Source organism: Magnolia sinica, chromosome 9 (genome assembly GCF_029962835.1).
Source record: "Magnolia sinica isolate HGM2019 chromosome 9, MsV1, whole genome shotgun sequence".
NCBI lineage: Eukaryota > Viridiplantae > Streptophyta > Magnoliopsida > Magnoliales > Magnoliaceae > Magnolia > Magnolia sinica.
The window spans coordinates 31,341,145-31,413,233 of record NC_080581.1 but is presented as its reverse complement, the minus strand read 5'-3'; the positions used below and the strand labels follow the sequence as shown (position 1 = coordinate 31,413,233).

At 39.0% G+C, this 72,089-nt stretch overlaps 1 protein-coding gene, 2 long non-coding RNA genes, 1 other non-coding gene and 1 pseudogene across 4 annotated transcripts; 3 read left to right on the top strand and 2 right to left on the bottom strand.

Annotated features, from left to right (window-relative positions):
- Positions 1-24,011: 24,011 nt before the first annotated feature.
- Positions 24,012-24,118, bottom strand: LOC131257139 (small nucleolar RNA R71). Its single transcript, XR_009177155.1, has one exon. It is a non-coding gene; the product is annotated as a small nucleolar RNA R71 (small nucleolar RNA).
- A 16,676-nt stretch (positions 24,119-40,794) lies between these two features.
- Positions 40,795-41,696, top strand: LOC131254935 (uncharacterized). Its single transcript, XM_058255635.1, has 5 exons — positions 40,795-40,868; positions 40,983-41,045; positions 41,153-41,208; positions 41,296-41,369; positions 41,523-41,696. Exons 1-5 carry the CDS (start codon positions 40,795-40,797, stop codon positions 41,655-41,657), a joined length of 402 nt encoding a protein of 133 aa, XP_058111618.1. The 3' UTR covers positions 41,658-41,696.
- A 204-nt stretch (positions 41,697-41,900) lies between these two features.
- LOC131254814 (uncharacterized) lies at positions 41,901-43,294 on the top strand. Its single transcript, XR_009175896.1, has 3 exons — positions 41,901-42,416; positions 42,658-42,707; positions 42,863-43,294. It is a non-coding gene; the product is annotated as an uncharacterized LOC131254814 (long non-coding RNA).
- Positions 43,295-46,223: 2,929 nt separating this feature from the next.
- Positions 46,224-56,170, bottom strand: LOC131254813 (uncharacterized). Its single transcript, XR_009175895.1, has 4 exons — positions 56,036-56,170; positions 55,762-55,896; positions 47,298-47,422; positions 46,224-46,467 (listed from the first exon to the last, which is right to left on the bottom strand). It is a non-coding gene; the product is annotated as an uncharacterized LOC131254813 (long non-coding RNA).
- Positions 56,171-65,703: 9,533 nt separating this feature from the next.
- Positions 65,704-72,089, top strand: part of LOC131254812 (cytokinin riboside 5'-monophosphate phosphoribohydrolase LOG7-like) — a 6,586-nt pseudogene continuing 200 nt past the window's right edge.

The window sequence follows — 72,089 nt, the reverse complement described above, 5'->3', positions numbered from 1 at the left end:
ATGCTGGAACGTGGGTCGAAACCAGCCCACGTTCTAGACTGAAAATAGTCTAGAAGGGTGGGCTGAAAACATCCCTCAGCCGAGCCGAAAATGGCTTCCACACAAGCCTTGTAACTGGGCTGAAGAAAGCCTCAATTAGGCCATGGATCTAGATTAAAACGGTCCTTTAAATGGGCCATGAATCTAAGCTAAAATCGGGCTTCAGCTGGGCAACAATCGGAGCTGAAACACCTCTCAGATGGGTCGTGAGAATGATGGAGATAAAAGGCCTCTCAGATGGGCCATGAGAAAAATAGGCCTCTCTGATGGGCCGTGAGATGATGAAAATGGGCCTTCAGTTGGGCCGCACCCTGCACAATGCAGGTGGGCCGCACCCTACATGGTGTAGGTGGGCCACACTCAAACATGATGCAGACCCATGGGTTTAGATTGGCCGACCATTGTTGGGCCTAGGGTGGCTAGCCCAACCCAATTTTGGGTTCGTTTGGAACCTAATAGACTGGGCCCAGTTAGGCCCAGTTCAGGCCTCAATTTTAGGTGGATTCTACGCCCAATTTGGGCCACTTGTTGGACCAAAATCTGGTGGGCCTGGATACTCTAATGCAGGCCCAAATAGTCTTATTCATGGGACCTTTCAAACCCACATAACTTCAACGTATTGACCTTGGAAATATTTGACTAATACAGACTATAACCTTAGGAGGTTACTTGCGTAATTTAGGTCACAAGGTATACACGGAAACGTAGATTAAAGATGGTAATACAACCCTACAAGGTGATGATTTCTTCCCCTTGAGCTTTCCATTTTCTCATTAGCTTAAGTGATAGTTTTTATTTTAATTTCGGTTGATAATTGATATCTTTATCTTATAATTACATGTGCTAGTTATTGGAATTGAATACTAGATTACATGCTCAATATTTATCCTGCATATTTTCTCATGCTTATGAATTACTTATGGATTACTTATGGAACTTAAATTGGTACATCAATTAGCGGGGAACCCCACTTATTAATGTACACCCATACTTGGGATGTAACTTGATTGAATGTGTTTATAATGGGTCATCGATCTAGTGGTTACCTTGAATGATGTGAATATTGAAGTGGGCCTACCATTCATGGGTTATTGTGTCTGCGTGACTTTTGAGGATGGTCTGTTATCGCATCGATTTGATATTTGCCTCATCTGGTTTCGATTTGATATTTTTCATATATGATTTCGATTTGTTATTCGCCCTATGTGACTTCGATGATTTATTTCTATATAACCATGCGATGGTAAGTCCCATATATTGAATTTGATTGACCACTAGTCGATGGGCTCCCATTAAACATCTTAAGGTGGTAGCATCATGAGCCAGGAATGGTGGTCATGGGATACTATGTCTGAGCTGTCGGCCTATGCTGGGTGATGAACCCCCCGTAATGACCTTTGAGCTTTTTTAAATTGGCTGGTTGTAATGGAATAATAATGGTTGAGCTAATCATGCATTTATACCATATGAGCGATGACAGGTGGCTAATTTTGGATATTGTAGTACATGCCTAATAGGATTTAGTTGGGGTATCATTTCGCTAGCTCCCAGACCATCGATTATTGGCCCACTTTTGGTGAATTTGGCACTATACATTACTATATACTTTCGCTGGTGACAGGCCACATGCATGGGTTTTACCCAAAAGCCAACTAGATAAGCATCCCCAGTTGATGTGCACTCATACATCCATGCATATAATAAGATTGCATCTTATCATGTTTTGCATATCTTGTTGTTTTATGCTATACTTGTCTAAGGCGGCGGTGTGTGATCTTAAGGAGAAATCACACTGAGCTGGCCACTCATTCATTAATGTTCAACCGTACAGAGGACACAGGTGCAGGTATGGACGGATACGCAGCGGATCTGGGGACTGTTGCAGCCGCAGGGGAGGAAGAGTTGTACGAGGAGTCGCATCAGGAAGGAGCTAAATACTTTGGGTTGAACCAGTAGATTTCGTTGTTGTTGTTTATTTAGTACACTTAAAACTTAAGGTTTTGTATTTGAGTCCCCTGTTGAGTGGACCAGGATATTGTTCTTATTTTGGTTACGGCTTATACTATATTTAATTTCCGCTATTTGCACTTTGATTTTATATTTATTGTCACTTGATGATCTATTAACCCCCAGACTTTCAAGAAACGAGTTGTATACTCCGGTTCTGAAAATCGGGGCGTTACATCTAATACCATGTTCATTGAGCATACAATTTTGTAATTATGTCTCTCTAGAAACTTGGTTCTTTATGGAAATTGATTGTTGAAATAATGTGGTTGTTTATGAAAAATATTCTATTAATTGTGTTTATGAGCTTTCTAGCTAAGTTGATCAAGTCCTAAGCAATCATCCTTTTGGAATTATGCCGAGTCAAGTTGGCACAATATCAACCTGAGACAAATTGGCTGAGTTTCAAGTCAAGCCACCTGATTGTTGGAATTATGCATGGATAAAGCGTTTTCCCTTTTATCTGAAGAAAGAATTGCTAAAGGCATCCAAAGAATAACAAATGTTACAACCGAATGCGCTTTCAAGGTGTTGAAAACAGTCTGGTCTCTTAAGTGGGAAATAAATTATGCGTATAATGCAGAAGGAAGATTGTTGGCCTAAGTGTGAAGCCTGTATCATAGTCTGTATCGTTTCGTAGGCTCCCACAGTCATTCCGGTCGAATTTCGGCAATCCTCGACTTGTATCCGACGTTTGTGCGCGATCCTAAGCCGAGTCCTGCATATCGGAGTCGACTCGACTCAAAACTTGTACTCTAGTGACCGCGTCATCACCGCAGTTCCAACACCGCGACTCGCGCACCTATCCGATACCTATACCAGGAGATGTGGGCCCGCATTCAGTTTGAGAAAAATGCCGTGCGTTGTGAATTTTGAGAGAATCTCTACGACCCGTCACATCAATCAATCAATGTACAAGTCAAGTACATATCCCATCACACCCATCCCTCTCTCACCCTCAAGTCAATAACACCCATACCTATCCCATCCCATTCTTACCAAAAAGTCAAGGCAACCCATACATTCCCATGCCATATCCCTTACACCACTCATCTCTCTCTCATTTCTCATTTTCATTCCAAGCAAATCCCATGAGTCCAACGTCCAAGCTCTCCATGAGAAGACTTAGTGGGCCCACCTTCCTACCTCCTATCTCCACCCTCCAAAATCAATTTTAATCATTGAATATTGATTCCTTAAAGCTTTAGAACCCGTTAGTGGAACAAGGAAGAAAAGATCTTGAGGTGGGTGATCTTTATTTTATTTTTTGTGATTTAAGGGCCCACATTTGGTAGGACCCATCTTGATGTATTGTAACGTCCCAGATTTTTAACAACTTAGAGTTAGATGTCCTTGGACAATGGGTCGATCATAACCCCTCATTGACTTCTCAGAATTCAATCCTAAAATTTCAAATCCCCTTTTTAACTCATTTCTTTCAAAATCTCACCTTTCACCACCTTATTCTTTAAATTTTTCTAAGTACTTTTATATTAGACACTAAATCTAAAGTTTAAATGATGAAGAACAATACATAAACTAAAATTTTCTATAAATAATAAATAAATAAATAAAATGAGTTTTTGACCATTAATCTTAAAGAATCTAACAAAATAAATAGGTTATTTGGATAGAGCAGCTTCTCCTACCCCAAAATCATATATTGCACGTCAAATAACTCATCCCAGTTTGTAAAATACACCCATTTCAAAAATTCCGTGGCAAAACACCACCAGACACCACAACGGGTGGGCGGTGCCACTGTCAGGTTGGCGGCGCGCCGCCGGAGCACCAAGTTATGGTGGACCCTCGCTACAGATTTTTTACACTTTTTGATCGACTTCAAAAAGTCATATCTCCCTTTTTATTACTCCGATTTAGGTGATTAAAAAGCCAGATTGAAGCTTGGTAAGTCTAGTTTCATATAAAAATTAGAGAAAAATATAATAAAAATTTTAATATAGTTGAATCTAGATAATGTGACAATTGTCTAAAAATTATTGGTTTGGATAGCTGCTACTTCTAAAAAAATTTTAAAAAATTTTACAATATGAAATCTCATGAAACTTAGTAAAGACGAAATAGACTTGATGATGAACTACTAGAAAAATAATTTAAATAATATACTAACTAAAAGTGCCAGAAAGGGGCGCAGAACCGCCTTAGGACAATATTCTGTCGTAATTAGGGCATAATTTAGTTAAGTACTAAACTGAATAATCAGTAGAATTAGCTTGAACCACTTTCTATATAAACTATAAGACTCAAAATGAGTAGAACCACTTACGCTACATTACCTAAAAACTTAGGATCCACCTAAAAGCCCAGTTGCTCTCGAGAGCATCATGAAACTCCGTGTCGGACCTGAACCATACGTCGAAAGTTTGATTGCCCCAAAACTATACGGTTATGACCGTAGTACTGGACTTGACAATCACCTCAGAAATCAAGTCCTAATAGTACCTAAAAAAACACAACTTGAGCCCGGAGCGAAGTGTGTGAGAAATGCGAATATCTTTAGGAAATGAACTGAAACTTAAGTGAATTGAGATGTTCGCTTGCAGGCCGAATCTAAGGATTCAGATCATCAGAATCTGACCCAATTTCACCCTCGGATCAGGAAAAATTTCCAACACAGGTCAGTGTACTTGTAACCCTGATCGAGTACCGGTGACCGTTGAACTGAAACTAGTCCCCCACGGTCGATCCACTAATCTGATCGGGCCGAGATCTTAACTTAACCTAAATCCAACGTTAGGAAGCTTCAATCCAAACACATGTGGAAAAGGGGCCTCCATATGTGCTCTGTTGGACCGAAACGGCCAGTCTTTACCTATAACCTAAGTATACCATAGCCCAGGGGCCATTCCCATTAGTTCTGGGCCTATATAAGGGCCTTAAACCCTCTCTCTCCCTTCACTTACAAATTTGAAACCCTAGGTGAGAGAAGAGAAAAAGAAAGAGAAGGAAAGGGAGAGAAAGTGTGAGGCAAAGCTAGGGTTTGCTGCAAAGATTCTTCCCTGCTGCTCTACGTATCGTATCACCACTACTGTATCGCTATACCAACAATTCTTGTTCCATTTTTGCATAAGAAATCCTAACCCTAACCTATTTTAGGGTTTCTAATAGAGTAAAGGACAAAATAGCTAATCTATTTCATACTGTAGGTTGCAGTTATGCCGTAGACGACGAGTTAGAGAACGAACTGAGTTCGTTACGTGTCTACTGGTGTAAGGTGCGGACTATAAACATTTAGGTTATGATTTTCAAGGCTTTCAGTGTCAGCAATGACTTATGTCTGACTTGATTGTTATCACATATGCTTAGATACGACGTTTTCCATATATTTCACATAAATGTAAACTATGTTGGTTTTAAATGCATTCTGTGTTTGTTGAAATGTCTAAATGAATATGGAATTATGATTTGTGCTTGTTATGATGGATGCTTGAGACTACATGATGGGTGTATGTGTGGCAACACCTATGTGGAAAGGATTTTCTATAATATGCATTTAAACTAATTTGTTACATGTATGTAATATGTGTAGTCTAAGTGTTTGATAAAATGCCTGAATGAGAAAATGTTTGATGTAATATACTTAATGAGAGTATTGAGATAGGATTCTCAATTCCCTTATAGATAGTTACAATTTCCTTCGTGTAACCTATCTTACTACTACGTGGTTTATTGATGAAATGCCTATGTACGGTAACATGTGCAGTATGTGTTTGTTGAAATGTTTGAATGCGATTTATATTTAGATTTGTTTGTCACATGCTGTCTTAGATTATCACATGTGAATGTTATTGCTTGGAGTGTGTTTGGGGCTACAATGTAGTCCAGGCAATCGGCAATGGTTTGTGATTGGTGGCTGAACTGTTTGGCCACGTTAGATACGTTCAAAGAATCCAAGTCATACGTTGACTGTCGACAGTGGTTAGGCCACGCGGAGTGCTTACGTGCTCCACATCGATCAGCTCGATGTACTCTCGTACCAGTCAAGCTTGTCAAGCAACCCGATTGGCATAATCTATGTTCACCATGTATGGACGCTACTGTTTAAATCTAAGGTACCAACTTACCAATGTAAAGCCCGTTTAACCTTGGTACCTCAATTTGCTAAGACTTATAAGTCGGGCATGGTGGTATGGGACACCGTAGTCGAGTTGTCGTCCTACGTTGGGGTGATGAGCCTCCCCGTAGTGACCAGTGAGCAACCCAAACTCGTGAGCCGAATACGGTGGTATGGGACATTGTATTCAAACTGTCGGCCTACACTGGCACAGCCTAGCTGTGGTCCCCAGTCGGGTTGGTGATGAGCCTTCGAAAATAGACTGCCAGTTGGTAGGGCGTTGGTGGAGTGAACTCAAGTATACACTAGGACTACGCTAAGGTGACTAACCTTTCCGTATAAACCTCGAGTATAAACTAGGCCTGCACTAATGGTGACGAGCCTCTTCGTAGCGACCTAGAACTGCCTATCGTATGAGACTAAATAGGATTGACGACCTTAGATGGATCAATGTTTGGGTATATGATATAAAAGAAGGTGCCTTAGCTTCCCAATCCTGCTATATGAATATGTAAGTGATATAGTCTCATGCTCCTTTGGTTGTCAAATTTTGTTGTGTCAAAACTCTATCTGTGTCTTGTGTTTGTATGATGATATACATATGTTCAAGACATTGTTCAAGACATCGCATTGATTCTATAAAGATATTGCTTCTGTCAAGAATGACGAACTACTTCAAGCCAAGTTAAGCCATGTACATTGTCAACTTCTATAAACATCAATGTTCAGAGCTACATCGATAAACACTTTAAGACTCAAGTGCAACTCAAGATGAAGTTTAATTTCAAGCTTTAGAAGATCTCAAGATCAAGCTACATCAAGTAGAGATCTCAAGCTTCATAAGGTTCAAAGGTCAACCATTATCTGAAAAGAATTAAGTTCAATGTTCATTCTTAATGATCCAGGTATGATAGACTTTAAATTGACCTTAGGGTAGGTCATTTTGGTTATATAATTCAAGATGAATCTTTATAGATGATTTTGGTCTGTTCTAAGACTAGACCTAGACTTTGTTCGACTAGTCCTAGCACTGGTTCGTCTAATTCAAGAAATTCCTCGTCCAGTCCTAAGTTGTTAAAGATTTTCAGAATTTTTTGGTTGAGCTTCGACCAGTCCTAAGAACTGGTCGACCGGTCGTAGGAGGGTCACGACTCGACCTTCGACCGATCATGTATCTACGACTCGAACTACAGCGTGCAAATCATGTTTCCTACGAACAATCTTGGGTCAGCCACGACCGATCGTATGTGGTCCACGACCAGTCGTAGAATCCCTACGACTACTCATAGAACGGTTTTTTAAAGATCGCGCTTAAAATTTCAAAATGCCATTGTTGCTACGACTAGTTGAAGCTTTCTCAAGACTAGTCGTAGACGTAATTTCTACAACTATAAATTGAATCTGAATCTCAGAGTTTTATAACTCACTTCAAGAAAATCAAAGCTCCATTTTGAGATAAGTTAGTGTCCATTTTAAGCTACGTTGTGCATAATTAATATTCTCTTTTTATTAGCTTGTTTATTTGATTTTATTCCTATATTCCAATCTTATTTGAAAAGAGGAATTGTTGTATTCTTTCTTCTTGGAATCAAAATCAAATATAGCTACGCCAATTTGATTTAATTTAAAATCAATTAGAACTTAGAACCATTTTAAGTGAGTATTGGACAATGAATGTTGATTTGAACTTCTACTCCGATTGGTTCTTTCGAGTTGCTACGAAAGGAGAAATCTAGGTATTTTACGTTTATGTAAAATTTCTATTCTTTTAGTTTTTGTTTGGGATTCGCCAGAAAAATATCATTGTGTGGTTATCTGAGGAGAGCTAGAAAACTCAAATAGTGTAGGTTTTTGGATTGTGTGAACCCAAGTTAAAAAGACACAATTGTGAAGGTTTTAAGTGAACCTGTGAAACCTATTTTAGTAGTGAACTCTAATATCCCCTGTGTGAGGATATTAGGAGTGGAGTAGCATTCTGTATGACTGTTGTTGAATAGTTGATGTACACACAGGCGAACCACTATAATTCTTTGTCTTATGGTTTGAATGCTTGCTTAAGTTTTATATCTTTTATCATTCAGATTTGTGGAATGTATGTGTGGATGTGAATGTTGTAAAATTTATATTTCAAAGCACAGTGGGAATGTTGTAATAATTTAGATTTAAATTCCTGCAATTTATTTCAATTCCTTGTTATTTATTTATTCCTCTTCGGTTTGAGTTTTTGATATAAAGGATGTTCTAGAAATAAGGCTGTCCTGCCATAAACCATTGGTTTTTATGGTGTAAGGTTGTCCTTACAACTGAATTCGTATCAACCTCTCAATTATTATTTATTGAGGTTGCTTTTATTTCAGCATTATGAATTGATTTATTTTATTTGGCTATCATATTCTTTTATTCTGCTGTTAAAGTTTTATTTTGGCATCGTCCTATTCACGCCCCCTCTAAAACGTATAACTAGGCCATTTCAAGGGGTATCAGAGCCTAATAGCTCGCTCTTCTTGCTTTTTATTTGGATTTATTTCCTTAGCTAACGATCTAAGCTATTTAAAAGATGTCAAATTTTAATAACCTATCAGTCACTAGGCCTCTACCCTTTGATGGCTCCAATTATGCCTATTGGAAAGCCAGGATGAGGATCTTCCTCAAATCAATGGATGAGAGTGTGTGGCAAGCCACAATGACTGAATGGAACCCACCTACCATTGAAGTGACTAGTATCGATGGTTCAAAACCAATGAGAGTAACACCGTATTTCTCATGGACCACTCTTCAGAAAAATGAGAGCAGTGCCAATGCAAAAGCACTAAATGCAATCACTTGCGCATTATCACCGAATGAGTTCAAAAGAATTATATCCTGTGATACTGCAAAGCAAGCTTGGCATATTTTAGAAATGACACACGAGGGTACATCAATTGTCAAGAAATCTAGGGTCCAACTCCTTACAACCAAATTTAAGGAAATTCATATGGAGGAAAATGAAATGTTTATGGACTTTTACACAAGATTAAATGACATTATACACTCAATGTGGGGTCTTGGCAATAAAATCCCAGAAAGTAAAGTGTGTGCAAAGATACTACACTCACTTCCTGAACGGTTCAACTCTAAGGTAACCGCGATCCAGGAACTTCGTGATACGGACAATATGAGGGTAGAAGAACTAGTTGGTTCTTTACGAACCTATGATTTGCTCACCACTCAAATTGAAGGCATCAATTATGATGAAACCTTTGCCCCAGTTGCTCACCTTGAATTAATTAGACTTTTTATATCCATTGCATGCTATAGAAAATTTAAGATTTATCAAATGGATGTAAAGAGTGCTTTTTTGAATGGCGATTTTTATGAATATATGTTGAAGAACCTACAGGGTTTGAAGACCCTAAGTTTACTGATCATGTATACCGTCTTAAAAAGGCTCTCTATGGTCTAAAACAAGCTCCCAGAGCATGGTATGAAAAATTGACTAAGTTTTTACTCAGTCATAATTTTCAAATGGGCAGTGTCAATAAGACGCTTTTTGTTAAGAAACACAATAATGATATTTTAATGCTTCAGATCTTTATTGATGATATTATTTATGGATCAACTTGTACTAACATGACTATAGATTTGCAGATTTAATGAAATCTAAGTTCGAGATGAGCATGGTTGGAGAATTATATTATTTCCTAGGGTTGCAAGTAAAACAACAACCTAATGAAATTTTTATTTCTCAAACCAAGTATGCTTTGAACTTGATTAAAAGGTTCGGATTTGAGAATGGTAAGAATTTTGATACTCTTATGAGTACATCTTTAAGACTCTCAAAAGACTCTATAGGTAAAGATGTAGATCCTAAATTGTATTGTAGCATGATTGACAGTTTGCTTTATTTAACTGCTAGTAGACCTGATATAGCTTTCAGTGTTAGTATTTGTGCTAGATATCAGTCTAATCCTAAAGAATCTCATTTAACTATTGTTAAGAGGATTATTAGATATGTTGCAAGTTCTGTGCATTTGGATCTTTGGTATCCATATGATACTAGTGTCCAGTTGGCTGGGTACTCAGATGCTGATTAGGCTGGTAATATTGATGATAAAAAATCAACCAGTGGTGGTTGTTTTTATATTGAAAATTACTTGGTTTCTTGGTTTAGCAAGAAACAAAGTTCTATATCGCTCTCAACTACTGAGACTGAATACATTGCAGCTGGAAATGCATGTACTCAGCTTGTTTGGATGAAACGTATGTTAAGCGATTATGGAATTACACAGGACTCAATGGTTTTATATTGCGATAATTCCAATGCAATAAATATTTCTAAAAACTCAATCCAGCATTCACGTACCAAGCAATTGACATTAGGTATCATTACATTCGTGAATTAGTGGAAGAAAAAATAATATCTTTGGAATATATTCCAACCGAGACTCAACTTGTGGATATTTTCATTAAACTGCTTGACAAAAGTAGGTTTAATAAATTAAAGTTTGATCTTGGTATGTGTAATTTAAATTGAATATTCTTGCATTATTGTATCATATTATATATATGTTTATTTATCTTTTTGGATGAATTTTAAAATTAGTTGTAAAATACAATTTTTGGCCGGTACTCGACCAGTCGTGAGTATGCATGACTAGTCTTGGTACGACCGGTTGTGTATATCCACGACCAGTCGTGGAACTCGTGAAATCACTATAAATTGGGGAAAAGCTTCTTCTTCTTCATTTCCATTTCACTGTCCAATGAGCCTAAGCCCGACCGGTCGAACCCACCATCATTTTCCTTCAAGGTTAGTGGTTCTTTTGCATTTTTCTTGTAGAATCTTGTTTATTGTATCTCATTTTTCACTCTTGTGCACTTTATTTGGTCTTTCAATGCAAGATTGAGATTTTTCTTTTCAAAAATTTGATCTATCAAAACCCATTCCATATTTTTTGAATCTAGTTGTTTTCTTGTATCTGGTGTTGCAAATGGATCCTAAAGGAAAAAAGAAATCTTCCCGTGGTCCATCTTCTTCTAGATCAACTCCTATCACAAAACGCCATCTTCGGTCTCCCGAAAATGATCCATCCAATGTATGGGATTTGTGTATGCATAATGTCATCGCTAAACGTCCAGTTGATCTTAACCACATTGCTCAATTTAGTATCCTACCTCTACTCCAATCTGTAGGTTAGGATAACACTTACATTGGGGTGGGCCTGCATACCAGTCTATTGCTTAATCCATGTTAGCATGCATCTCTAATCTTTCATATGAGAATTTAATGTTTAAAATTGATACTAGAGAAGGTTTATTTGAAGTAGATCGGCATTTAGTAGTTGCTCTCATGGAAATCCCAGTTAATGATGAGGGTATTCTCATTCATACATTATCTGAAAAACCCTCTGAATCAGAAAAATAGATGCTCACTAGAAATTTATGCAATATGGAAGTGTAATGGACCCATAAAGGAAATGTGCTCCCCTTAAGGTATTTGTTACCTAGATACAGGGTTCTTCATAGAATCTTTATCTCAAATCTGTATCCGCGGTCTGGCAACAAAACAGAACTAACTGCCTTTATGGTTCGTGTTTTGCATTGTGTCATTATTGGTGTAAAGATCTGTCTACCTTCTTTAATTTGGCATTCCATCATTCAGTTTCGAATCCATCCTGGTCATAGTGATCTTCCATTTGCCTATCTTATGACTGTTTTAGCTACTCACATGCTTGTGGCTATGCCTGTTGAAGAGGCCCCTATTCATCATCTTATTTTTAACAATACAAATATTAATAAGATGAAATTGGGATTAGCTCCTGGCTAAGTGGATGTTGGTGGTAGTGGTACTGAAGCTGGGAATGAAGCGGAAGATGCTGGCAATCTTCGTGATGATGTTGATATGAATGATATTTTTGATGAACTAGAATCTGACTCTGGTAATGATCTAAATTATCAGCCTTCTGGTTTTAATGAGAGGTTGCATTCTCTACAGGAAGAGGTGGCTCAAATTCATGTAACCCAAGAAACTCAATTTACTTATATGTGCAAGTATATGCGGCGCCTTGCTAAGGGTTTACACAAAATAGATCCACCTAATCCTGCTCCATCTTCTGGATCTGATAAAAAGTTTCTATCTGCTGGTCTATAATAACTTTAATACTATTCTGCACTTGCTAAGTTTGTAAGACTATTTTATTTGTCTTTGGACTTGACTAGCTCATGATTTATGGATTTATGCACCTTATTTCATATCTTGGATACTTTACTCTCCTGTTTATTATTCTTATTCATTTGTTCTTCCTTTGTAATTTTGTGGTAAAAGGGGGGAGAAGGCTTGTGCTATTGCTTATGGATTGCTAATGGATTACTATTGCTATGAGTAGCCTTTTGAGTAACATTTTCTTTGTGATATCTGTGAGTGCTGCTACTTAGGGGGAGTAAGTATAGATGTATGTGTGTGCTAGTTTGTCCACTAAAACTAGTGCATGATTCTTTATTGAAAACTGGTGCATGATTCTTTGTTGAACATGTTGTACTTAACTTTTTTTTTTGGAGTGTGTTTTGTCACAAATTTGACAAAGGGGGAGATTGTAAGTGCTATGGTCTCATGCTCCTTTGGTTGTCAAATTTTGTTGTGCCAAAACTCTATCTGTGTCTTGTGTTTATATGATGATATACATATGTTCAAGACATTGTTCAAGACATCGCATTGACTCTATAAAGACATTGCTTCTTTCAAGAACGACGAACTACTTCAAGCCAAGTCAAGCCATGTACTCTGTCAACTTTTGTAAACATCAATGTTCAGAGCTACATCGATAAACACTTCAAAACTCAAGTACATTTCAAGACTCAAGTGCAACTCAAGATGAAGTTTAATTTCAAGCTTTAGAAGATCTCAAGATCAAGCTACATCAAGTAGAGATCTCAAGCTTCATAAGGTTCAAAGGTTAACCATTATCTGAAAAGAATGAAGTTCAATATTCATACTTAATGATCCAGGTATGATAGACCTTAGATTGACCTTAGGGTAGGTCATTTTGGTTATATAATTCAAGATGAATCTTTATAGATGATTTTGGTCTGTTCTAAGACTAGTCCTAGACCTTGTTCGAATAGTCCTAACACTAATTTGTCCAGTCCAAGAAATTCCTCGTCCAGTCCTAAGTTGTTGAAGATTTTTGAAATTTTTTAGTTAAGCTTCGACCAGTCCTGAGAACTGGTCGACCAGTCGTAAGAGGGTCACGACTCGACCTTCGACCGGTTATGTATCTACGACTCGAACTACAGCGTGCAAATCATGTTTCCTACGACCAGTCTTGGGTCAGCTACGACCGGTCGTAAGTGGTCCACGACCAGTTGTAGAATCCCTACGACTAGTCGTAGAACGGTTTTTTAAAGATCGCGCTTAAAATTTCAAAATGCCGTTGTTGCTACGACCAGTTGACGCTTTCTCAAGACTAGTCGTAGACATGATTTCTGCAACTATAAATTGAACACGAATCTTAGAGTTTTATAACTCACTTCAAGAAAATCAAAGCTCCATTTTGAGATAAGTTAATGTTCATTTTAAGCTATGTTGTGCATAATTAATATTCTTTTTTTGTTAGCTTGTTTATTTGATTTTATTCTTATATTCCAATCTTATTTGAAAAGAGGAATTGATATATTCCTTCTTCTTGGAATCAAAATCAAATATAGCTATGCCCATTTGATTTAATTTAAAATCAATTAGAACTTAGAACCATTTTAAGTAAGTATTGGACATTGAACGTTGATTCGAACTTCTACTCCAATTGGTTCTTTCAGGTTGCTATGAAAGGAGAAATCCAGGTATTTTACGTTTATGTAAAATTTCTATTCTTTTGATTTTTGTTTGAGATTTGCCAGAAAAATCTCATTGTGTGGTTATCTGAGGAGAGCCAGAAAACTCAGATAGTGTGGGTTTTTGGATTGTGTAAGCCCAAATTAAAAAGACACAATTGTGAAGGTTTTAGGTGAACCTGTGAAACCTATTTTGGTAGTGAACTCTAATATCCCCTGTGTGAGGATATTAGGAGTGGAGTAGCATTCTGTGTGGCTGTTATTGAATAGTTGGTGTACATACAGGCGAACCACTATAATTCTTTGCCTTGTGGTTTGAATGCTTGCTTAAGTTTTATATCTTTTATCATTCAGATTTGTGGAATGTATGTGTGATGTGAATGTTGTAAAATTTACATTTCAAAGCACAGTGGGAATGTTGTAATAATTTAGATTTAAATTCCTGCAATTTATTTCAATTCCTTGATATTTATTTATTCCTCTCTGCTTTGAGCTTTTGATACAAAGGATGTTCTAGAAATAAGGTTGTCCTGCCATAAACCCTTGGTTTTTATGGTGTAAGGTTATCCTTAGAAGTGAATTCGTATCAACCTCTCAATTCTTATTTATTAAGGTTGCTTTTATTTTAGCTTTGTGAATTGATTGATTTTATTTGGCTATCATATTCTTTTATTCCGCTGTTAAAGTTTTATTTTGGCATCATCCTATTCACCCCCCCCCCCCCTCTAGGACGTATATAGGACATTTTAGAATATGTCTAATTAAGAACTTAGCTAACACGACCATGCATCGCATTGCACGGTGCTTTGGTGAGGAAGTGCACAAAGGAAGGGGTGCATGCCGCGATCATAAGATGTTGTCGCAAGAGGGAGTGTAGGCGAGGGCATGCATCATTAATACATATCATGTTTGCATTAACCAGAGTACTTAGGAATACTTGATTGTATTACTTTATCATTACTGCTTGATTGAATTGATAACATGTTAACCTTTGCTTCATAGTTCCACTGAGTTGATCACTCACTCCCACGTTCTGGGATGGTATTTTAAATACCAACCAGACTCTGTCGTAGCTGCAGGTGATGGCAAGGCTTATGAGGTAGAGCCGGACTATTACGACGAGGAGGAGGAGTTCTCTTATATGCAACTCTCTGGCGAGTCTATGTAGACTTGGAGTTACGCTGACGGGGCTACAGGGTTTTGGATAGAGAACATTACACTTTCTGATTTTGTACAATTTTGAATTAAACTTGTAATTATTTAACCTAGTGACATTCATACTCTGAGGGCTTGCTATTACTTTTCTACAGTTTATATACATATCACAGTCTTCCGCTAGCGTACTTTAATTGCCTCTGGAGTATGATATGTTGTTTTGGTATAATCACACTCATGTTTAATGCACTAATACGAACAACATTTAATCATCATTATCTATGTTATATAAGTGATGCATTGGAACTCAGGTGTTGAGCTCGTGCTCGACCCCTGATTTTTAGGGCATTACAAGATGGTATCAGAGTATAATTTGATTAAATTGGACCTGGGTTATGGTCACACAACATCCACTGACGTACTTTAACTTAGGGGGGGTGTAATAAAATGTAAAAACGGTTATTAGATTTTCAGTTTCGTCGGTCGTTGGATTCGACCGAAACTGGCCATCGTAGTTCACCCCGTAGGCACTTTTGATAGTGTAAAATGATCTTAATCTCCCTCTAGTCCATCAATTGACGAGTATAGACGTCAATTCAGTCAATCCCATGAGTAAAACATGCCAAAAGCGTGAATACTCACAAGTTGGGGTGCGAATGTGCACCGGCGAATGCGGGGGGGGGGGGGGCATACCGAAACTTATGATGGGATCCGAGGTGGGTTCCACCCATTTTCGGCATCCCAGGGGGGTGGACACTGCCCCCATGTAGAGCCACTGCCGAGCAGATAGACCCCGGGCGGAGCCTCAGCTAGATCGACGAGGCCCCGCCCGGACACACAGCGCTCGAGCGGAGCCTCCGCCCACCCGGCGGGGCCTCGCCAACCGACTAACTGTGGGGCCCTCCACACACGTGTGGGACCCCTCTCCCCTCTCTAAAAACCCATTTTAGGGTGTTTTTGCAAAATCTCAACCCCCTTTTACTCCATATTCTCCCCCAAACCCCCCAAATCTTTCTTCCTCTCTAACTCATTACACTAAACCCATCTTCAATCTTCAAATCTTCTTCTTTCATCATCACTACCTCCTTATTTCTCTTTCTAAGTGATTCAAACCCCACTAACTTTTTCAATCCCTCTCAAATTTTCTTCCATATCTTCCAAACACCACCTTTTCCTTCATTTTTCACGCCATCTCCCTCTTTTCTTCCCATTTGAGTACACAAACCCACTTGTGTATCTCAAAACTCCAAGTCTCACCAACCCATCCTATTCTCAATGGATTTCTTTGGGCTAGTCGCCGCCATCTTCTCGATCTCGACACTCCTTTCCCTTATGAGAAAGAAGAGAGCGGCCCCGGATGAGATTGGGCTTAGCCGCCCAACCCGTTCAAAGAAGAAGACGAGTACAGAGACTAGTGCAAGCATTAAACGAAGTTTGAAACAAGATCTCAACCCTCGAATCTCGACAGAAAGGTCTCTATCAACGGGCGAGACCAAACACTGTAGTTTAGTCCATAAACAATGACTATTAAATGTTGGGACATTTTGAGTTTTGGACCTAGAATTGGTACTCCTAGATTTCAAAAAATCTGATAGTATAAGAGATCCAATAAATTAATAATGTGAACCCTAGGACCTCCTTAGCTGGTATGCGCATATGTGAAGTGCTCGAGCGCAGTTAAATTCAAGTTCGGGCAACCTAATTCTAATCAGACAACTTTTAACCCTAAGCAATAAAATAATTTCTTGTATTAGAAATGATATGAAATCATCTAGCGTATGAGCATAGACTTTGGATTACCGCTACTCCTAAATTAAGACTAGGCTACTGGTTATACTAAGGAATGTAAAAGACTGATTATGCTAAGATAATTTGAAGATAGACTTAGTTAGTTGGCTTGACTAGGTTGGAGTGAGACCTCACTCCTTCGTTAGATCCCCTTGATGCTTATGAGTTTCTCTAATAACTCTTAGGAAGCTTGTTTGATTAGAGACTACTCACGCTTAGAGAAAACTTATATATCCCTCGGATTGAACGTTAGATCAAAACAACACACCTCTTAGAATTGCCTTCCCAAAGACTTATTACAATTAGGAACACGGAGTAGAGAAACTATATATAAGCGAAGTATTCGCGGTTTGAATCGAATTCTCAATCCTGGTAGTTACCTATGAACTCTATGCTCTGATTAAGCAAAGGATCGGGATCAACTAGGATTAAGAACTGATATGACAAATTTTCTGTCCTAGCTAGGCAGAAGGTCTGTATCCGACTCAGACCCACTTCACAACTTTCCTTCCATGTTGGCCCAACCACTTACAACCAACAGTTTATTACTTTGCCTTTGAAAAGTGTTAAGATTATATAGCCACTAGGGATATATTTTTTCTTTCTGTAGGCCCAAAAAATTTCTCAAATGGGCAACAGACAGTTAGGAATTAGGTCTTGAATCACAGATCACTGTGGCAGACATATTGTGCATATGAACTTAGAAAGATAGCCTGCCCGTTAACCTATTTTGTCTAAATTCCTTATGTACTAATAATCTATAGGTTATCTTACAGTATTAAATCAGACCTAATTAGAAAGGGTAAGTCGGGACGTTAGTAAAAGTCCTTCTTTGGTAGAATTAGATATCTTGCCACAAACTCACACCCGTCCCTGAAATCAACCACAACACGCATCTTTTTTAACTCATTTCTATAACCATAGATACTAATGCCATAGTACACATCATCGATGAAAGGAAGACCAATGTATTGAGAGATCGTTTCCCATTTCATGTCAAGGATAGATACTAAAATTACACCTTGTTCCAACATACGGATCAGGACGCAGATTTTTGAGCCTTGAGAGTAGAAATAATTTTTTAAGGGGAGTAGAACATTATGAGCCCAATCTAATTAGGTCGGCTAATACATCTATTTGATAAAAGTGGCATAGCGGAAGCGTGGTGGACCCCTGCCCCACTGGCCCAGGATCGAAGGAAATTGATCCAGGCTATACATAGGGATAGGTCACTAAATAGGATCTGAACCTTCCGTAAAATGTCAATAATGAAGTCATTGAAAGAAAGCAATTAAGGTTCAAGTATTAAACCAATTGATATTAAAGAATACGCATAATGATAGGTACAAGCTGAATTACAATAGTTGAGGTCAGTGTATCTACAAATGTGCTTGTTGAATACGAACCCAAAAGAAGCCTTAGCCAATTTCAGGGCGAAACAGTTTTAAGGGAGGTAGACTAACATGAGCCAGATTAGCATAGATGGTATATACCCTACCATGCATATAAACTTAAAATCAATAAAACGTAGGCAAATGAAATAATAAAATCTTTACTTATTACCCTTAGCCAATTTCGGAGATGAAATTATTTTTTAAGGGGGATAGATTGTAACGTCTCGGATTTTTGTCAACTTGGAGTTAGACATCCTTGGGCAATGGGTCAATCATAACCCCTCATTGACTTCTCAGAATTCAATCCTAAATCTCAAATCCCCCTTTTAACCCATTTCCTTCAAAATCTCACACTTCACCACCTTATTCTTTAAAATTTTCTAAGTACTTTCATATTAGACACTAAACCTATAGTTTAAATGATGAAGAACAATATTTAAAGTAAAAGTTTTTATAAATAGTAAATAAATAAATAAAATGGGTTTTTGACCATTAACCTTAAGGAATATGACAAAATAAATAGGTTATTTGGATAGATCAGCTTCTCCTACCCCAAAATCATATATTGCACATCAAATAACTCATCACGGTTTGTAAAATACACACATTGCAAAATTTTCATAGCAAAACACCACCAAACACCACAGCGGGTGGGCGGTGCCACTGCTGGAGCACCAAGTTATGGTGGACCCTCACTACAGATTTTCTGCACTTTTCGATCGAATTCAAAAAGTCATATCTCCCTCGTTATAACTCCGATTTAGGTGATTCAAAAGCCAGATAGAAGCTTGATAAGTCTAGTTTCATATAAAAATAAGAGAAAAATATAATAGTTTTTTAATATAGTTAAATTTAGGTTGATGTGACAATTATCTAAAAATTATTGGTTTGGACAGCTGCTGTTTCTAGAATTTTTAAAAATTTTTCTACTGCACAAAATCTAATGAAACTTAGTAGAGATGAAATAGACTTGATGAAAAACTACTAAAAAAATAATTAAAATAATATACTAACTGAAAGTACCAGAAAGAGGCATAAAACTGCCCTGGGACCATATTTTGTCGTAATTAGGGCATAATTTAATTAAGTATTAAACTGAATAATCAGTAGAATTAGCTTGAACCAATTTTTATACAAAATACAAGACCCAAAATGAGTAGAAATGCTAATGGTACATTGCCTACAAAATTAGGATCCATCTCAAAACACAGTTGCTCTCGGGAGCATCATGAAACTCCGTATCGGACCTGGACCGCGCGTCGAAAGTCCGATTGCCCCAAAACTATACAGTTATGACTGCAGTACTAGACTTGACAACCACCTCAGAAATCAAGTAATAATAATACCCAAAAATGCACAACTTGAGCCCGGAGTGAAGTGTGTGAGAAATGCGAATATCTTTAGGAAATGAACTGAAACTTAAAATAATTGAGACTTTCGCTTGCAGGCCGAATCTAAGGATGACCCAATTTCACCCTCGGATCAGGAAAATTTTCCAACACAGGTCAGTGTACTTGTAACCCTGATTGAGTACCGGTGACCGTTGAATTGAAACTGGTCCCCCGCGGTCGATCCACTAATCCGATCAGGCCGAGATCTTAGCTTAACCTAAATCCAATGTCAGGAAGCTTAAGTCTAACCGCATGCGGAAAAGGGGCCTCCATATGTGCTCCATTGGATTGAAACGACCAGTCTTTGGCTATAACCTAAGTATACCATGGCCCTGGGGCCGTTCCCATCAGTTATAGGCCTATATAAAGGCCTGAAACCCTCTCTCTCCCTTCACTTACGAATTTGAAACCCTAGGTGAGAGAAGAGAGAAAGAAAGAGGAGGAAAGAAAGAGAAAGTGTGAAGGAAAGCTAGGGTTTGCGGCAGAGATTCTTCTCTGCTGCTCTACGTATCGTATCACTGCTACTTGTTGAGGGTCAAATATTACATATTAGACCCAGTTGTTGTCTGAATTTACGAAAAAGGTACTGTTTAACGGTCCAATTTAATCGTGTTTGTGCTGCAAGGTGTAATTACGAGCTTGGACTGAAACAGGGTGTTAAAAGCGTGGTTTTAACGCTCTGAAGTCACCAAGGCAAGGAACAGATCCCAGGAGAGTATGATCGACGGATTTACACGCCAGAGATTCGAGAAAATCGAGAAACTAAAGCTTAAATGGCTTGAATGACGTCCAGAATGCAAGATCACAGGGTTTCCACCATCCGTTCAGCTCAAAACTTCATACATAGCTTGAAGACCATAAATGAACTGTACACGTAAAATTTCAGCTCTCGGATCCCTCTGGAAGTGGCTAAACTGACAGATCAGCCCATAAAATTTTGATTTGGGGCCCACCTGATATGGGGATATGCTTTGATTTTGGTCTCAACCCTTTAAATTAAATAAGGGAAGGAATGGACGGAGCGGATTCTATAATATGCATCACAATGGACCCTACTTGAGAGCGTGAGTGTGCACCATGTGCACACTCCCGCCGCGCACCATACCATCTAAATCGGTTAGCTCAATGCTGACCGATACAAATTCAAACAAAGAAATTCAAGAATGGCCAACGTTCTTACAACCGACCGACGGTTTTAGTAGTGGGGCCCACTCATCATTCAAATGGATGATCCAGACCGTCCATTCACTCAGGGGGTGGTCAAAACCCTTGCCAAGCTTTCTTTTTGACACCATGCAAGATATCGCACGTTCCTAGCCGTTAAACACAAAATGGACGGTGAAGTAGATAGACTTGTGGGCCACACTGAAATCATCTCGGTCTTGGCCTGTCTGGAGATATTTTTATCATAAATATAATGGACAGAATGGAATTTCCATGAAACGTCGTCCTGAGGCCTACCGATCATCAAAGCAGCGGTCCGTAAGCTCTGTTTCACAACAAAGATTGCGAAGGAATGTTGTGGGCCACCCTCTGACTTGATCAGTCCGATCCGGACCGTCCAGTATAAGACCAAGGACCCTCTCACCTCAGCATAGGTGGATAATTTCAAGAAACCAAGGAGATAAAATTTCGATCGTCCAAATGAAAGAAGGCCGGTGGCTTTACAAGTTCCGTGGGCCGCAGCATAGAACGTCCAGGAGTACCATATTCCATCCAGTTTTTCGAGGAGGACGCCATGGACAGAGTGGATTTCTCCGATGACATCAATAATGGGTCCCACCAAACACCAGCGTAAGTCCAGTTACGCATGCACGAACATTGCATCTATTCGGTGACCATGGAAGATGATCAGTCCTTTTATCTGGACAATCTAAAATCCTCCCAAGGTACAACTGACCAACTCCGAGTTGATTGAATGGATTAGATCTCACGGAAGCGTTGCTAATCGAGAGATTTTCGCGGCCGAATTCTCACATAAAGAAGGAGACATTCTTACGCTATGCGTAAAAGCTACACACGGACTTCTCCACCAACTTTGCTTCTTATAGAGAGAGAGAGAGAGAGAGAGAGAGAGAGAGAGAGAGAACGTGGGACGATCGAATCTTTTAAAGGTGTGCAGCTGTGGAGCACAGAAGAGAGAGAGAGAGAGAGAGAGAGAGAGAGAGAGTAATATTTATTTTTATTGTTTCTTTTTATATTGAGCCTAATCATGTCGGGCTAAACCTCTTAGCTAGGGCTAAGAGGTGAAGCTTGTAGCATGATGGGAGAATTTATGCATGTGCCTTTTGTTTAGATTGAAGGGATTTTGATTTAATTTTATTATGAGAATATTTTTAGTTTTTAATGGTTTGTTGTGACTGAAATTACAATGGGTTTACGATGGCTTTGAGTATTTCTTTTTCCTTATTTTGATTATGACGTCAGGAAGCCCTGTTGTTCGCCATTATCTCCTGGGCATGGTTGGATGTCGGTACCCTTCCTAACCTTCATAATCATCTGATTGGTTGTTAATTAGTTTAATTCTGTTATTTACTTTGTCTCCTGGGCATGGTTTGGTGATGGAATCTATTCTAATTCATATACCTTCAATCTCTTAAAAACTATATCAAAGGAAGTTCAGTCTTGATTTTCATGAAGATGGGACTCTAAGTCCAGTTGAGTTCTTGAAACAGGCATAAGATTTCCCTGATCTCTACAAGTGGATCCTCTGAATCCCTAGTTTCCTTTCCTTGAATTCTTTAAGTTTTAGATTAGTATTTCACCATTATTCCTCAAATTCAATCGATTTAGATTTTATCTTGGTCTAGTTCTATTTCTACTTAGTTTCAAATTACGTACAAGTTTCAGTCCCTTGGGATTCGACCTCGGTCTCACCGAGTTTATTACTACATCACAACCCTATACTTGGAGAGTGAACAAGTTTTTGGCGCCGTTGCCGGGGATTGACGATTCGTTTTCTAAAATCAACTAGTTTTAGGATTATTTTAAGATTAGAATTTTTCAAACTTTAGGTTTAGGTTTTCTGATTTCTAGAAACTAACCTGTTTTCCTATTTTGTAGGATCCTGACATAAACTTCTAAATTGGTATTCCCTTTCTAATTCCTCTACTTTTTCTATTTTTAGAATTAGGGTTTGAGTTTTAGAAATTTTTTATTCTAGTATTTTTCTATTTTTAGGAAATAGTTTATTTTTAGAAACTTTCTAATTTTAGGTTTGGATTTTCTATTTTAGAAACTTTCTAATTCTGGATCTTCTTTTTAGAAACTAACTTAGCTTCTAGGTTTAGGGAACTTTCCTTTTTAGAAACTAACTTTTTATTTTTATTTTTAGTAATTTTCTAATTCTAACTCTTTTAGAATCTAACTTTGTTTCCTAATTTATTTTTAGAAATTTTCTACTTGTAGACTTTTTGTTTAGAAACTAACTTTCCTATTTTGTAGGCTTTTAAGATAGAAATTTCTAATTCGGTAAGCTCTTTCGCTACTTTCTATTTTTCAGATCTCTTTTAGTAACTTACTTTCTAGTTTAGGACTTTCCTAATTTATTTTAGAAATTTCCACTTTCTTTTAGGAATTTCTTCTTTTAGAAACTAGTTTACTTTTATCTTTGTTTTTAAGGATTTTCTAATTTTAGACCTGCTCTTTAGAAACTGACTTGGTTTATTTTCTTTTGCAGGTTTTTAACTTAGGGACTCCAAATTGGTAACTTCTTTCCAACCTTCTCTTTCTTTCTAGATTTTCTTTTCCTTTCTTAGGATTAGGTTTCGAATTTGATTGAGGGCTGCGAGTGTTTCATGCCCAAGTGGGCTCGTGACAACAATCGACGTCTCTTAACTAAAGGAGGATTGGTTGAGGGGTTAACTATCCATCGGAGGACTAAACACCACTCGAGATCCTCTGAGTTAATTGAAGTGATGGCTGAAAACCAACATCTTCTACCCCAACCTAGGGTGGAGGACATTCAGGATGAGAATGAGGTGCATCAAGCACCCCCGCCTCGTACTTTACGAGATTATTTACAACCAGTGGGGGTGATTACACCCTCATGCATGATTTTTTCTAAAAATACAGGACATATGGACATCAAGCCAGGGGTTATCCAACTCCTTCCTAAGTTCCATGGGCTTGAATCTGAAGAACCATATCTCAATTTGAAAGAGTTTGATGAGATCATAGCCACTTTATATTTTCAAAATGTGTCTGAGGACACAGTTAGGCTAAAACTCTTTCCTTTTTTCCATGAAGGAGAAGGCTAAGACATGATTACATTCACTGCGTCCTAGATCCATTGGCACATGGAATGATATGCAGAGGGAATTTATAAAGAAATTTTTTTCACATCATAAAATGATTACCCTTAGAAAAGCAATCATGAACTTCACCCAAAAGGAGGATGAAACATTTTACCAATGTTGGGAAAGGTTCAAGGAATTGGTCAGTTCATGCCCACAACACGGCTTTGAAACGTGGCGCATTACAAATTTTTTCTACGATGGACTGACATCTTCCATGCGCTAAATGGTCGAGACAATGTGTAATGGAGAATTCATTAATAAAAATGTCGACGAGGTATGGGATTACCTCGATAGTCTTGCTGAAAAAATACAATCATGGGATTATTACCCAAAATCGAACACCACGTCTAGGCCGACTCAATCTAAGCAGAAAGGTGGATTGTATCTCTTGAAAGAAGAGGATGATCTCAAGTATAAAGTGACTACGCTCATAAGAAAATTTGAGGCCATGGAAGGAAAGAATGATAAGGTTAATGAAAGTGTTTGCGGCATCTGTGATTGCAACATTTACACAACTAAAAATTGTCCTACAATACCTGCCTTTCGAGAAGTGTTGAATGAACAATCCAATGCCGTAAATACTTATCAAATACCTTTCAATAGACCGACCTCTAATACGTACAATCCTGGTTGGAAAAATCATCCAAACTTTAGTTGGAGAAAAGGACAAACTGCTACCCCTCAAGGTTTCTTCAATCAAATTCCAAATCAAGGGAAACCTTAAGAGGATCTAATGCAAAAACATATTCGAGAACAAGAGCTACTTAATCAAAATTCGGCACAAGCATTTCATGAAGTTCACACAGCATTAGGAACGCTTGCGTCATCTATTCAAAGGATAAAGTCACAATTAACAAGTGGAGGGAAGGGGATGCTTCCTGCTCAACCTCTCCTCAATCCCAAACCGCAATATGAAATAAGTGACCCTAGCTCTTTAAATCAAATGGAGCACACTAAATCCATCACCACTCTTAGGAGTGGGAAGATCATTGATAAAACCCTTCCGGTTAGGCCCGAAAAGCCTCAAGAACTAGAAGAGGACAACAATGATGGATCTAGTGAGGCCCCATAAAAATTAGAACCGGAACTTCTAGAAAAGCCAGTTGCTCCATTTCCCTAACGGTTGGTTGCACCAAAACCTCTTTCTAACTCTCAGGATATCCTAGAGGTGTTGAAACAAGTGAAAGTCAACATTCCTCTACCTGATGTCGTAAAACAGATACATTCATATGCCAAATTCCTGAAAGACTTATGCACGACCAAATGACGCAAAGTATTCAAAAGAAGATCTTCTTGACCGAGAAAGTGAGTGTCATCCTAAAGCAAGATGTGCCACAGAAATTCAAAGATCCCGGTAGCCCAACCATATCATTTGTAATCGGGGACCATTGAATTGATCACGCACTTCCTGACTTAGGAGCAAGCATCAATCTGATTCCCTACTTGGTATACAAACAGTTAGGTTTGGGTGAATTAAAACCCACCCTAACTATACTACAACTTGTTGATCGCTCTGTTCGTGTACCAAGAGGGATAATTGAGGATGTGTTGGTCCAAGTTGATAGATTTTACTACCCTGTAGATTTTATCATCTTGGATACCGAATCTACCAATAACATGAGCACTCAGATTCCCGTCATTCTTAGTCGCCCATTCCTTGCCACTTTAAATGCAATCATCAATTGCAAGAATGGTGTCATGACTATGTCTTTTGAGAATATGACATTGGAGTCAAACATCTTTTTCAGTAACGGTAAAAACTTAGAGGATGATGACGATTTCCACGACATTAACATGATTGACTCTTTAGTGGAAGATACGATACCTCTGACCTTATCCTCTGACCCTCTAGAGATGTGTTTGGCCCACTCCCATGATTTTGATGATGACATGATTAGGGAGACACATGTCTTGCTTGATACTGCACCAGTACTTGAAGTTAACCAGTGGAGGCCATAATTTGAAGAATTGTCATAAACCAATGTAATGCCTCTACCGTCTAACCTCAAGCCACCGAAGCTTGACCTAAAACCTTTGCCCTCTGATTTGAAATACACATATTTAGGTCAAGATGAGACATACCCGGTGGTGATCTCTGCCCATCTGGAAAAAGAACAGGAGAGTATGCTCATATCTACTCTCATTGAGCATAAGGGAGCCCTTGGATGGACGATAGCAGACCTCAAAGGAATCAACCCCTCGATTTGTACTCACCGCATATATCTTGAGGATAATGTGAAGACTACTCAACAATCACAACGTAGACTAAATCCAAACATGAGGGAAGTGGTTAAGGTCGAGGTTCTTAAACTATTGGATGTGGGTATCATATACCCCATATCCGATAGTCAATGGGTGAGTCCAACTCAGGTGATTCCTAAGAAGTCCGGGATCACTATCGTAGCCAATGCCAATAATGAACTCGTGCCAACTAGAGTTACTACTGGTTGGAGAATGTGCATTGACTACAGGAAGCTGAATACTGTCACGAGGAAGGACCACTTTTCTTTCCCTTCATTAATCAAATTTTGGAAAGGCTAGCTGGTCATTCCTATTACTTTTTCCTTGACGGGTATTCGGGTTACAATCAGATTGAAATCACCCCTGAGGATAAGGAAAAGACCACATTTACATGTCCCTACGGCACCTTTACCTACAGAAGGATGCCATTCGGATTATGTAATGCCCCTGCCACCTTTCAGTGATGTATGATGAGTATCTTTTCTGACATGGTGGGGAAATATCTAGAGGTCTTCATGGATGATTTTTCTGTTTTCGGTTCATCTTTCAGCGAGTGCTTAGAGAGTCTTAAATGTGTGCTGAAAAGATGTGAAGAAAAGAACTTGGTACTTAATTGGGAGAAGAGCCATTTCATGGTTCATAAGGGAATTGTTCTTGGACATATTATCTCATCCAAAGGAATCGAGGTGGATAAGGCAAAAATTGATCTTATCTCTAACCTACCTCCACCCAAGAACATACGGGACATGCGATCCTTCTTAGGACACGCTGGATTTTACAGAAGATTCATGACTTTAGTCTCATCTCTCACCCTTTATGTAATCTACTTCAAAAGGATGCACCATACGAGTGGACTGAGCCATGTCAAGAAGCTTTTACTAAGCTTAAGGGCATGTTAACTAGTGCACCCATCATACAACCACCCAACTGGGGCATTCCTTTTGAACTTATGTGTAACGCGTCTGATTATGCTCTTGGGGCGGTTCTAGGCCAGAGAAAAGATAAGAAACCCTACGTTATTCATTATGCGAGTAAGACTCTAAATCCTGCCCAAGTGAACTACTCGACTACGAAAAAGAAACTCTTAGCCGTAGTGTTCGCTTTGAAAAAATTCTGGTCCTACTTGATCGGATCCAAGATCGTTATTTACACTGATCACGCGGCGCTCAAGTATCTTCTGTCTAAGAATGATGCTAAGCCCCGCTTGATATGATGAATCCTCCTACTCTAGGAATTTGACCTAGAAATAAAAGATAAAAAGAGAGTAGAGAACGTAGTTGCTGACCATCTTTCTCGCCTTAATCACTCTGATTCCCTTGAAACGACACATATCAATGACATGTTCCCTGATGAACAATTGTTCAGAGTCTCCCATTCACCTTGGTTCGCTGATATTGCTAATTATCTTGCCACAGGTTCCATACCGACACATTGGACTATGCAAGATAAGAAGAAAATTTTCACCGAGGTACGCAACTTTTTCTGGGATGATCTATATTTATTTAAATATTGCCCAGACCAAATCTTAAGGAGATATGTGCCAGACGTTGAGCATCAGAGTGTCATCTCTTTCTGTCATTCACAGGCCTGTGGTGGTCACTTTTCTGCCAAAAAGACCACAGCGAAGATTTTACAGTGTGGCTTTTACTGGCCCACTATGTTTAGGGACACTCATGAGTTTTACAAAGCTTGTGAGCGTTGTCAGAAATTGGGAGCATTGTCCCATCAAAATATGATGCCCTTGAATCCCATTCTTATCATCGAGGCATTTGATTGCTGGGGCATTGATTTCGTGGGACCATTCCCCCAATCTTTTGAAAATATATATATTTTGCTCGCTGTAGACTATGTCACTAAATGGGTTGAAGTGATTCCGTGTCGGAATAATGACCATCGCACGGTCATTAAATTCCTAAAAGAGAACATCCTTTCCCGATTCGGAATGCCTCGAGCTATCATTAGTGTGGGGGCTCTTACTTTTGTAATAGGTCATTCGAGAGTTTAATGAAGAAATACGAAATCTCTCATAAGATGAGCACCCCATATCACCCACAGACAAGTGAGCAAGTTGAGATTTCCAATAGAGAGATCAAACATATTTTGGAGAAAACGGTTAATCCTGACCGTAACGATTGGTCGATCCGATTGACTGATGCCTTATGCGCTTACCGTACTATGTTTAAAACCCCTATTGGAATGTCTCCCTTTAGACTTGTCTATGGGAAGGCTTGCCACTTGCCTATGGAGTTAGAACATAGAGCCTACTTGGCAATCAAAAAATTGAATTCCAATCTGGACAACGCCGGCTCGCTACGCAAACTTCAGTTGAATGAACTCGAAGAAATTCGGAACGATGCATACAAGAACTCGAGAATTTACAAGGAAAGAATGAAGGCGTTTCATGACCAACGTCTTCTACGGAAATCATTCACACCTGGTCAGAAAGTCCTTTTGTATAATTCTCGATTACATCTCTTTCCAGGTAAGCTTCGATCTCGTTGGACTGGCCCTTACATTGTGGCCACTGCGTATCCTCATGGGGCCGTTAAGATAAGAGATCCTGACAATGGCAAGGAGTTTAAAGTAAATGGACATCGCTTAAAGCCATTTGTCGAGAAATTTGATTCAGAGGACATGTCCATACCTCTGACTGATCCTGTTTACCAGGATAGATCTCCTAGTCTGATGGAGGTATAGTTAAGTTTCCTATTTTCATAAGACTAGGGTAGTTTGCTTTATGCTGTTCTAGGTTAATTTGCTTTCTACATTATTTTAATATAGTTTTCTTTTGTTAGTTTCTTTCTTGTGCTGACTTGCTTTCATGCTGAGATCTTTGTGTAAAAGCTTCTTGAATCCCTCGTCCAGGTACAATCTTCCCATCACTTCTCATTTATTTTCATTATCTCATGTACATTGCGAGCATATCTTTTACATTGAGGACAATGTAGATTTTTAGTTGGGGGTGGGAGATTAGGTCCCCTAATCAGTATTTTATCGGTCTTGAGCAAAAATTGTGAAAATTTTAAAATTTTTCTGGAACTCCTTGTGAATGCGAAGTGATTTTGATGGCCGTCTTGAATTTAGACTTACAAGATACATGATGTTGGTGATTTATGTCTCTTGGACTTAATTGTCTAATAAATTTCACAGTTGAGAGTGACTTATCAATCCTGATTAGAAGTTTTAAACATTGATTGAATCATAATTTTACATGTTACATCTCGCTTACACATTGATGTTTCAGTTCAATATTGAAGGACTAACTTGGGAATCACTAAGCATGAAAGGAACCAGCCTGGACAATTTGTCCGTCACGATCAATTGAAGAAAAAGAAAATACCTAGCTAAAAAAAAAAAAAAAAACAGATACCTTTGAAAAGGGTTGGGCGAATAATCTTTACAATAAATTTGCTCCCTATAGGTGTAGATTTAATTCCCCATGGATGATATGTGAAAAGGGTTGGGTGTACAGTCTTCACCATAGGTTTACTCCCTATAGGTGAGGATTTGATTCCCCTTCTTGGAGTTACTTTTAATGGAAAAATCAAAAGCTAGAAGAATGAAAAGATGATCTGTGAGGCAAGTTTTGGTTATCTTGAATTCTCTTGTTAGTTACCAATGATATCGTAAAATAGAGAAGTGAACCTTAATGATAAGCCGAGATTACACTATACACTCATGGATCTTAATATTTAAAATTTTTGCTAATTGATGGATTAATACTTTGATTCTAATTATGAAGTTTACCGTGTGCTTGAGTCTAAGAGAGAGTAATGCCTAACATTCAGGAATTTTAAAATTCTAGTATCTGGTTTGTTTTGCAAAATTCACTCTAGTACATAGAAATTATCATGTAGTTCTCAACTTATTTTTCGCATACTTTGCTCGGGACTAGCAAGATGCGGGTTGGGGGTTGTGTTGAGAGTCAAATATTACATATTAGACCCCAGTTATTGTTTGAATTTACAAACATGGTACTATTTAACGGTCCAATTTAATCGTGTTTGTGCTGCAAGGTGTAATTACGAGCTTGGACTGAAACAGGGTGTTAAAAGCATGGTTTTAACACTCTGAAGTCACCAATGCAAGCGACGGATCCCAGGAGACTATGATCGACGGATTTACACACCAGAGATTTGAGAAAATCGAGAAACTGAAGCTTAAATGGCTTAAATGACGTCCAGAATGCAAGATCACAGGGTTTCCACCATCCGTTCAGCTTAAAACTTCATACATAGCTTGAGGACTATAAATGAACCGTACACGTAAAATTTCAGCTCTCGGATCCCTCTGGAAGTGGCTAAAATGACAGATCAGCCCACAAAATCTTGATTTGGGGCCCACCTAATATGGGGATATGCTTTGATTTTGGTCTCAACCCTTTAAATTAAATAAGGGAAGGAATGGACGGAGCGGATTCTATAATATACATCACGATGGACCCTACTTGAGAGCATGAGTGTGCACCACGTGCACACTCCCGCCGCGCACCATACCATCAAAATCAGTCAGCTCAATGCTGACCAATACAAATTCAAAAAAAGAAATTCAAGAACAGCCAGCGTTCTTGCGACCGACCGACGCTTTTAGTAGTGGGGCCCACTCATCATACAAATGGATGATCCAGACCGTCCATTCACTCAAGGGGGTGGTCAACACCCTCGCCAAGCTTTCTTTTTGACACCATGCAAGATATCGCACATTCCTAGCCGTTAAACGCAAAATGGACGGTGAAGTAGATAGACTTGTGGGCCACACCGAAATCATCTTGGTCTTGGCCTGTCTGGAGGTATTTTTGTCATAAATACAATGGACGGAATGAAATTTCCATGAAACATCGTCCTGGGGCCCACCGATCATCAAAGCAGCGGTCCGAAAGCTCTATTTTGCAACAGAGCTTGCGGAGGAATGTTGTGGGCCACCCTCTGAATTGATCAGTCCGATCTGGACCGTCCAATATAAGACCAAGGACCCTCTCACCTCAGCCTAGGTGGATAATTTCAAGAAACCAAGGAGATAAAATTTCGATCGTCCAAATGGAAGAAGGACGGTGGCTTTACAAGTTCCGTGGGCCGCAGCATAGAACGTCCACGAGTACCATATTCCATCCGGTTTTTCGAGGAGGACGCCATGGATGGAGTGGATTTCTCTGATGACATCAATAATGGGTCCCACCAAACACCAGCGTAAGTCCAGTTATGCATGCACGAACATTGCATCTGTTCGGTGACCATGGAAGATGATCGGTCCTTTTATCTGGACAATCTAAAATCCTCCCAAGGTACAACTGACCAACTCCGAGTTGATTGAACGGATCAGAACTCACAGAAGGGTTGTTAATCGAGAGATTTTCATAGCCGAATTCTCACATAAACAAGGAGACATTCTTATGCCATGCGTAAAGCTACGCACAGACTTCTCCACCGACTTTGCTTCTTATAAAAAGAGAGAGAGAGAACGTGGGACGATCGAATCTTTTAAAGGTGTGCAGCCGTGGAGCACAGAAGAGAGAGAGAGAGAGTAATATTTATTTCTATTGTTTCTTTTTATGTTGAGCCTAATCATGTTGGGCTAAACCTCTTAGCTAGGGCTAAGAGGTGAAGCTTGTAGCGTGATGAGAGAATTTATGCGTGTGCCTTTTATTTAGATTGAAAGGATTTTGATTTAATTTTATTATGAGAATATTTTTAGTTTTTAATGGTCTGTTGTGACTGAAATTACAATGGGTTTGCGATGGCTTTGAGTATTTCTTTTTCTTTATTTTGATTATGACGTTAGGAAGCCCTGTTGTTCGCCATCGTCTCCTGGGCATGGTTGGATGTCGGTACCCTTCCTAACCTTCATAATCATCTGATTGGTTGTTAATTAGTTTAATTCTGTTGTTTACTTTGTCTCCTGGGCATGGTTTGGTGATGGAATCCATTCTAATTTATATACCTTTCATCTCTTAAAAACTATATCAAAGGAAGTTCAGTCTTGATTTTCATGAAGATGGGACTCTAAGTCCAGTTGAGTTCTTGAAACAGGCATAAGATCTCCCTGATCTCTACAAGTGGATCCTCTGAATCCCTAGTTTCCTTTCATTGAATTCTTTAAGTTTTAGATTAGTATTTCACCATTATTCCTCAAATTCAATCGATTTAGATTTCATCTTGGTCTAGTTCTATTTCTACTTGGTTTCAAATTACGTACAGGTTTCAGTCCCTTGGGATTCGACCTCGGTCTCACCGAGTTTATTACTACATCACAACCCTATACTTGGGGAGTGAACACTACCGTATCGCTATACCAGCGATTTTGGTTCCGTTTTTAGGTAAGAAATCCTAACCCTAACCTATTTTAGGGTTTCAAATAGAGTAAATGATGAAATAGCTAATCCATTTCATACTGTAGGTTGCAGTTGTGACGTAGACGACGAGTTCGAGAACGAACTGAGTTCTTTACGTGTTTACCGGTGTAAGGTGCAGACTATAAACATTTAGGTTATGGTTTTCAAGGCTTTCAATGTCAATAATGATTTATGTCTAACTTGATTGTTATCACATATGCTTAGATATGACGTTTTCCGTATATTTCACATATATGTAAACTATGTTGGTTTTCAGTGCATTCTATGTGTTTGTTGAAATGTCTAAATGAATATGGAATTATGATTTGTGCTTGTTATGGTGGATGCTTGAGACTACATGATGGTTGTACGTGTGGCAACACCTATGTGGAAAGGATTTGCTATAATATGCGTTTAAACTAATTTGTTACATATATGTAATATGTATAGTCTAAGTGTTTGATAAAATGCCTAAATGAGAAAATGCTTGATGTAATGTACTTAATGAGGGTGTTGAGATGGGATTCTCAATTCCCTTATAGATAGTTACAGTTTCCTTTGTGTAACCTATCTTAGTATTACGTGGTTTACTGATGAAATGCATATGTACGGTAACATGTGTAGTATGTGTTTGTTGAAATGTTCGAATGAGATTTATGTTTAGATTTGTTTATCACATGCTATCTTGGATTATCACATGTAAATGCTATTGCTTGGAGTGTGTTTGGGGCTATGATGTAGTGCAGACAATGAGCAATGGTTTGCAATCGGTGGCCGAACTGTTTGGCCACGTTAGATACGTTTGAGGAATCCGAGTCGTACGTTGACTGTCGACAGTAGTTAAGCCACACGGAATGCTTACGCGCTCCATGTCGATCAACTCGACGTATGCTCGTACCAGTCAAGCTTGTCAAGCAACCCAATTGGCCTAATCTATGTTTACCATGTATGGATGCTACTGTTTAAATCTAAGGTACCAACTTACCAATATAAAGCCCGTTTAACCTTGGTACCTCGATTTGTTAAAACTCATGAGCCGGACATGGTGGTATGGGATACCGTGGTCGAGTTGTTGGCCTACGCTAGGGTGATTAGCCTCCCCGTGTGACCAATGAGTAACCCAAACTTGTGAGCCGAATACGGTGGTATGGGACATTGTATTCAAGCTGTCGGCTTACATTGGCGCAGCCTGGCTGTAGTCCCCAGTCGGGTTGGTGACGAGCCTTCGAAAATAGACTGCCAGTTGGTAAGGCATTGGTGGATGACCTCGAGTATACACTAGGACTACACTAAGGTGACTAGTCTTTCCTTAGTAACCTCAAGTATAAACTAGGCCTGCGCTGATGGTGACAAGCTTCTCCGTAGCGACCTAGAACTACCTATCATATGAGACTAACTAGGATTGACGACCCTAGATGGATCAATGTTTAAATATATGATATATAGGAAGGTCCCTTAGCTTCCCAATCCTGCTGTATGAATATGTCTAATTAAGAACTTGGTTAACACGACCATGCATCGCATTGCACGGTGCTTTGACGAGAAAGTGCACAGAGGAAGGGGTGCATGCCGTGATCGTAAGATGTTGTCGTAAGAGGGAGTGTAGGCGAGGGCATGTATCATTAATACATAGCATGTTTACATTAACCAGAGTACTTAGGGATGCTTGATTGTATTGATTTATCATTACTGCTTGATTGAAGTGATAACATGTTAACCTTTGCTTCGTAGTTCCACTGAGTTGATCACTCACTCCCACGTTCTGGAACAGTGTTTTAAATACCAATCAAACTCTGTCTTAGTTACAGGTGATGGCAATGCTTATGAGGCAGAGCCAGACTATTACGATGACGAGGAGGAGTTCTCCTATATGCAACTCTCTAGCAGGTCTATGTAGACCTGGAGTTGCGCTGACGGGGCTACAGGGTTTTGGATAGAGAACATTACACTTTCTAATTTTGTACATTTTTGAATTAAACTTGTAATTATTTAACCTAGTGACATTCATACTTTGAGGGCTTGCTATTACTTTTCTACAATTTATATACATATTACAGTCTTCCACTAGCATACTTTAATTGCCTCTGGAGTATTATATGCTGTTTTGGTATATTCTCACTCATGTTTAATGCACTAATATGAACAACATTTAATCATCATTATCTATGTTGCACAACTGATGCGTGGTGTTGAGCTCGTGCTCGACCCCTGATTTTCAGGGTGTTACATGTATGCATTGTACCCATGAGGGGCTCATAGTTGCGGGGTCCTCCATCATCATCTGAATTTTTTTTCTCTCTCTCCTTCTTTCTCTCTTCTTTCGTGAATGACGGCCCACCTTGGTGTATGATCCATGCTGTCCAACTAAGTGGCCCCAACCGGGGCCCACGTCACGGCCACATTGCTGCCCATTTGGGCAGGCCTGTTAGAGGGAAAATGCAAATATTGGCTTGATTCATGGACCCCCACATGCTGTACGTGTGGAGATGGGGCCGTGTCGATGTGCGTGGCTGGTGGGCCACGTGTACATGGACCCCACATTGATGCCGGTGTTCCATTCACACCATCCAGTCATTGGACATCCAGCAGCAGAGGCTGTTGAACAGCATGAAGGTAAAACACAAATATCAGCTTTATGCATAAGCTGGTGGGTCCCACACGTGTGGACCCACCTTTTATGTATGCGTTTCATCCGTGTGGAACCCATGTAATATGTGGGTTTTATCCAGCCGTATGTCCAGCAGAACTGGGACGGTGGATCCCACTACATGGATGTCAGCAGCCGTGTGGGACCACCATGATATACGTGATATCCATCAGTCCATTTTAGGCAGCCGTGGGACCCACTCCACACGTGCTGCACGTGTGGAGGTGGGGCCCACATTAATGTATGTGTTCTGTATCCACGATGTACGTAGAGGGACGCTGGGTCCCAGCAGCGTAACTGCTGTACTGACGTCAGTCAGTGGGTCTCATCTGAGGTACGTGTTATATTCAAACGTCCATCCATTTGGCTGGAGGGGCCCATCATGATATAGGTGTTTTATCTAAGCCGTCCATCGGTGCAGGGCCCACCTACATACGTCTAAGGACGTTAGTTGTTTTTCAAAAAAATAATAATAAAATAATATGTAATGTAATATAATATAATATGATATATATACCATGCATGTGAGGTGGCCCCACGTGGGACCCACCAGACTATTGTCTTTGTAAAAATATGTATATGTATACTGTGTGGGGCCACCATGATGAATGTGATCTGCACCGTCCATCTGGACGGTGCTGCCTGTGCAAGCCACCATCATATATGTATTTCATCCCTCCATCTATCTGGCCAAATGCTGGGCGTACCCCCTGTATGCTATAATTAATATATATATATATATATATATATATATATATATATATATAAAATTTAATAATATAATATTATATTATGTGGGCCCACATGGGACCCACCATGATGTTTGCCTTCGTCCACACTGTCCACTACCTGGGACGGTGGGACCCACCTCATCTAAACTGAGGCCGATTGAAATCTTAGATGGGCCACCACGTGGACTCCAACATGATGTATATGTTATATTCATACCATCCATTTGTATTGGACGTGGGCCCGCCCCACAGGTGTGACAAGTGTGGGTAGGTGGGACCCACCTTGATGCATTTATTTTATATTTACTACGTCTATCTGCCCTGGACAGTGGAATGGATCCCACTGTAATGTATGTGCTTATGCACACCGTCCATCCATTTTAGCTTATGTGGGGCCCACTCCACATGTGCTGCATGTGTGGGATGGGACCCACCCTGATGATGTGTTGTGTATCCGCTCCGTCCATGGCAGATGGGTCCCACCTTGTTTGTATGTATTCTACCTGCGTCATCCAATGGCAGTGGGGTCCACCTGATGTGTGTCATTCATGTGGTCCAGTGACAGCAAGCCCACTATGATGTATTTTATCCATGCTTCCCAATAGATGTGGACCCTATCGTGATGCATTTTATCTACATCGTCTAGATCCGTAGGACCCCACCTTTGATGTATGTTTTGTATGCACACAGTCTAGGCCGTTGGCAGGCCCATTTTGATGTTTATGAGGCCCGGCCCACTATGTATGTGTGAGGCCCACTTGTTGTGTGTGAAGCCCAGTGTAATATATGAGGCCCATTTTTTGTGTGTGAGGCACACTTGATTTATAGGAGGCCCATTGGTGCGACCCAATTATGAGGCCCGATGCGATGTATTTATGGCCCAAGTGTTAAGGCTTGTTATGATGTATATGCGACCCATGAGTGAGGCCCATTGTGATGTGTTTGAGGTCCATGTGATGCGGCCCATCATGATGTGTATTAAGCTCATGTGATCCGGTCCACCATGACGTGTATTAGGACCATGTGATACGGCCCATAGTGATGAGTATGTAACCCTTATATGAGGCCCATTGCGAGGTATATTAGGCCTTTGTGTGAGGCCATGACCCAACCTTATGTTTGGTTCTATGTGGGCCACTCATTGGGAGCAATGTTGGTTGAAAGTTCACATTGATGGGCAATGATGGTTGGATGTCCACACTGTGACCATCTCTTAGGCCTTGTTAGACACATTCTCACAGATTCCGATTTCGATTATCGAGGCCGATTCCATTTGATGAGGCCGATTCCGTTTGTCGAGGCCGATTCCGATTATTGAGGCCAATTCTAATTATCGAGGCTGATTCCGTTTATCAAGGCCGATTCTGTTTGATGAGGCCGAGTATCCAGGCTGATTCCGATTGTCGAGGCCGAATGTATAGGCCAATTCCGATTGTTAAGGCCGAGTATCGAGGCTGATTCCGAGTGTAGAGACCGATTGTATGGCTGATTCCGATTGTCGAGGCCGAGTATCGAGGCCGATTCCGATTGTCGAAGCCGATTCCGATCGTCGAGGCTGAGTACTGAGGCTGATTCCGAGTGTCGATTCCGATTTCGATTGCCGAGGCCGATTTCGATTGCCGAGGCCGATTTCGAGACCTATATGATGTATATGTGGCTTGTGTTTGAGGCCCAATGTGATGTATATGCGGTCTATATTTGAGGCCCATTGTGATGTTTATTTAGCCTGTGTTTGAAGCCCAATGTGATGTATATTAGGCCTATGTGATGAGGCCTATTGTGGTGCATTTGAGGGCCAGGCGATGGAGCCCATTGTGATGTATCTTAGACCCATGTGAGAAGCTCATCGTAATGTGTATTGAGCTCTTGAGTAAGGCCCATGGTGTTGTATATTAGGCCCTTGTGCGAAGCCATGGGTCCACGATATGTTTGACTCTTTGTAGGTCATTCCTTGGGGGCAATGTTGGTTAAATGTCCACATTGTTAAGGTCGATTGTCGATGCCAGTTATTGATACCGATTATGAGTATGTGACTGCATAACATCATGATATATGCCCATACGCATCATCTGCATGTTTGTTATAAGATGTGGTTAGTCATTGCATATGTCATTGGGCAGATTATTATGAAACTCTCTGATAGGTGAAAGTTATCTCACATGAGCGCACGGTATGAGCAGGATCGATGCACGACTTGATTATATGGCTCATGCATCTTGCATTGTGTGTTATGATTACTATACGCCCTAGCGACATCAAAGCCATAGCCTCCACAGACATATCTTGTATGGCCAGATGGGACATTAAAAATCTGTTACTAGCATCGGGTTACCATAGATGACCCTGGGTGAAAATTTCTAAACCCTCTTGGTACAAGAGGACTCCCCAATGTCGAGACTGAGTGGATATATATGAGTGTATGAGGGCCGAATACCAGGAGGCCGGGTCTCCCACTGTGTCGTGGTCCGTTGGGAGGGGGTGTGTCCTTACCCGCCTGAGGGAGTAGGCATAGCTAGGCTGAGTTTGACCAGCTCATGAATGGGTCTGCTATCGACTTGCCGGGTAGATATTGGCTGACTACTGGTCAGGCGGATAGTGAGGTCTCTTCCACTTACCCAGTTGTGTACTTGATAGGGCGCTAAGTTGGTGTAGAGTATACGAGACCCCGGTGATGATCCCAGAGAGGAACCGTACTGATATATGAAATTATTGAGTAGGAGTTGCATATTCATTCATTCACTATCCACTCGGGCTGGTGGTGCGCAACTATTTGTTACAAGTACCTTTGCAATGGTTAGGATTTCGGTTGGGGCGCGCGACTAACCTGAGATCAGGAGTCTACTACATTGAGTCTAACTATTCAAATTTAGGTATGAGACTGGTTTGGATAGAAGTCTCTTGTGATGGACCTTATAGCCTGCGATACTACGTACTATCATCCCGACTTCACACTCCAGCATGATCATTCCATTCGCACCGTATATTGCATTACATCCGCGGCATATGACATTTTGGGTTACTATATTTCTGCATTTATATGACCTAGATAAGGCTAATGGTATTTGTAGCTCTTCGGAATTGCATATTATATTGCATCCTCGAATCTGATATTTGGTTCATTATGTTTCCGCATTACATAGCTGATTTACATTATTTTCTCAGTATATGACATTGTCTTGCTATGTCTTTTCATCGCATATCCTGGATGAGGTTGATGATATTTTATGGACTTGCAGTATTTTCGCTTACTCTAATATCGTGTGATTCATGCCAGTAATTCTGATATTGTATGATTAAGGCATTGTATTGAATACTTGACACTTATCTTGTGCACACACTTACACCACCCTCTAAGCTTTCTATAAGCTTATGCACGATAGATGTGTGCAGGCAACGAAAGGACGCAGTTGAGCTGAGACAGGAGCGTGCGGCAAAGCTTCTGGAGATTTTATTATCTGCATGTATTTCCTTTTCAGTATCATACTCAAATCATTATATTAGTGGATATGTGGTGATGTTGTTCTTATGATTTGGGTATACTTGTGGTTATGCTTCTTATGAGACAAATTCATGTTGAAAATCCTCCTTGTAGGATCCTAGGATCAGAATCTGGCGTATGAGCATTGGGAGCCGAGAATGGGGTACTACGGAGGCTGTTGGCACCGAATTTGGTGATAAGGAATTTTGTGAGTCCGGTTTCTGAGTTTGGGGCGTGACACTAAGTACCTGCCAACTATTTCTTATATGTTCCTAAAAATAAAATAAAATCTAGGAAATCATTCCACTCACTAGAAGAGTTGTTATTGCCTCATTACTTTGATTCTACTACAATACGTACTGTTTATATGATATATTGAGTTGAAATTGGTATTTTTCAACTTACACGTAACTTTCTTACAAGGAATGGCTAAGTTTTCTTACTTCAAAAAGATTTAGCAAGGTGTACTCTCTTCTCACTTGCCATTTCCGTCACACTGCATCTAAATGGCAAGTGGACTACAGGTTGTCGGCATCCTTATCTTTAGTGTATATTGGCTGTATTTCTGACACAAGGGATAAATAAACTAGTGATATGGATGATAAAATGACGATACCTATATATTGGCGATACGCTTGATAATATCACTGATATGTGGGAAAAATGTATTTTCCGGCAGTTTTGATATCGTCACCCTGGAGCTACCGATAATATTGAATAATATCACCAATATTTTGATCAATAGTTGCAACCTGATTTGGGCTTTGACTTGTTTGAGATGGACTAAAATTGAGTTGACTGAGCCACGTTGAGTGAAGTTACTTAGGAACGAGTTGCAAATTGAAATATAGATTTCAAAACTTGCTGAAATTTGTGATATACTAGCACTTCTTACAGGGATATTGAGTGGAATACAACTTTTGATGAAGAAGAATATTATGTAATTAGTATTGGATTCTAGTGCCATAGTCGATTTTCTTCTCATCTTTGCCATCATTTTGTATCCACTTGTATGGACTATTGAGTTGCTTCTTATGTGCCCTTTGAAATGATAAAGCAAGAATGTGCATTATATTTGTTGCCATAACATATTACGGCACTAGTTGTTTCATTGTTGCCATAACATATTACGGCACTACTTGTTTCATTGTTGCCATAACATATTATGTTTCAACCAAGAAATGATACTTGCCGGCCATGATATTTCAGTAGCAATGTAAGTCATTTTACATATTACGGCACTCTTCTCATGATTTTGTGTAATATTTCTTTTTTCCTTTATGTTTTGATTTGTAATTTCTTTTAGCATCTTATATTCTTCTTCCAGCACCTTATTATCTGTACTTTCAAGTTTATTACCAAATTTTATCAAACACTAGAGCCTCACTGGGATTCTTTTTTTGTTCACCAATTCAAATGAAGGACACAAAAGAAAAGTGTTTCTTGTATGATATTGTTGCAAATGGTCGAATTGGAATAGATGTTAACAAGTAAGGTGTATTTCACTATCAGATTTTGTTTCTTGCCATATGTGATTTTATAATTGGTTCCTTATCCTGAAACTTGTGATATTAGTTTTGATTAAGGAAATCATTAATTTACAGGTTTGACTATATTGAACAAGATTGCCGAGCTTGTGGCCTTGGTTGCAATTCTGAATTTCAGAGGTATGTCTTGAGAATTTTCAAATTTCAGATTACCTCTTTGTTTCTATGGATTGGTTATGCAAAATGTATATCCATTATAATTTTCAATTTCATTTTGTTGCTTGCAGGTTAATGGAATGCATGCGGGTGATAGATGATGAAATATGCTCTTGTGCCAAGGAGTGTTAGTATTTTATTGATATGTTAAGTTTTGCATGGTTACTTCTTGTTTGTGTTTTTTCTTCAACTTATGTCTGAATAAATTGCCTAGATCTTACTGTCCACAAACTGTTTACCACCCGGGCTGATCTCTATCGAACAGTATATATGCATGCAAAAGTTGAGGTATATAGAATTCCTACATTATTGTTCCCACAGTACTTATTTTCTAATTGAAAATATTCATATTAGTACAACTTTGTCAAACTGTGCTGCTGTAATCTGTTGCTGAATCTATTTAAAGTTTTAAACCTACTAACCGATGATATTCATCTTCAGGCAATGGAGCTCATGTTTGTAGATGCACTTCTAAAAGCAAACAGTTTTCTGAAAAGAAGAGTTTTAGAGATTGAGGTTGAAGAAATTCATAGTCCTACCTCTTCAACACAAGTAATATGCATGGCCCACCATTAGGCCCAATCATCTTCGTCACAATTCAGTTAGATCTTTGTAAATATAATGTGTAATTACTATGTTCCCTAATTTATCTAATGTTCTTCATGAAAATGCGTTGGTTATGATAATGTACAAACGCCATTTTCCATATTGAGAATCTTTTCTTTTTTAATTTTCTTTTCTTTTTTGCCTTTTAATATTAAAAAAATAAGAAAAAAGAGAGAAAAACATGACAATGATTGCCCTTTGACAAAGAGTGTATTGTCAAAAGCTATGGATGAAGGCTTTTAGTCATTCATCTTGAATGACATACAAACATTCAGCAAGCAATTGGGAGAAGGAATGAATAAGTGCAGAGATCCCCTATCATTTTCTATCAAACAAGAATGAAGATTAGTCTAGGTTTAATAGCAAGCAATTGGGATCCATTTTAGAAAAATCTTATTAGCCTAATCACATTCTCTAATTCCTCTTAATTCTAAGGCTAATTGCGGCTTGGGTTTAATACAAATTGCAGGCCCAAATCCGCTCTTTGGATCTTTAAAATCATCAGTTTTGATCTTGGGAAGATCAAGTGATACATGGATTGGAGGAGAAGGAATGCTCCATGCCATATACTTTAAGAAAGAGAATCAAGGAAAGTGGACCTTGTCCTACAAGAACAGATACGTTGAATCAGAGATGTACAAGCTTGAGAAAGAGAGGAAGAGGCCCTCTTTTCTTCCTGCAATTGAAGGGGATTCTCCAGCAATCCTAGTTGCTTATTTACTAAATCAGGTAAGGCAATTATTTCTTCTAAATTAGGCCATGGATCTATTTGAAACGGTGGAAATAAATCGTGTAAGGTTGTTAAAATTCACGTTCGTGATTAATTAAATCAAGTCCCAGTTAATAATATTGTATTCATTATCTTTTTTTGGAGGCAAATCATCTTTCCAGCCTGAGTGGCTGCTACAGTTGGATATAGACTCATTGACTTGAAGCCGATTTATTTATTTATTTTATTTCTCTGCTTTAGGTAAAAGATACAGTAGAAGTGGATTTTTTATCTCCTTCTCATGATTCCAAGTATTTTCGTCATCTCCTTATATAGCTGAATCGATTTTAGAATTTTCTTCTTTTCATTTTTCCTGCAATTTTATATGATGAACTGTCATTGTGTTTCATCTTTTCAATTTTGATCAATTTTTTGTTGTTCCACTTCTTGGAATTTGAGAATCAAGGAATATCTTCTCTTCTTGAGGTGAATGTGTATCATGTTTGGAGCTAAAATGCAAACCACATTTTTGGAGGCAAGTGGCTATCTATGAAATATAGAGCACGGCTGATGGTATGTTTATCTTTTCGGTATGCTTCGCTTATCCTATGACTTTAATTCTAATTAGGTGCTTGTGGATTGTGTATTTTACTAACTGTTTGTTGTTTTGATCAATCTGCACTTTTTTCTTGTTTTCTATTCTCTTCCTTTGTATATTTTCTCATGCTCGTTTTGGGCTTCTGCATTTTGGATTGTGTATTTTTTATATTTTTTCTTGTTTTTTATTCTCTTCCTTTGTATATTTTGTAGATTTTACAAACTGTCGGTGGCTGTTATTCCTTTGGTGTATGTCTTTGGATTCATGAAGTTAGCGAGTTGACACTATAAGAAAACTGGACTTTACCGGCGGTTTTAACTGCCGTTAAAGATCCAAAAGGTAAAATTGACGTCGGTAAATCCTTTGCTGGCGGTCAGAGACCTTTACCCGCGGTTGTTCTGGACACCTAAAGCTACGGGTTAAATCGGTAGCCATAGGTCTCAAGGCTTCCAAAACTCCGTAGCCATAGACAAAATCTTTCTCATTAAAAGAAAAAAAGAAAGAATATAAAAGGTGATGTGATCCTATGCCCTACCAAGTAGTCTGCACTCATCTATCACATCTTCAATAGTCATACTCTTGGAGTTCCTTCGATCTTGGAATTCATTAGCAATATGAGCTTCTCCCATTTTCATAGCTATCTCCCTTTTCTCATAATAGCTTGCACTTCTATGTCTATTTCCCTTCTCCTCAGGTCATCTTTTGTGGGCAAAAACCTGCAGTTTGATATTGCACACAAGATGGGGTCAGATAGAATGTTCTGAATATCTGGATCCTACATTGCCTTTGCCTGCAAAGAAGGAAACATAAGTATAAATACATACCTTATAAAGCACTCCTAAGGTAAAGACAAAAATGACTAATATTGGTAAAACCAAACTGACCTGTCTCTCTTGCAATTCCTCCAGACTGAAAAATTATCATACATTAGGATCAAGCATATCCACCAACTCATATTGAACACCTATTCAGAAGAACGAAAGTGTTAACTTATCAAATAAGGAAAGAATAACTTAAACTTTCATAATCTTATGCAAATGATCCAGCCATACTCTCGGAATCATTATGAAAAAAACCACTTTTGATTCTGTGATTTCGCCATAGACAGCATGCTCCTTTGCTACAGCAACTAATTGAGCACTTATGCATGCTTTTAATCCTTTAAGATGATTGCCTATCAATAAGAATCCTTTCTTTGATAGTTCTGATTTATATGAGCTGTTAAAATCAAAGGGTGTGTAAATCAAGTTACCCAGGAATGATCCTTTCAGCAGCAATGTATATGAGAGAAATTGATGCAACACCTGCAACATTACATGGACCACATGTTCAGATGGTAAGTTAACTGCACATATATATAAATATAGATGTTGGAAGGAAATGCTTGAACAATGACGCATAGGAATAACTTGATTCTGAAATTGCTGCAAGATATCCATTCCGGGATGTCTCTAATAGAGGTTTACATTTAGAAAATAAGAAATAAGAAAAATCAGGATTCACAGTAGTTTTCAGAAAACAAAATCTAGTGTCAACTACCATTCAAAACAGGGCATCACCAAGTTTTAGGAAGTCAAAATCTATGCTGAGATTCATCTATCCTGTCAAGGAACAAAGAAATAGATATTTTTGTTGAACTGGCACTCCGGAATAAAACCTTTTGTCTACATTTATGTCTGATGATGACAAAATGTTCTCACATGTTATGAGATAAGAGCTGCAAAATGAATAAGGACATCGTAGCACCAATAAAAAAATTTTTTATTTTAGTCAACATTAAAAGTAGCTACAATACAAGCAGATATATAGATCTACACAGCCAGTGAAAAGAATAATTCCTTCAAGCATTTGTTTGCATGTGCAAGGAAATTACAACAATGGAAGCATCCAGAAAACAAGTAACTATGAACTACACAGATGAAACATTCCTATTTAAGTTGATATTCAGTTTCAAAAACATACAACCCAATTTCATTATGCTGTAAAGGAATAGGCACTACACAGCTGCATTTTGCAAGCAAGGCATTGGAAACATGATATACGTCACACAAGATGCAGACGGCTAAATATCGAATGCGAAACATCGAACCCTTGTCATGGTTTTTTACCTGTTCTGAGGGTCCTTCCATTTCAATCTACCATGGAAGCTTTTGATGGTGAAAGACAGTACTTTGATGAAGTTATAGAGTCCATCTCCAAGGATGAGAGGTATGGAAATAAAGACATGCAAACCCAACCAGTAATTCATGGTAGAATGAGAAAAAGAGAATGGTTGGTGACTTAAATCAATGATGCTGATGCTAATGATGATGTGTTTCAAAGAACAAATGCAGTCAACTACAACATTCAGAAATTGAAATTTGCATTGGTTATCTTTAGGCTGTGTTTGGATGCACTATTCAATTGGATTGCATAGCTATTCAACAAGAGGAAATGATGAAGTAGAAGGCCTCAAATGCATCTCTATTCCCTTCGACGTCCAACTTGAAACTACCCCATGATCATTTCCACTTTGTCGAACTAATCGCAGTTCGATGCAGTTAGAAATCTACAAAACTGCTTCGAAGGAACACCTGAAATTTTTATAGCTTCCTTGATCAGACAAGAAGAGAATTGTAACAGACACGGGCAATGATTTACAGTTTTATCCCAAACCTTAAATAGAAAGGTAGAAAAGCAACCAATTCATGGTGGTTTTGCTATTGAGAATGTATGTTATAAGAACATACACAACAGGTGCAATGATCAGAGATGAGATAAGGTGCTGACTCTTGGATTTCCTTATCTACTTGCTTTGCTAATTCCCTAGTTGGTGCTAGAACCAAAAAATGAGGAAGACGACCCGATCGCCTTCAAACAAACAAAGAGGTAAAATTGTGATCCAGGGGAAATAATAGGAACTAGATTAGCTTCTTTTTTTTTTTTTTTGGTAAATTTATTTTAAAAGGCAAGAAAGAACAAAAGAAATAACCTAGAAAGATTTCTTCCTTCATCATCCATGGTGAGGCGTTTAATAATTGGGATTCCAAAGGCCAATGACTTCCCTGTCCTTGTCTTTGCACAAGCGATGAGATCTCGACCTTCCAAGGCAGGAAGTAACACAGCTCTCTAAATAAAAAGTAAAGCGGATAAGAAGGCAATACTAAGGCAAACGTAGACTAACAAAATACATATGTAAATTGCTAAGAAGACCATATCAGAGAATCTTAAATAGGTATACTCTCAAAGATCAAATAGCAATGAAATAACTACTTTGCAGTGGGGGAGAAGAGAGACATAGTTGGGAGATTTGGAAAGAGAGACATAGTTGTGTCTTTGATCACACAAGTAACAGGCTTCAATCACTGATATGATACAGCCCCACGTCTGCGTATATTGCCCTGTAACTGCCCCTTCAAATGGTGATATACTTCGACACCCATCTTCAGGGCTTCCTTGAAAGTGGATGCCCCAACAGGAAAGATCATAAACTTCTATAAAATAAAAAAAATTAAAAAGAAAAAGAAAAAATATACACAGGAAAGATCATGAGTTCTCAATGGACTCCTCACTACCCATACACATCAAGCAAACATTAGGAAGAATCAGGGATCTCTGAAGGTTATCAACAGTTGGCACCCTCTTCTGACCCACCAACCAACTAAAACATTGTCAATAGAAGTAGAAGAAGAAAGAAGTTATCTAGATCTTGAGCTTTTACTTTTAAATTCAGTCTTGAGCTTTTACTTTTATCTAGATCTTGTACCCGGTGTCACTTTTAGAGAAAAGGTTACAAGGTAAGAGCATCAAAGATTCTCTCCCTTTTCTTTATAGGCAGGTTACATTTTCTGTTTCCCCATGTTAGAGGTACTTAAAACCAAAGAGAGGTTGCGATTGTTGAATTCAATAAAATATTTATAATTCAGAGAAGCACAGATGATAATGATGATTGCAAAACAGGATTAAAAAAGCCAACCCTAATCCAGAATTCATGTGACTGGCACAACAGGATTCAGGAAACATACCACAAAATCGCTGGCGGCTCCTTCTTTTTCAGAAGAGTAAGAAAGGAGGTTATGATGATGATGAAATAAGCTCTGCCATTAAAATGTAGTAAAGAACTAAGAAAACTAGCCAGTCCACCTTAGAATCACCCCTGCAGTGTGAAATCTGGACCCTTAAATACCCCAGCATCTGTACAGTGGCCTTAGCCCAACCAAAAAAAGGGGTACTCCAAATTCCTATTTAAGAATGAAATCAGAGCTTCTTAAAGGATTTTATCTTAAGCAATTTGAATATAGTTGGAAGTGGATGGACAGCAAACCATTATAGTCACATTTTCAGACATTAGTTTCTCACATTCTCAGAAAGCCGTTATATCTCATTCTTTAGGGCCAGATTCTCTTCACTCAAAATATGCACCTTGGCTACTAGCTCTTCACTCTTGGCCTGGCACAAGCAAGACGCAAAATATAAAAATCAGATTTTATCTATGGAAGCTGGCATGAATTTGATCTCAATTTTTGACAAGGCTCAATAGAAAGGGAACCGGCTAAATAAAAGATATGATGTGTATAAATGTTACTGAGGAAGATGATTCAAATATTTGTTGAAATCTTATTTGAATAAACAACCAGCTAAATAAAAGATATGATGTGTATAAATTACAAAAAAAAAAAGAAAAAAAAAAGAAAAGAAAAACCTTAAATGACATAGGAAAGGAACTTGCATATAAGAAAACATGTGAGATCATTTACAAATTATTCATGTACGGCTCTCAAAGCATTATATGATCCTCAACCTTAGGCTTTGCACAAAATTCCCAGGTTTTCAATTCTCAAGGACATATTTTGACAAAGGCCCTCACGTATCTAGCTTCTCCATGTTGGCATTGAGAACTAAATCCTCAGTTGGCTACAGTTAAAGATGAACTGTATAGTCCAAAGCCTCAACAAACATACATTTTGCTAAGGCTTCACAGTCCATGCATGTGGGGCACATAGTTTGGTGATTGAGTTGTTGACTTGACAGGTCCCATTGTTTATGACACCCCAAATTCTCCTAGATTGGAAGATCCTCGCCATTTAATTTGGTTTTCTTTCAGTTGGATTTGGACCGTTGACACAATTTTATCTTAACCACCTATTTCTATGCACCCAATCATATGGGGTTTTTGGACATATCCAATCCACAGGGGCCACATCAGATCAACAGTCTGGATCACCAAACCACAGGCACCACATGTATGAGGTTGGGAGCCTGAGCAAACTGTAGATTTGTTGAGACTCATAAATTAGTACTTTCTTGAGAAGAGCTCATCAATTAATACTCAATGGTTACTTTGTTTGAGTAGTGAGGGAATCAATTGCAATCTGATCATGCCTTGAGGGAAGCAATTGCAAACAACATGAAAGCCAAATAAACTTGAAACTGTCTCATGACAGGTTACTTTCTTTGGATGAAAACAGAGCCAAATACTTGAAAACACAGTCATACAACCTCCCTCCCAAGAACTGAGCAACCTCGGGATGCTTCACCTGTCCAATATGAAAGCAGAAAAACAGTCATACACCATTCCCTCCAAGACAACTAGGTCTGCATCCTGGATTCCACCATTCCCATGGTTATAGATAACTGCCAGGAATCTAGCGAGTCCCTATTTGTTAGATGCCTAAAAAATGAGTTGATATCATTTTAGCTAACAGTAATTATATATTAGAAATCTTGATTTCTATTAATGCATTAGAGATCAAGATCTTTAATATCTAGAACAATCATGAGATAGTAATAGATTCCAAATACCATCAAAAGTATTTGCATACCACCTTGTTCTTGAAAGAGAATATGATTGCACTAGCATGTTCTGTCTCATTTCCAACTATTGGTAGCAAAATTATACTAATGAAGCGGACAAAAATACCCCAAGATTCAGACGCAGCCTGATTAAGCAAGCAAGTCTTCTCAGTTCATTTAATTCAGCTATAATACTGACAAAGTTGGGCAAAGAAATGTATTGAAAACCAAAACAGTTGATTGAGTTATTCTGGATGCGTGGCTTTCCTCCAATGGATGTTTATGATTTGGAGGGATGTTACTGCAATGTGCACGCTTCATGGAATTTCATGAAGTACTAACTATGACATCCCCATTGTACATGTGATTCATGTCTATGGTTATCAAGACTGTTGATATCATGGGCCATCGTCCACAAGTCAAGGCAACTAGAAACCCATTCATGACATATAGATGGAAGATTAACAAAAGTTTGTATAAAAAATGAGCACTTGTCTACATTCAATTGGAAAACCAATAAAGATTGGGGCTATTGGATCATCCAAAAACAAACTTCAGGGAACTGAAAAGATCTTTTAGTGCTGTGACTGGAAAAGAGACAGTGAATCAGCAAATATTCTTTGGCATTTTCAAAATCATGTTGTCTAAAAGTCTTGGGCATGGTGCCAGATCATAAAGTCCAGTTTCAAAGTGAAGAAAAAAGACTAATAGCCACATATCATCTCTTTTATATGGGATTTGCAGTTTTATTTCACAGAGCAACAATGTTAAACATAACAATATGAAGGCCATTTCTTACTTGTTCCACTTTACTACCATTTTCACACCCAGCTCCAGCCATGACTATTTTAACTGCTGCTGCATCAACATCCGCCTTTCATATTGTGCACGAGATGGCAAACCTCGTATTAAAAAAATAAAATAAAATAAAAATGCCAATTACCGAAAATCCAAAAACACAATGTAATACACTATTACTCACTGTCAATGGACCATGCCCAAAAATGGTTACAGTCTCTCAACCTGGAAGAGCCTGGCTCATCCTCAATGTGTGCATTAATTAATGGACATGGTAGGATTTCCCTCACCTAAAATGTCCTCTTATAATGAGAAATGCATGTTTTTTAGGACAAATTCTAAGTTATCTTCACTTCATCCTTTAGGTGTGTCTGCAGCAGCTGTGGGCATCTTTCTCATATGCCTCTTCTTCTTCCTCTCTCGAGTCATCTCCTCGGGCAACTCTGGACAGAAATTCTGGCTGGATAATCCAATTTTCATTTGGAAAAAGAGAACAAAAGATGCCCATAACGTGGAGGAATTTCTAAAGAATTATGGATCACTCATTCTACAAAGATATAGGTATTCTGAAATCAAGAAGATAACCAATTCACTTCAAAGGGTTTGAAATATATTGTCAAAAAATTTGCCATAACTATCTTTTTTCCTTTTTCTGATGAGTAATCAGAGATTTCTTTTTACCACGACTATCAAAGAGTTTAAACCAAAAAATTAGTCTTAAAACACGACTATCAAAGGTGTTGGCTAACTACGAATAAATGATCATGCTCTGTGTTTCTACTGGCTTTCATTTCTGTTCAACAGAATGCACAATCAGATTAGCGGCAAATCTATTGCTCCATACCAGATAGTTTATTTTCAACAGAATGTACAAGCAGATTAGCGACAAACGTATTGCTCCATACCAGATAGTTTATTTTCAACAGAATGCACAAGTAGATTAGTGACAAATTAATGTATTGCTTCATACCAAATAGTTTATTTCCGTACAAAATTTCTGACGAACTATGGCATATTTAAACCCGTTAGTAGGTAAGTAGGTAGCTAGCTAGATGTAGATAGATGGATAGATAAACAGAGAGAGAGAGAGAGAGAGAGAGAGAGAGAGAGAGAGAGAGAGAGAGAGAGAGAGAGATTAAATTCTCACCATTTCTAGTGCCCCTCTGATAACTCCACTCAAGATGTTGCAATAATATAGGCCTTGGCATGTATCAGGAAGCTCAACAAAGTCTACCTGAGGGTTGTCCTCCAAAACAAGAGGGTAATATTCGTATAAACAAAATAAGCATCTCTAAAAAAGAAAAAGAAAAAGAAAAACTAAGTAACTTTGTAGCATCCTGCTATTTAACAATTTGATGGATCGTAGCTATCAGAAAGTTTGAATGTTGGTCAGTGTATGGTTATAAAATATATGGATATATATGGGTGATGTGCTTCATATATATGGATATCATATCATATAGTGTAAATGTGTAATAGAATTAATTAATGTGTACTTTATATTTCGTTATACGTGATTGCATATGATTTTATTTATTTTTTAATGGAATATGATTGCATAAATTCCCAAATCCATGATGCCTATCAAATAAATAAATAAAATAAGAGTACATATCAGATTCCTTCACAAAAACAGCTGTAGAAAGCAACCACCCAACCACAATAGTGGAAAGAATGAATTATCAGAGTTCCGAGCATAAGAAATAAAGCAGCAAAAACAGATAAAGCAGTGCCATGGCTACTCGTGCAAGGTATCCATCCAAATCTTACTCTCCCCAGAGTAGCATGTCCGCACATGATTCTACCTGTTCATCCATCCATATTTAGTTGTGCCAAGGCCCGAGAATCAGGCTGGTGGTATGTCATCAGGTGGGTAGCATGTGTACATTGAATGCGCACAACATGCCAATTTTTGAACTTTTCATTTCTTTCATACAAGTGTGGCACCTGACCTTCAGGTTGGCTTGGTATTTTGGGCCACAGTTGTGCCCACCAGATGAATTGCCTGGATTTCACACACACCAGATTGGCACATGCATTGAGACTGATGGATACACTCAGAGTAGCAATAGCATTTCGCAAACAGAATGCTAAAGAATGAACTTGAGAAGTACAGTTATCACCAGCCACTTCATCTATGTAAATCAAAGTCCTAGAATCATGAGTAAATCAAGAAACCTTTTGTGTTTCCATCTCCAAAGATCTTAACTCTCTCTTGGAGGCGTATTAAGACCTGGTTGCGCAAGTGATGGAAGTAAATATCTTGTGAAGAAGTTGCAAGAGATGTAGGTGTATGGAATGCCTTCCTTTCCTATAACAAGTGTTCGAAATATCGATACTATCGGCCGATATTATCGTTATCGCACCCCTGTGAGATGAAACCCTCGCGATAACCCCCAGAAGACACCAAAAAACCCAAAATCCAAATATCGGCCGATATATCGTCGATATGGCCACAACCGACTATAAAAAGCTGCGTATATGTGAAGAATTTTTTTTTAAAAAAAAAAAGAATAAAAAAAGAAGAGAAATCGGAGAGTACCTGTAGGCTGCAGCGAAGATCAGTAATCGGAGGTGGGCCATTCGACATTGGAGAGTGTCTGTGGGAATTTTTCCGAGATTTCGGCGAGAAATCAGGCCGGATTGAGAAAACCTCGCCGCGAACGTCGCTCCGGAACGCATGCATTCGTGAAGGAGAGGGAATGTGAAGGAGAGGGGCACAGTCGTGCGGATGGGTGAAAATGGATCGCGCGTATGAGTTAAAAGGATAACGTGATGCGTACTGAGCTACTCAGTAAACTCTCATCGTAATGAGTAAACTTTGTTGGGCGCACTATGAATTCATGTGGTTTATCCTCACCGTCCATACGTTTTTCCAGATCATTTTAGGGGTTGAGCCCAAAACTACAGTATATCAAAAGCTCAAGTAGACCATACCAAAGGAAACAGTGGAAGTATTGATTTCCACCGTTGAAACATTTCTAAGGCCCCGGTGATGTTTATTTGTCATCCAAACTGTTCATAAGATCACGCAGACATGAATGAATGGAAAACACAAATATCATCTTGATCTAAAACTTCTGTGGGCCTCGAGAACTTTTCAATGGTAGACTTCAATTCACACTATTTCTGGTGGTGTGGTCCACTTAAAATTTGGATATGATTAAATTTTGGTTTAAAGCCCTAAAATTATATGATAAAGCTGATGTACGAAGTTGATATAGTGCATGAATGACAGTGGGCCCCACAGAGTTTACTCAGTATGCTGAGTGACTCAGTACGCAATCCGCTTCGTGATAATCCGATCGGTGCGTGGTGCGTTACTCAGTACGCTCTTATGGTGCTCATTAAACTCACTTGGGCCCACCTTTAATGTATGTGGTTCATCCACGCCGTCCATCCGTTTTTACTGTTCATTTTAGGTGTTGAGCCCAAAATTAAACCATATCCACAACTCAAGTGGACCACATTACAAGAAACAATGTTGAATGAGCGTTGACCATTAAAAACGTTTTGGGAGCCATAAAAGCTTTGGATCAACCTGATATTTATTTCCCTTCATTTGGGTCTTTAGGACCCAATCAACAGATGATGTCAAATAAACAGTACAGTGGGCCTTAGGAGGATTTTAATGGTGGATATCCAATCATTATTGTTTTCCTGTGGTGTGGTCCACCTACGATTTACATCCCTCTAATTTTTTGTATCAATCCCTAAAACGATCCGTAAAAATGAATGAACAGAATGGATGAAACAAATACATTATGGTGGGGCCCACAGAGCACCGACCAACATTAAAGCAACTGACATTTAATGCTTTGTGCATTTTAATGCAACCAAGCTTATTATTTGGTGTGGTCCACTTGAGCGTTGGATCTACCTCATTTTTGTGCTCATGCCTTGAAATAATCTAAGAAAAGGGATTGATGGCTTGGATGTACAGATACATCACGGTGGGCCCGCCCACAGAACTCCCTGTTCGGAGCTAGGGATGGGCGGGGGTAGTACGTAATCCGCATCCGCGACACGGAAGATACTGACAGGTTGCGTAGCCAAACTAGCTACTGAAGTGACGCACCAAGTTCTGTGTGGCCCACCATGATGTATGTGTTGTATCTACACCGTCCATACATTTGGCTATATCATTTTAAGGCATGACATAAAGAATTAGTCAAATCCAAATCTGGCGTGGACCCTACCACAGAAAACAGTGGGGAGAGGGACGCCCACTGTTGAAACCTTCCTAAGGTCCACTATGATGTTTATCTAAGATCCAACTTGTTTATAAGTTAAGACAGACATGAAAGAAGGGAAAAAACAAATTTCAGCTTGACTGAAAACTTTGGTGGCCTTAGAAATTTTTAATGGTGGGCGTCCCTCTCTCCACTGTTTTCTATGGTGGGGCCCACTCTAGCTTTGGATCTGACTCGTTCTTTTTCTCATGGCCTAAAATTATATCTCCAAATGGATGGACGGTGTGGATACAACACACATCATGGTGGGCCCTATAGAACTTGCTGACGTCACTTCAGGGTCCACCATGTCATTTATTTTCCATCTGACATGCTGTAAATGTAAAATCCACCAATCATCCGGTGATCCGTACATACAAAAGCTGCCTGATTAGAAAACTATGGTAGGCCACACCAATGGGAGGAATGTAAAACTGCTTCCAAATTGAGATGGAGATGATGATTACGAGCCACCACGCAACTCAATGTGGGTCTAGACCACAGCTAGTTCCCATCATTGATATGTATATTTCTCAAATTTTACTTCTTCAGTTCTTCTTTTGTTTTTCAATGAATTGGTTGTGTTTTCATACATGACTATGATATATTTATAAATATCATGCATCCAATTTAAATATAATTGCATTAGTTCAGTTAAACATCGCATAGCTTAGGACCCTATACAAAGGAAACTTATTATGTGCATATTTTTTTGAGATGTTATGATTTAAAAGTGTGTATTAAGGGCTTTTCTAACAATCCCCATAGTTTCATTAAAAATTTCAACCATTTCCTCAATGTTTCCCCATGTTTCCCAAAAAGTGCGATAAATTATGCGATACAAACGATATATCCCGTGCGATAACCGATACGTATCTGTATCCCAAGGGTGCGATACATAGTGCGGTACCGATATTTCGAACACTGCCTATAACACGTCGGATCTTTGATTTCTTTGCACAGAAGCAATAGTCAAGGTCGGGAATTCGGGCTTTATCAGGATCTGCTCCAAATTCTGGTGGAATGAACCTACACAACCAATTATAGCTATTTCATCAGATCAAACAATCTTTTGCAACAGGAATTCTCTTTCATCTGTTTCTTTTTCCTGAACTTTCTCTTTTGTTTTGAAGGCAAAATGGTTTACATAATACATGAAATTAATATATGGGAACCGATCATCGAACAATGGGCAAAAGCTATCCTAATTTACTGTAATATATACATGAAATCTGGTCCGTTTATTACAATTCCATGGTTCACCAAATGCATGTTTCACTTAATATAATGTTTTTTTCCTGAAGGAACAATTTGATACCAAACATGGGATTAGATAGTCAAGATACCATGGAATTTCTAGACATACAATCATTGTGCAATAATAGTGTTAATTCTACCTAATGCAATTCCATACCATCTAATCCCACATTCCAAACAGGTACCCTCACATAGGTTGGAAGTCCCTTCTAAGTTGTAATATCCCCCTGGCTACTGCCTTTCTGTATCAGTGGAGGTGCACGTGGAATGATGGGGGGCTAGACTTCTATGATAGGTCAGCACAATTTCGAAGATGGTGATGACTCATCCTCCTCACATGCAGCACTGTGTACTACAACTATCCAGACCATTCAATTTGTGGGACACATTGTGAATGGAAAATATACTGAAAATCATGCTAATCAGAAGTAACAATAACCATCCAGTTGATAGGCATCAAATGGATTTGTTGAAATTAAAATGCTAGTGGCCCAAATTCCAAGGGCAAAAATCAGATGGTCACTATCGCTCCATCAGCAAATGCGTCAGCTTTTTGGACGGTCTGTTTTGCCACACAACTATGCCATCGTAGAGTTGAAGAGTCACAATCATTCGTTAAATGGTGGTAAACTATTATAGTAGTCCGTTGCAGGAAAAAAAAAAAAACAAACAAATAAACAAACAAACAAGAGAAAAACTAGGACTGACCTTGATGCATCCAGCTTCTTTGATAGCTTAAATGGGAAGCTTCTGATCGAGGACATTTTTGGAAGGAATGGCGCAGATCACGATTTCTACTTGCTTTATCGCTTCAACGAGACTCTCCAGATCTTGCAGCGAACCCTAATTTGAGAAAATGGAAAAAGAAAAAGAAAAGAGGAAATTAGAGAGACTAGATATTGTTTGGGAAAAATGAGAAAATTGATTTTCTCTGCTTTAGAAGTAGAAATAGAAACGAAAAGATACTGCTGATGGATTGCACCCTAGGCCACCTCGATCTTGCAACCAGCCCTGCTGCCGCCTACTAATAGACCATCATCATGTTGAATTAAATGAGAAATGAAGCATTTCCTGATGAACAAAATGCAAGAAAAAACAAACAGATCCAGGTCTAATTGCAGAGAGAGAGAGAGAGAGAGAGAGAGAGAGAGAGAGAGAGGGGAAGAAGAAGAAGAAGAATCAGAGGAAGAGGGAGACGGCGCAAGAGGGAGAGGGAGAGGGAGAGGGAGAGGCAGAGAGAGGGAGGTAGAGGGAGAGGGAGAGGGAGAGGGAGGAAGAGCGAGCGGAGAGGGAAAGCTTGAGGGAGTGGAGAGGGAGAGAGAGAGAGAGAGTCGGCGCACAGCTGGAGATGAAAGAGCGAAAATGAGGATTAGGTTTTTTCTTTTTTTTTTTATAGGGACCCTTTGCCCGCGGCTGTTAAAACTGGCCGCTGACAAAGGGTAGCCCCATCTGTCGGCTAAGCTACATTTTCTTGTAGTGTGACTCAGTTGACCCGATGAGATTTTGAGTTGAGTCATCAGGTGTAGTTTTTATGCTGCCCTGTTTTCAGATATTGAGTCATCAAAATTTATTTATTTATTTTTCCTTCGCCGAAATTTCAAGTTTTATGCGGAGTTAGATGCTTACTTGCTATTGATTGAGCTTTCTGTCTTGAAATTGCTTTTGATAGCATTCTCCATGTCTTTATTCTTTGTTTCCTCTGTTATGGGGATATGTTGGAATTCATAGCTCAGGATTCAAATATTTCCTTCTAAAGTTGGAGCTTCTTTGAGCCATTGTAGATTCAGGATCTGAGCATCCTTTAGAAGGCAAATTCTTGTCAAGTTCTTCTCATTTTCTGTTTGACTTCATGAAAAGCACAAATTTGTTATAATGAGAAGCTACTTGTGATGAATTAACTGATATTAAAATTTTGATGTGCTAAACAACTTTGGGCAAATATTCTTTAAAAAGAAAAAAAGAAAAAAAGAAAAAAAGAAAACTCTAAGCACAAAAATTGGTGTGTTTGTAGATGTTATTGCAAATTGTTAACACAATGCATACATTTATATATAAGCTCAATTTGGAAGGCTTGCTTGTTTTATACTTCTATTGCATTTCCTTATGTTAGCATGAGGAATCCCAAACCGATGGTGTTTTCATTCGAACCAACACTGTACAAGTGTGCCTTACCTTTCATTGATCCACACCATGCATCTCGTAAGCATAACCATGGATGCTTAGTTCTACACGAAGTTCCCTTTGGATAATACTATCTATTCAATAAATGGTTTGCAAATGGATGGTTAAAGAGAAGATATGTACAACCATCTCCATGTGATAGAAAGAAGTCGACAGATCTCATTGTTCAGATGAGGATATCTACTTTAAATTGTCTGTTTTCCATCCAATGTGGGTGCCACTTGATGAACTATCTAAATTGTTAAGAAGGGGAAATACCTATAAAGAATGCTTAGTCCTCGATGTCGCAGCCAAAGCACCAGCAATTTGGGCTGAGTATTATATAATAACCATGTTAACATGCACATTTCTCTGAGCAATTTAATCTGACCATTTCGGGTAATGCACCACTTCCACACACCTGAATTTGGAGGAGTCAATTGGTTTGCTAAACCTTTTCTTTTATAAGGATCTGGAAGGTCAAATTTTGCATACTAAGGGTTCCTTAACTCCAATTTTATTTGGTTCTACATCAGTGGAACATGAGTGCATACCTCAAGCCATCTTGGGGATGGATGTCATCTGTCAAGCAAAGTCTGGAATGGGAAAAACTGTTGTTTTTGTTCTCTCTACCCTGCAGAGAATGAGTGCCCGCATATTGTTGTTGGGACACCTGGGAGGATTCTGGCTCTAGCAAGAGATAAGGATCTCTCATTGAAGAACGTGAGGCATTTTATCCTTGATGAATGTGACAAAATGTTCGAAGCGCTTGGTATGCTTTTAGCTTTTGCACTTTTTTTTTTTGAAACTTTGACATGCATTTCTGAATTCCCCATTTCTGGATTATATTTGAACTTAAATGTGTATTACTTAATCCCAGTTGTTTAGTACATAAAGCTGTGATTTGGAGTCGAGTATTAGTTGTTTAATAATGGGATCTATTTTGGGTAGGATATGGATTGATAACTTGTGAATTAAACAAGTTTCTGTTAGGAGGCATAATGCTAGTATTTCAAGTCAGATATGGAAGCATAAAAACTGAGTTCTCTCTCTCAAATAGTTCTTAAAAATCACACCATACGTGTAGTATATGTATGTATCTATGGAGAGTTGCTAATAGCTTTCCAAACTATAATTCCCAATACAAGCTTCTTATTGAATAAGTGTCGGTAAACAAATCGAGAACTAACTACTCGCTTGGATAAAAATAAGAAACTATGTTTGCCCATATGCATGAAGGAGTCTATAAATGGGGAAAAATTCATGGTCAAGGTTAGACCACCATACGTTCAATTTTCTGTTGAAGGCTTGCATGAGACTTGAAGGCTGACGGGAAGGCCACAAAGTCTTTGAAGTTCAAGCCATCAACCATTCTAAGCAGCCTCTGGAAAGAAATATACTAGTCATTAAATAAGAGTACATATGAGATGAAGCCATAAACTAGCAAAGAGCACAGTGAACATATGGTATCTGCTCTTTGTCCTTTAGAGAAGTGAAGAATCAGCTGTTGAATATACGTGTGTGTTTTAGAGAAGTGAAGAATTAGCTGTTGAATATGTGTGAACATATGGAATCTGTTCTTTGTCCTTTAGAGAAGTGAAGGATCAGCTGTTGAATATGTGTGTGTGTGTGTGCGTGCGTGCGTGCATGTGTGCGTGTGTGTGTGTGCATGTGTGCATGTGTGCGTGTGTGTGTGTAATTTCAGATGGCTAAGATTATCTGGCATGGACATACTAGGCATGGTCTATCCCATTTCTATCAGAGGCTTAGGTTGCAGAAAGATGGGCTACTGTACCAATTTTTGGTTGAAGAAAAAAAATATTGTTTCCTTTGATTGAGCGTCACGTACATTCAAGACAAGAACATGATTGACTATATGTTTGGCTACACTACAACAAAGTTATCCTTTTCCGGCGGTCAAAACCGCTGGTAAAGTTCCAAAAAACTGCCGGTAAAGGTTTTATCGGTGGTCAAGCAAGTGCTAGTAAAGACTCCGTCGGTAAAATTTTTACTGGTGGTTTTGCAGGACACCCCTAGATCGTTAAGTTTTTTACTGTACTAGCAGAAAATGGGAAAAAACTACAAATAACATCCGTTGTAAAATTTGGCTACGGTTATAGTCTGAACTACCTCCGTAGCCATTTGTAACGTAGCCATAGCTTTTAAAGATATGGATACAAATTTGATCCGTAGCCATATAGTGGTTACCTATAATCCACAGCCTTTTGGATATTGTTTCACCTGATAATCTATGGCTTTTAAAGCAAGGTTTTCTTGCAGTTATTTTTTAAGAGTAAGCATGGTGAAATAAATGACCACCTTCTTTGCATATAAACTCCATAATGCATGAAATTCAAACTCATATGTACCATAATCAACATTTACAAAGTGTTACAATGACCGAAAAGTAGGAAAAAGATAGCCCTCTCCAAAAGATTTTTGGCCTATGGCGCATCAAAAAGGTGGCCCATCTAATAAATAGTCTGGACTGCCAAGCACATTAACCAACCTTGTCTGATGACTGTAAAGATATGGATCACTTAAATTGAGGACAATAATTAAAACTGTTACCCATCAAACCACTATCATCTTAAAGAAAGAAAAAAAAAAAAAAAAAACACACACCGTATATATCCAAAATACAAAGGCCCATCACCTCATTGCAGCTACATCCAGGAAACATAAACTATTAAACTAAATGAAGTTGCCATTCTAGACATTGAATCACATATATTATCAATAGAAAAAATGTCAAAAGAAGAAGAAGAAGAAGAGAATTGCATGAAAGATATTGATGGTTGGGATTTTTTAATAAAGAAATAAAGAAAGAAAGAAAAAAATGATGAAGGGTGAAGAGCCCAGCCCTTGATGATATCAATGCTCATCTTGATGGCGTCTGTAGCTTTCAATTCCACTTGAAATCCATTTAGCTCTCTCTTTAACCTGTCCTTGAAGCTTGCATATAGCATCTTACTCCTCACTTGTGATGCATCTGGGGACCTAACATGCCAGACCAGGAAAAAAAAAAAAAAAAAACCATCAATTTCTTTAAAAGACAGGCAGGACCGGATGGTCCAACCCGTTTGAGTAGGTCCGCTCATTACACTACATGGTCACTTGAGTTGGTGATTTTTTCTTTTTTTTTTATTTTTTCCTTCTTTGCTGTAGAGGATTCCTTGCAATTTATTTATTTAGTTTGGACTGAAGTGGACCAGGCCATTTTGACCGCTCTTGCACTGGCCATTGAACCAAAACTGTAAATAAAAATAAAAATAATAATAATAATAATAATAATAATAAAACAACTTCAAATCATCAAATATATGCCAGACCTATCGGTCAACTGAGATTGGTCAATTGAATTACCAAATATACATATAATGTTCTTTTTTAAATGAATTTTATCAGAAGTTTGCTCCATACATCAATGGCGGTAAGTTGGAGCTTTACCCTTTAAAACTGGGTCATCTTCCAAGATCCAAACTGCCTATATGACAAGTGTCAATTTGTATGGTGGATAGATATTCATTTGTTTTATACAATGGTCTATCAACGATGTAAAACAGCCTCTTATTTTCAGGCTAGAAGATCAAAAGTGTGGCCCATTAAGATTTGATGGAAAGTTCAGATCTCCATACAAGTTACATGTTAATTAAAGTGGACAGGTGAAATGTACATATGTGCTCCAAGCTTCCAAGCGCCTAAAGTAAAGTCCTATTTATTAATCAAGTTCTTTTGGTGCCCATATATAAGAATCATAACATCCGAATGATGGTAACTTAGGAAAATTAAAATGAAGGTGAAATGATGAAATATGGTTGTGACATTCTTATCAATGAGTGTCAAATGTCCCATTCAAAATCATATATGGTGTTTATGGAAAATTACTTCTCTTTAGTAACATCTTATGTTGGTTGCCCACAAGTGTTTATGTTGTTTTAACTTTTAACTATATTTGCTGTAGATCTGATTAAGAGTTTGGATGCAGGAACGCTAAGGAGGTAAAGCAGTGGTGTGGATAAAACGTCAAGGTACAGAACAACTGAGGTTTATGTTTGGGGTTTGCAAGACTAAGTCTTAAGTTACCTATAGCTTCCTGCCTTTGATTCATTTCTTTTCCATGTTGTTGCAGGAGATCTAAATATCCTAATAATGCTCCAAAGCTTTGTAGAAATGCTTCTACTGCAGTTGACATCAGTAGCCTAGCTTCACAATGCTCTCCTGTCAATCCAGGTAAGTTGTAACAACTAACAATCAAAATGCATACTTGATACATCAGGGCCAAACAGTCCCTTCCACTGATTGTGCTTATTGGCTGTGTTTGGCAAGCACTGAGGTATCAAATCCACCATTTGACCAGTAGACAGTTTAACCTGCATTTTGTAGACATTGTAAGACAATACACCTGGCACTACAACAAAAATGGGTTTAGCGGGCAATTTCGGAGTGGTCTTTTTCCAGCGCTAAGCAAAACCGGGTGCTCCTGAGCGGATCTATAAATACAAAACAAAAAAAAAAAAAAAAACCTCCCCATCGGAATCCCAGCCCCAACTCTCTCCTTCTCCCCGCCCCTCTCTCTCTCACTCTCTCTCTCTCTCTGCAACTCCACGACGCGATGGAGTCATTTCAGCGACTCTGAAACTTGCGGCAGCAGCTTCAAGACGATCTCCTCTCCCTCAAGGACACGGGTCAGCAGATCCAGGACCGAATCGAAAATCGACGGCTCCACCAGCACCACCTCATCTCCTCCCTCCAATCCCTCGTCCCCAACCTCGTCTCCTCCCTCGATCTCTCCCTCCATCTCATCTCTTCCTTCAACGGCCGATCCCACACTCCAAACCCTAACTCTAACCCTAATCTTATAAATGGCTTCGAAAACCGAACTTTCACCCCTTGCCGCGATCTAAAACTCCAATCCCTTGCTGCTAAACCTTCATCCGATCCGCCTCAGCAACCTCGCTGATCTGACAGTGCTAAGAAGCCATTGGATGATGATGGAGATCCGGATCCGCTGTCTGTTGTCTGATCCATGGTCACCGTCTGCCTGCTGGAGCGCGTCCCATTCACGATAGTCGACTCGGCCGTGGTGCTCAGGAAGCTGGAGGGCGAGTCATTGGCCACGCCGGCTAAGAAAATCAGCAGGAGAAAGCTCTAGCTGTTTTTACAGCCGAAAAACAGAAAAGATACGACAAAAAGCGGCTGTCTTGTTGAAAAAAGAGCATTCGACAGCCACAAAACCAGAAGGAGAGAGAGCGAGCGAGCGGTGGCATTAATGACATGTAGGTGTATGTATTTGGACCGTCTTTTGAGTAGACAAGGAGGGCAATAACGGAATTTTTGAAAGTCAATCACAAGTTTGAATACAAGCATATGGAAGAGATTTGGGGGAAGAGAATAGCAAAAGCAGAAGAGATTTGCAGGTTTGTTCAGTAGCTCTGTATTTTTGCAGTGGTGAATTCTGTTGCTTCTGAAGGAATCAGGGCTTTGAAAATGCCAAAATATGGAATGTAGGCAGAGTTGGGGTTTTTGTAATTGCGTAATGTGGGGAGGGTTTTCCAATTGTGGGGACGGTGGTTTGCTTCTACGTTGGAATCTTCAGAAACAGAGAAAAGGAAGAAGGAAGGAAACGAAAGAGAAGAAGGTAGAGGTTTATTGGTGAGGATGGCGGATGGAGGAGAAGAAATGCGGTCATTGGCATTGACGCCAACATGGTCTGTTGTGGACGTATTGACGGTCTTTGTCGCCGTTTCTTTGCTTGTGGAGTGCTCTATTCACCGTCTGAGCTCTGTAAGTGGCTTTTTGTTACCGTTCTTTCTGAAAATTTGGCTGTTTTTTTTTCTGTTAGATTGGATATTTTTGTTCTTGTTTGGATCCCCCACAAATTCGCACAGGCTTTATATCCCTCCTCCTCACGGCAACGTCAGGCTTGATTTCAAACATTTGTATTGACTCGAAGTTCTACAGTGGTAAGTTCTCTCCATGTACCAAGGCTGAGCTTGAAGAAGATCCTCCAGAAGACAAGAAGAGTAAACATGGGGAACACAAACTGTTAACAAGTTCTATCATTCATCACTTACTGAGAAGGGCATTGGAGGGTCTGAGTCAGAATAGTTGTAAAAAGGCATGTGATCAAATTATCGGAATCACTGAGATACTGTCATAAGCTATAGCTACACTGGTTTTTAGTACTTTGCCCATGGGAGCTTTGGCAAGCACCTGGTATCAAATCCAACATGTATTATCAATGAGTATTTTCTTGGCTGATTAGTTTAATCCAACATGTACTGTCAATGTGCAGACAACCGAGGACAAGGTTTCATCAGAAAACTCACTCTGTTTTAGATGCGCCGTTTCCAACAGGAGGGAGATCTCCAATTGTATCTCCCACAGTTATTACACGGAAGGGTGCCCCTCCAGCTGTACTCCTGACGGCAACATACTGTACGTCCCTTGGTAATGTGATTTTCAGTTCTGGGCCTGCAAAGACGTGTATTGGCTCTGGCCAATCCGGGAGTGTCTCTTCTGGAGAAGTTGCCCATATGAATGCGCTAGTTACCTAGACTGAGAAACACCAAAGGCTCTGGCCTCTAGAACACCAAATTTTACCTAAAAAGGCACACACAGAAATTATATAGCTGCTTTACAAGAGAAAAAATAAAAAAGGACAAAAGAAGAAGAAGAAGATCCCAAGTACATGCAAAGGGACAATACCTGATAACCCATTTCAAGAAGTGAAGCAAGCATTAATCGGAATGTCTGCCCTTGTTAAAAGAAACAAAATTCCTCACGTTTTCTAAAAGAAACAAAATGGCTGCCAGTTGGATGGGTGGCTATAAACTGAACATCATGGTAATTGACAACTCTAACCATTTGATTGTTATGAGTTTCCCCTGTTGATATAGCCATTGCTTGTTCTTTCAGGCCCCCAATTGGAATGGTTACCATAGTAAGATGGCCATGCTTTTTGGGGTATGACCCATTGATGTGGTAGCCCACAAAATCGAGGGTCCAGATCATCATATGCAAATGCCATGTGTACAGTAGAGATCTTTAGGGGAAGCAGCATTATTCAATAGCTTAAAGAATACAGAAACCAGTGAGGAAAGGAAAAAAAAATACTAAAGAATGCCATCAAACTACTTCAAAATCAAAGGCAGTGAAATTGTGTGACAGTTGAGAATGTGAATTTTGACTAGAAGACCAATCACCAATACACTCAATGAAGATCATGATATGATATTTTTCATTCCTCACCACACATAACCTGCCCAATGATTTGTAGTTTCTAAATAAAAAGATGCCCCCCATGCCAATGTAAAATTTTCAGATTTGACAGAAAAGCATACAAGAAATTTATAAATATTCAATCAAATAGCATGTCAAAGAATATGCATTGAAGGAAAATAAGGGCAATGTCATCATTTGTAAGAGAATAAACTCGGACTATCCTTAAAAAGAGTTCCATACTTAAATTGCTAAAAGTAAAGGAAGATTATACCAGAAATACAACTGAGAGAACTTTTTGACGCCTTCGTAATGCAGAAAGTCGAAGCTGATAACCTGAGTCGGCATTAGGAATATCTTTGTCAGGTGAAATCTTCACTTCCCTCCTTCGCAATCCATATAAAGACTTAGAAAAAGAAGCATCTGGAAATAAATGAAATGTGAAAAAACATTATTGAATACAATTACCATTACATTTAATCAACATAAATGAAATGCTTATTTACAATTTAAATGCCTTCCAGCAAGGCGAACACCCATGGACTTGATTCAAGAATAGAACAACAAAAAGAAAAGACACATCAAATTTAGCATCTTAAACCAAATGAAACACACAAAAGATGCATGTTAAACTCCTGGATGATCCATAACATGAATTCAGAATGAATGGATCTTGGTAAAATAAAAATAAAAATCCATCAAGTGGCATGGTTCTTCCACTTCTTATTTTGCTTATGCATGTGGAAGAAGCAGGTCAAGCTGTTAGATGCAACAACGATTTCCATGAGAATTATTTAAACATGAATTCCAATTTTCATTTTTTATTCGAATAGGTAGTGAAAATCTCATATTTATCTCAAAATACTCACTTAATTTTTTATGCTAAGAATCCAAATTCAATACTTGCATAAAAGCTCACCTTTGAATAATGGACACTCCACACAACTTGTAGAAGTCTACTCCAGTGTACATGGACCATGGATAGAGAAAAAGGAAGATAAAACATGGACCATGAAATCAACTTCATAAGGTTGAATAGTTCCCCCCCCAAAAAAAAAAAAAAAAAAAAAAGATGAATGTGTACATTGCCAAAATTGAGGTGATTCTAATGTTGTTTGATTAAGCTGAATAAACTTATAATGATAGCATTAAAAACCAAAGGCATCTTAAAGTAGTAGCATTCAACACCAACACCAGCGTTCAAAACCTCAGTCATTCCCATGGACTGACAATTCATCCGACGTGTGGCTTAGAGTCAGCTAAGTGTAGTCCTGTGGATATATAGATTAGTTGAAGGAAAGTTGGATATATAGAGAAAGGAAAAAGATTCTTTGGAAATCATGGAAGAGAGGAAATCCAAATTCAAGAGGATTTGTGTATTCTCTGGAAGAAGCCAAGGCAAGAAAATCAGCTACCAAGAAGCTACTATTCAGTTGGGAAATGAATTGGCGGAAAGGAGGATTGATTTGGTGTATGGAGGTGGTAGCGTGGGGTTGATGGGGCTATAACTGGCAACATTGTTGGTGAAGTGAGAGTTGTATCTGACATGCACCTAAAAAAGGCTGAGATGGCTCGCCAAGCTGATGCTTTTATTGCTTTGCCCAGTGCATACGAGACACTTGAAGAACTACTGGAAGTCATTACTTGGGCACGGCTCGGAATCCATCAGAAACCGATGGGTCCCTTGTGTTGGCTGTATAAGCCATGGCTTTTCTTGGCTTTACAAAGCCTCAGCACAACTCAGAAATCTAATGCAGAAGGAAGAAAGAGAGAAGAAAAATAGAATTTTTATTCTCTTAAACTATTTTATTGCTGCAAACTTCTCACACTTGCTATTGACTTGCTTGCTTTGCTTGCTACAACCGGATACACAAGATGCCAATTTATAGGCATTTGAATGTAAGTTGATAAGACAAAACTACCCCTAATAGGAGCTTCTAACAATTAAATGTTCCTAGAAAATACACAAGCATTTTCGTCTTCCAAAAGCATCTCCATGGGAAGTGTTGTTGTGCTTTAGAAGATGAACAGTCACAGCAATTGCTAGGCTTTGATTTGCAATTCCAACACTCCCCTTCAAACCAAAACCGGCTTCATTCCGAGCATCATTCTTAGTCGTTTGAATGCATCTGTCGGTAATGCCTTTATGAAAATATATGTCACCTGTTCTGTAGTATGACAATACTCTAATTTTATCATTTTCTACTTTACATGATCTCTCAGAAAATAATATTGGGTATCAATGTGTTTGCTTCTTCCATGCTGCACTGGATTTTTAGCTAGTTCGATTGCCGACTTGTTATCCACATATATGACTATGGATTCTTCCTGCGGATGCTTTAGCTCCTTTAGTAGGTTTCTCAACCAAATTCCCTCACAAACAATGGACGATGCTATCACGTACTCTGCTTCACATGTGGACAGGGCGACCACACTTTGCTTCTTCGAATTCCATGTGAAAGCAGTCGTTCTGAGATAGAATACATAGCCAATGGTGCTCTTTCTTTCATCTTGGTCACCTCCCCAATCACTATCTGAGTATCCATACAGCATTGCTTCATCATCGTATGGATAAAAAAGACCGAATTCCATTGTTCCTTTGACGTACCTGAGGATTCTTTTTGCAGCTGGCCAGTGTGATTCTTTTGATGCTTCCATGTACCTACTTAAAAGCCCAACACTGTAGATGATATTCGGCCTTATGATTGTGAAGTACCTTAGGCTTCCAATTAGGCTCTTGAACATAGTCGAGTTAACGCTTCTTCCTTCTCCGTCCTTTGTCAGTTTTAAGCCCGTTGCTACAGATGTGTGTACAGCATTGCAATCGGCCATCTTGAAATTTTCAAGCAATTCCTTGGCATACTTCTTCTGAGATATATAGATGCCACCATGTTGTTGCTTCACTTCAATACCAAAAAAAGGACATTGGACCTCTGTCGGTCATCTTGAACTCCTTAAACATGGCCTTTTTGAATTCATCAAACATCGGTCAGCTGTTTCCTATAAACAGTAAATCATCAACATATAGGCATGCTATGAGCATATCACCATGAGCATTCTTCTTGATGTAAACTGCATGCTCATATGGACATTGGGCGAAGCCGTTCTCTTGAAGATAGTTGTCGATGCGTGCATTCCAAGCACGTGGAGCTTGCTTCAACCCATAGAGGGCTTTCTTCAATCGATACACCTTGTGTTCCTCCCCTTGCATAACAAAGCCTTCAAGCTGGTCAACATAGACCTCTTCTTCCAGAATTCCATTTAGGAATGCGAATTTCACATCCAGTTGATAGATCATCTAACTGTGATGGGCTGCAAGGGAGATAATCATCCTCATAGTGTCAAGGCGAGCAACAGGAGCGAAGACTTCTTCATAGTCCACCCCATACTTCTGTTTGTAGCCCTTTGCTACAAGCCTTGCCTTGTAGCGATCGATCTCACCATCAGCATTTCGCTTGATCTTGTACACTCATTTGACGCCAATAGTTTTCTTGCCATTAGGAAGTATAGTCAGCTCCCATGTGTCATTTTTCTCAATAGCATGAATTTCTTCTTTCATAGTGATTCTCTAATATTCTTCTTTTATGGCTTCCTGAAACGTCAGAGGCTCATGATCTGCATATAGGCAGAAAAGATTGACCTCTTCAGTTTGCTCATAGATGTCACTTAAGCTTTTCATTTTTATTGGTGTCATGGGTGAGGACAAGCTGGCCGAAGTTTGACTTGATGGAGTACTTCCAGGAGTGATGAAATGTATTCCTGGACTTTTGTGTACTGCTAATGCGGCCGAAGAAGGTATTGCGGGCGTTTGCTCTTGATGGTCATGCCTTTCTTCATGTTCTTCTATTTCGACTTGAATATCTTTAGTCGATTCTTCATCGTTCCATTTTCAAGCTTTTTCCTCACTAAAGACCACATCTCTACTCACCACTACTTTATTGGTTAGTGGATTGTAGAGCTTGTAGGCTTTAGATCCTTCACTATAGCTGATAAAGATGCATTTTGGCCCCGATCATCAAGCTTCCTTCTTCTTGCTTCTAGACCCTGAGCGCAGGCGACACACCCAAAGATCCTTAGGTGCGCCACGCTCAGTTTGTAGCCACTCCATGCCTCCTGTGGTGTCACGTTTCTGGCGTACTTTGTTAGACATCGATTAAGCAGGTAGGCAGTACATGCAACTGCCTCTGCCTAGAAGCTCTTTGGCAAGCCTTTCTCCTTCAGCATGGTCCTTGTCATGTTGAGGATGGTGCGATTCTTCCGTTCCGCAATTCCATTCTGTTGTGGCGTGTAAGCTGCAATATGTTATTGCTTAATGCCATGTTCCCTACAAAAATCTCAAAATGCATTTGAGGTGTACTCTCCACCTTTGTTAGATCTAAGTATTTTAATTTTGTGACCACTTTCAAATTTAATACGAGCTTTGAAAATTTTAAAGATAGTGAAAGCGGAAGATTTTTCTTTGATGCAATACACCCAAAGTCTTCTGCTAAAATCATCAATGAAGGTAATAAAGTATTTATTACCTCCAAGAGAGGGTGTTTCAAGTGGTCCGCAAATATCAGTGTGAACCAACTGAAGTGGTTCCTGTGCTATTCTAGACACTCCACTTAGAAAGGAGTTCCTTTGTTGCTTGCCGAGTGTATACGCCTCACACACATGCTTTGGAGCTCAATATCCGGCAAGCCATATACCATGTTTGATGAGGATAAGAGTTTAAGGCCATTAAAATGGAGATGCCCAAAGTGAAGATGCCATCTCCATGAATCATTCTTCACAATTCTATAGAGACACTTCTCAGCCTTTGTGTTAATATGGAGTGGAAACATGCGATTCTTCGCCATTTGGACTTGAGCCACAAGTCTTCTGTGAGCATCTCTTATAGAGAGAGAATAGTTCTCCATGTGTATGACATACCCCTTCTCAAGGAGTTGGCCGATACTGAGGATGTTATTTTTCATATTTGGGATGTAATACATATTAGAGATGTAATTTGGCTCACCATTCTTCTGATAGATTTTAACTTTTCCTTTACCTATCACAGGTACCTTTGATGAGTCGCTAAAACTCACGTTGCCACGAACTTCTTTTATAAGTTCCACGAACAGTTCTTTGTTACCACTCATGTGGTTGCTTGCACCCGTGTCGAGATACCACACATCTGGCCGTTCACATGCCTTTTCTTGTACAAGGAGTGTGGAGTCTTCTTATTCATGGTGTGATACTTCAACATAGTTGGATCGTTTATCTTGATTCACTTTGCACCAACACTCAGAGGCATAATAGCCGAATTTCTTGCAATTGTGGTATTGAACGTTCTTTGCGTTTCCACGACCATGTATGAACTGGCCTCTACCATTTCCTCTTCTACGGAAACTGGTAAACTTTTGTTGATTTTGTTGATGGCTTGATGGTATCTACGCCCTTTGCCTCTTACACGATTGCTAGTGTCATGGCCACCTCGTTGTGTATGGCCATTCTTTTGTTTATTTAGAGTCAACTTAGACTCTAAGGCATGTTCAAGCATTGAATCAGCATTTTTTTACATTCATTGCTCATGCACATGTAACAATCCCATCAGTTCTTCAATGGACAATTTTTTCAAGTCCTTTGATTCTTCGATCGCCACAACCACATGCACAAACTTGGTTGTGAGAGATCGCAATGTCTTTTCCATAACACGTATGTCTTCAACTTTTTCATCATTTCTTTTTAAATTGTTAATAATAACAATTGGATGTGCGAAGTAGTCAGAGATACTTTCACCTTCCTTCATGTGCCCCGCTTCGAACTCGGCTCTTAGTGTTTGAAGGCGAACCCGCTTCACTCGATCAACACCCTTGAAGATGGTGCCAAGGGTATCCCAAGCTTGCTTGCTTGATGTCGCTGCCGCAATCTTTTCAAAGGTTGATTCATCCAACCTTTGATAAAGGAGGAATAAAGCCTTGCTATCTTTCTTCCTTTGATTTTTGAGAGTAGTCTTTTCTTCGTTGGTGAAGGCGGCTTCTTCCTCCATAGTGGGTTCTACATAACCATCGGTGATGATCTTCCATAGTTCTTGCGACCTGAACAACGCCTTCATTTGGATGCACCACTTTTCATAGTTGTCCTTAGACAACTTAGGAACCTGTGGCTGGATTGTGCTGGCCATTTGAACAAGTTTTATCGGTTAGACGACTTGGTTTTACTAAGCCTCAAGAGGACCCAGACAATCTGATTTTATTTTATTTTTTGAAGAAGGGCTGATTTTTTTTTTTTTGAAAATGAAGGGAGAGGGATGGAATAGAAGATCTGATTTTTTAGCTGGAAAAACTTCTGAAATCTGATATTTTTCTTTGGCTGAAAAACTGCTGAAAATTGTTTTTTTTTTTTTTTTTTTTTGCTGAAAAACTGCTGGCAATCTGAAATTTTTTGCTGAAATCTGATTTTTTTTTTTTTTTTTGTAATTATTTTTGCTGAAAAACTGCTGGCAATCTCCAACTAGGGAACTCAAAAAAGAACTTGACTTTGTAATCTGATTTTTTTTTTTAAACAGATTTTTTTTCTTCAGAAAAAATCTGTATTTGGCTGAAAAATTGCTGGAAACTTCTTGTAGAAGAAGAACTAGGCTCTGATACCAGTTTGTTGGCTGTATAAGCCATAGCTTTTCTTGTCTTTACAAAGCCTTAGCACAACTCATAAATCTAATGCAGAAGGAAGAAAGAGAGAAGAAAAACGGAATTTTTATTCTCTTAAACTGTTTTGCCGCTGCAAACTTCTCACACTTGCTGTTGACTTGCTTGCTTTGCTTGCTACAACCGGATACACAAGATGCCAATTTATAGGCATTTGAATGTAAGTTGAAAAGACAAAACTGCCCTTACTACGAGCTTCTAATACTTAAATGTTCCTAGAAATACACAAGCATTTTCATCTTCCAAGAGCATCTCCATGGGAAGTGTTGTTGTGCTTTGGAAGATGAACAGTCACAGCAATTGCTGGGCTTTGGTTTGCAATTCCAACACCTTGAACGTGGATGGATATTATAATTCCTTGTTATCGTTTATCAATCAAGTTGTTGACAAAGGTTTCATCGCGCCAACTGCCCGTTGAATTATCATATCTGCCCCAACAGCCAAGGAATTAGTCAGGCAACTTGAGGAATATGTTCCAGAGCAGGATGAAGTCACAGCCAAGCTGATCTGGGAGGCTGAACAACTAAGCTATGTGCCTGAAACACGTGTCGCCATGTGATTGGCTTGGGAGATGGACCCCACATTTTGGCCTAACATATAAATATTTATATAAAATACATACTGTGATCCAACCGTTCAACAGCACATACATGAAAACTAGAAAATGTTATAAATAGTCACGCTCAGCAGCTTTGTTTCGGGGGTTTTGTTGGTTTTATCTTTTGATGAATCAAGTGCAAAATTATTGAAAAAAAAAAAAGTGTACTCATGTTTAGCACTAGAAGTTAGCATTGAAAAATGAATCTGGATCCTCTGCTTGCCACAAGTAGAAAAATTCAGTTTTTCTGCATCGTGATTGGTCCACGTAATGGTCCACCATAGGCTTGGAATTTCCTCAATTTTATCCAAGTTGTGCTTTGATGGGCTTATTATAATGACCAATATCTATAAGGCATTCTAGTTGCAGGATGTAAAACACAA

Excerpts from the sequence above, each read along its gene's own strand:
- LOC131254935 (XM_058255635.1), top strand. The coding sequence starts at position 40,795 with ATGAAGGACACAAAAGAAAAGTGTTTCTTGTATGATATTGTTGCAAAT. Across the intron at positions 41,046-41,152 it reads TGCAATTCTGAATTTCAGAG|GTTAATGGAATGCATGCGGG; the intron begins GTATGTCTTGAG and ends TGTTGCTTGCAG. Across the intron at positions 41,209-41,295 it reads ATGCTCTTGTGCCAAGGAGT|ATCTTACTGTCCACAAACTG; the intron begins GTTAGTATTTTA and ends TAAATTGCCTAG.